General features: G+C 55.1%; 5 protein-coding genes and 1 pseudogene across 10 annotated transcripts; 2 read left to right on the top strand and 4 right to left on the bottom strand.

The window, feature by feature from the left end:
• The first annotated feature begins 15465 nt into the window (after nucleotides 1-15465).
• Nucleotides 15466-15673, top strand: LOC123930150 (annotated as a pseudogene).
• A 6725-nt stretch (nucleotides 15674-22398) lies between these two features.
• OSBPL7 (oxysterol binding protein like 7) lies at nucleotides 22399-37269 on the bottom strand. 4 transcript variants are annotated; one of them, XM_045986193.1, is made up of 23 exons: nucleotides 37132-37269; nucleotides 35637-35791; nucleotides 35384-35509; nucleotides 35152-35205; nucleotides 34428-34541; nucleotides 33991-34089; nucleotides 33772-33889; nucleotides 33044-33147; nucleotides 32605-32697; nucleotides 32388-32520; nucleotides 32208-32302; nucleotides 31924-32019; nucleotides 31125-31262; nucleotides 30471-30564; nucleotides 29528-29775; nucleotides 29250-29387; nucleotides 25870-25933; nucleotides 25678-25756; nucleotides 24383-24527; nucleotides 24116-24260; nucleotides 23898-24024; nucleotides 23579-23701; nucleotides 22399-23428 (listed from the first exon to the last, which is right to left on the bottom strand). In XM_045986193.1, the coding sequence occupies exons 2-23, from the start codon at nucleotides 35709-35711 to the stop codon at nucleotides 23320-23322; spliced, it is 2517 nt and encodes an 838-aa protein (XP_045842149.1). In that variant the 5' UTR covers nucleotides 35712-35791; nucleotides 37132-37269; the 3' UTR covers nucleotides 22399-23319. The 4 variants fall into 4 exon arrangements, 3 of the variants coding, with proteins under 3 accessions (XP_045842149.1, XP_045842150.1, XP_045842151.1); XM_045986194.1 differs by having other exon boundaries at nucleotides 23898-24009; XR_006815991.1 differs by lacking the exon at nucleotides 22399-23428 and having other exon boundaries at nucleotides 23580-23701; nucleotides 23898-23980.
• A 1954-nt stretch (nucleotides 37270-39223) lies between these two features.
• On the bottom strand, nucleotides 39224-45820 carry MRPL10 (mitochondrial ribosomal protein L10). Its single transcript, XM_045983873.1, has 5 exons — nucleotides 45735-45820; nucleotides 43248-43417; nucleotides 41804-41968; nucleotides 41409-41553; nucleotides 39224-40171 (listed from the first exon to the last, which is right to left on the bottom strand). Exons 1-5 carry the CDS (start codon nucleotides 45784-45786, stop codon nucleotides 39915-39917), a joined length of 789 nt encoding a protein of 262 aa, XP_045839829.1. The 5' UTR covers nucleotides 45787-45820; the 3' UTR covers nucleotides 39224-39914.
• Nucleotides 45821-46086: 266 nt separating this feature from the next.
• Nucleotides 46087-50599, top strand: LRRC46 (leucine rich repeat containing 46). Of its 2 annotated transcripts, none has more exons than XM_045985800.1 (8): nucleotides 46087-46273; nucleotides 46372-46477; nucleotides 47800-47908; nucleotides 48592-48638; nucleotides 48921-49030; nucleotides 49219-49288; nucleotides 49625-49752; nucleotides 50099-50599. In XM_045985800.1, exons 1-8 carry the CDS (start codon nucleotides 46261-46263, stop codon nucleotides 50464-50466), a joined length of 951 nt encoding a protein of 316 aa, XP_045841756.1. In that variant the 5' UTR covers nucleotides 46087-46260; the 3' UTR covers nucleotides 50467-50599. The 2 variants fall into 2 exon arrangements, with proteins under 2 accessions (XP_045841756.1, XP_045841755.1); XM_045985799.1 differs by having other exon boundaries at nucleotides 49625-49773.
• A 500-nt stretch (nucleotides 50600-51099) lies between these two features.
• Nucleotides 51100-54688, bottom strand: SCRN2 (secernin 2). Of its 2 annotated transcripts, XM_045983759.1 has the most exons (8): nucleotides 54619-54688; nucleotides 54063-54236; nucleotides 53648-53829; nucleotides 52901-53100; nucleotides 52257-52472; nucleotides 51954-52119; nucleotides 51665-51845; nucleotides 51100-51405 (listed from the first exon to the last, which is right to left on the bottom strand). In XM_045983759.1, exons 2-8 carry the CDS (start codon nucleotides 54234-54236, stop codon nucleotides 51247-51249), a joined length of 1278 nt encoding a protein of 425 aa, XP_045839715.1. In that variant the 5' UTR covers nucleotides 54619-54688; the 3' UTR covers nucleotides 51100-51246. The 2 variants fall into 2 exon arrangements, with proteins under 2 accessions (XP_045839715.1, XP_045839714.1); XM_045983758.1 differs by lacking the exon at nucleotides 54619-54688 and having other exon boundaries at nucleotides 54063-54604.
• A 4155-nt stretch (nucleotides 54689-58843) lies between these two features.
• Nucleotides 58844-65115, bottom strand: SP6 (Sp6 transcription factor). Its single transcript, XM_045985473.1, has 2 exons — nucleotides 64645-65115; nucleotides 58844-62441 (listed from the first exon to the last, which is right to left on the bottom strand). Exon 2 carries the CDS (start codon nucleotides 62381-62383, stop codon nucleotides 61253-61255), a length of 1131 nt encoding a protein of 376 aa, XP_045841429.1. The 5' UTR covers nucleotides 62384-62441; nucleotides 64645-65115; the 3' UTR covers nucleotides 58844-61252.
• Between the last annotated feature and the right edge of the window lie 2016 nt (nucleotides 65116-67131).

Below are 67131 nucleotides of genomic sequence, written 5' to 3'. Positions count from 1 at the left end.
AAAGCTTCTGCCTTCGGCTCAGGTCATGATCCCAGGGTCCTGGGATTGAGCCCCACATCAGGCTCTCTGCTCAGCAGGGAGCCTGCTTCCCCCTTTCTCTGCCTACTTGTGATCTCTTTCTCTCTGTCAAATAAATAAATAAAATCTTAAAAAAAAATCATGCCTTCGCCAATTATTTGATGCTATGGGAAAGTGATCTTGAGATCATGTTACAGCTTGAAAGCAGGATAGGGATTGAAATACAGTTTGCTTACCAATGACTGTCTCTGGGTGGTTAGATTAGGAGCAGCTTATAATTTTCTGAATTTTGTCACAAATTTTCTGCAATCGATTTGCATCGCTTTTATCTGCAAGGAAGAAGCCAGCAGCGACTTAATCAAATACATGCGAAGAGCATTTCAGCCTGGAAAGGGTCCACAGACCCTGTATAAATTGTGTAAAATGCTGTTGGCAGTGGCTCGTGCCTCCCACACCGCCCACCGCCCCCCACCTACCCCGCGCGCGCACACAGCCTTTTTCTTCCAAAGTGGCCCCGCCCCCAATCCAACCACCTCTTGACCCTCAATCCTTTAAAGTGTGGCACCCGAGGTGCCTTTTCCGTCCCGTCAGTAACTCGCAGTGGCAGGGGTGCGGTGGGCAGCTCTCTCTGCCGGGGGTGCCGTCTGGGGGATGCGGTCCCCGTGTGCCGGTGTCGGGGATGGGACCCGCCTTCGTGCGCGCGGAGCCTCCGGCCCCCTCGGTCCCGCCCGGGAGTCGGGGCTCCCGGCGCCCTCCGTCCCGCGTCGCAGCCGGGCTTCCCCGCCGCGGGCCACGGGGTCCGAGGACGGCCGCCCCGCCATCCCGCGCGTCCCGAGCGCCGCAGCCCCGCAGCCCTGCAGCCCACTGCCAGGGCAATCGGGGCCCCCGCGCCGCTGCGGCCAGAGGCTACCGAAGCTGCGGCCCGCCCGCTCCCTCCGCGCGGCGGAGGCCCGCACTCGGGCGTCTCCGGTCCTCGGGCTCCGCCCCGCGGCCACCCTGCCGGCTGCAGCAGATCGCCGGGCTGGGCGGCGAGGCTCTGGTACCTTCGCCCCCACCCCGGGCTCTCGCGACGCCGGCGGCCAGCAAGCGCCGGACCACCCGCCAGCCGCGGCCACCGGGTGTCCATGCCAGAGCACGCGCTCAAGGGGATGCCCGGGAGCACCTGCCGATTTCTGCCCCCTCGACCTTCCCCTTTTGTCCGCCCGGGCTTCCTGGCCTTGAGGACTGTCTGGCGGGTTTGGGCCAGGTTTCCCCGGGCGTGCGAGGTGGGGGGGGGCTCCCTAACTGGGGAGGAGATCCGACATAAGATACTAGACGTAAAGACGTGTTTTCCCGTGGAGTGCACTGTGTTGAAGCCGGGATCTGGTATTCCTGCAGACCACCAGAGGGAATGGGAACTTGACCGGGACACGTAGTCAGGAGCAGAAGGGAGGACTGTCCAGGCTGATAACATTTCTAGTCTATTGCCTTCTGAAGTGCACTTGCTGCTTGCTTGCCCCTCACCCCATAGTTTATATTCTGCTCAGTATCACCATCCTCTTAGGCGTGTCTGTCAGCTTCGCGGGTGGGGGTGGGCGTGGAGGACGTGGGAGGAGGGATCAGGATTCAAGGCTGGACCAGGCAGGGCTGAGAAACTGACTGTCCTAGGAGTACCCGTGGCCAGGGCTTTGTGGAGGAAACTGATCGCATAGGTTATGGCAAATGTGCATTGGAGTTGCATTGGCAGGGTAGACTAGGCACACCTCTGCACCTTTCACACCAAATCTCAGGGAAGGACGGGAGAGAGGCAGGGGTGCAGGGATAGTGCCTGCAAACTGGAAATGCTGAAGAAGTTCTAAAATATGGAAATCAGCCTTCCTGAGGAAGCAGCTCGCTACACACAAGACCGCTCTGGGTGGAGCGTGAGTCAGGGTAGCTGGCAGTGCTGCCTCTGGAGCCGGGAGCTGCAGCGATGAGGGGGAAGGCAGCACCGTCCCCCCTCATCGCTGCTGCTGAGCGGCTCGCGTGAGTGACACCTGCAGAGCTGTGGAAACAGACTGTGAGCCCCAGGATGGAAAAGGCAGGATCTAGATGTCCTCGTGTGCAGAAGACGAACTCCCAGCTCATCCCTCCTGGCAGCACATTTGCTGCCAATGGAAGGTCTAACATCCTGAGAGTTAAGTAAGCAAACAAGAGATGAGTCGAGAAGTACTGTTAGTACCTCCAGGAGGCTGACTGGCAGTGAGACTCATGGGCAGTCCCCAGTGAACCAGAGCTCCTGACGTCCCGGTCCTTGGTAGTCCCCCTTTCACGCTGGCCCTGGCTAGCCTCTGACCTGCTTGAATCGGTGCGCTTTGGCAGAAGTGTGCCAGCTCTGGGTTTCAATCTTGTGTTCTGTGTTTGTGCTCTTGGCAGCCCTGAGTCACCATTTAAGAAGTCCAGGTACCCCCCACTGGCGAGATGAAGTAGAGATGGAACAGAAAGTCCCCCAGGCTACATAGAGAGAGAGAAGCCTGGCTGTCCCGGCTGACCACTACCCCCCCCCAACTGACCTGCCAGCTGAATACAGCTATATGGGCCACCGGCAAGACCTAGAGAGCTCCCCACCGAGCCTGCCAAGGGTACAGAATCACGAGCAAATGGTTGTTTGAAGCCATAGTTTGGGGCAGTTGGTTAAACAGCAGCAAATAACTGAAACAGAATGCAAGATAACATCACATACATACACACACAAGTCCTGAAAATCAGACATTTGATTGTTGGAGGTAGGGAGGACTGTGTTTCAATTTTTTTTCTTAAGTGGTCTCCTGTGTTTATTCTTCTAGAATACCAGTAACATTTAGAATCACATTGTCAAGTTGCAAAGAGGATGCCAGTAAACTTTTTTGTTACAGAAGTAATATATGTATATATTTTTAATAACAAGCCAAACAGTGCAAAAGGCATAAAGATGATTATAATAATTTTTCTCTCTTCCCACCCTGTTCCATCCCCCTGACAACCACTGTTTAGAGTTTAGTGTTATCCTTACATACCATTCTTTATGCTTCTAGAAACATGGAAACATATACATGGGGTCATGATTTTTTTCTTTTCACCTTAAAATAATGAATATGGGATCATATGGTTGACATTACTATGAAGTTTGCTTTTCTTATTCAAGAGTCAATCATAAAAATGCTTCCTTCCTGGTCAATGAAGATAAATCTTCTTCATCATTTAATTTTTAAAATTTATTTTTCTTTTCTAACTCTGATCATATGGTAGCTTAAAGAGCTCAGTTATTCTGGAAGGCTTGTGAAAAGCTCTGTTGTTCTCGAGGCAACCTCCCTTGATTCCTTTAGCTCAAAATAACATGTTTATGTAGCTACTTATTCACGTAAGTATGAACATTGGAGACAGTATCTATTTATTTTTTAAAGATTTTATTTACTCATTTGAAAGAGAGAGTGAGAAAGAACGACAGTGGGGAGTGGCAGAGGGAAAGGGGGAAGCCATCTCCCTGTTGAGCAGGTAGCCGGATGCAGGACACTATCCCAGGACTCCAAGATCATGACCTGAGCAGAAGGCAGATGCTTAACCAACTGAGCCACCCAGGCGCCTGGAGACAGGATCTATTTACTTCCCAGTATGGAAGATAAGGATTTACTGTCCTCCTCTCCAATCCTTATCTCATGAACATGCTCGCTTCCCCACACAATCTCAATATAATTATATCCTAAATATGGCTGGAAATGTGATACACTAGATCAATATTCCATGTTTACATTACTGGGACCATGTAAAACCCTCTTCATAACTGAAACTCATAGAATTACTTTCCTGAACAAATTTTTAAAAGTAATCTCTGCACCCAGTGTGAAGGTCAGACTCCCAACCCAGAGATCAATAGTCACAAGTTCCACCAACTGAGCCAGCCAGGTGCCCTGAAACAGCTTTTCTTTTTTTCCTTTGAAGTTAGTAATTGCTTTTGTTCTCCTGTTCTATGAATATATCACTACTCCAATCCCAAACACTTTGCCAATTATCTAAATCTCTTCTTAATAGTCTTGGAGACATCAAGAATTTTCATCCATTTCATCTGATGGAAGTATCTTTCCCGAACCAATTCTTCCCTCCTGCTCTGATCTGGGCTGACTGCTGTCCACACTGCCACCCATCGTCACCCTAAGGAGTCCTGTTGCTTTTCTCTTGAGCTGGAGTCCTGATTCCTCTGTCCCGTGTCTTTTCTTTCTTGGCTTTCGCCCTCGTTTTGGTAGAGTATATGCCCCAGCAGCTTCCTGAGAAGGCCTATGTGGCTGGTAAGTATTTTCGGAATTTGCGCATCTCAAAAGTTTTTCATTCAGTTCACACAAAATTTAGGAGTTTTCCTGGGTACAAAATTCAAAGAAATAACTTTCCCTCAGAGAAGTTATGGTTCATTGCCTTCTAACATCCAGTGCTACTCTTGAGGGGTCTAAAACCTTTCTGATTTCTGATCTTTCACCCGTGAACTCTCTTTTGCTCTCTCCCAGGAAGCTTGTAGGGTCTTCTCCACATCACTCGCCTGTGTGTTTTGTGATGATGTACTTTGATATGAATCTATTTTATCTTCGCTGAAGAAATCTCTTCTGAAAGCTTTCAGCTAGCTCCAACATAAGAGGGTCAAAAATCCACATTTGGGGACGGGCTAACGCTTGGAAAAGACTTGCCACCAGGTTTGCAGACTGAGGGACCCTTTTGTCTGCTTCTGTTTGAGAACAGGACACTAAAAACGTATTGGAAGAGCTGAGTTCGTGAGTGGGTTTATCCACAGCGGACTCGTGTAGAGGTCAGGCTGGATCTTTTGTGGGGAACCCTTTTGGGTCTATCCTCATGAGCTAGTCAGAGTCTCTAAAAAGGACCCTTTGACCCCTTGCCCATGGGGCCGAAGCCTCGTGGCCAGATCCTGGGCACTAAGTGAAAGAAGAGGTTTGAGAAGAAAGTCTCAACATTTAACATGTAAACGTCACTTATCCTTCTATCTTTTTTTTTTTAAGATTTAAATTTTTTATTTGTCAGAGAGAGTGAGCACAGGCAGTCAGAGTGGCAGGCAGAGGCAGAGGGAGAAGCAGGCTTCCCGCTGAGCAAAGAGCCTGGTGTAGGACTGGATCCCAGGACGCTGAAATCATGACCCGAGCCAAGGCAGCTGCTCAACCAACTGAGCCACCCAGGCGTCCCGATTACCCTTCTGGTTCTTGAAGGGAGCTCCTGCCCTCTGCTACATCTGGCCTCTAGCAGCTGGCTCAGAGACCATTTATTCTAATCTCTCCTCAGTTTTCTTTGGGGAATTGGAAGGGAAGCCGTGTTGAGTGTGAAGAGAATCTGAGGATATAGCTGGTTTTGGGTTTTTTTTTTTTTAGATTTTATTTAGGGGGCGCCTGGGTGGCTCAGTGGGTTAAGCCGCTGCTTTCGGCTCAGGTCATGATCTCAGGGTCCTGGGATCGAGCCCCGCATCGGGCTCTCTGCTCTGCAGAGAGCCTGCTTCCCTTCCTCTCTCAGCCTGCCTCTCTGCCTGCTTGTGATTTCTGTCTGTCAAATAAATAAATAAAATCTTTAAAAAAAAAAGATTTTATTTAGGGGTGCCTGGGTGGCTCAGTGAGTTGAGCCTCTGCGTTCGGCTCAGGTCGTGGTCTTGGGGTCCTGGGGTCGAGCCCCGCATCGGGCTCTTTGCTTGGTGGGGAGCCTGCTTCCACCCCCTCTACTTGTGATCTCTGTCAAATAAATAAATAAAATCTTAAAAAAACAAGATTTTATTTATCTTTGCTAGAGAGAGAGAGAGAGAGAGAGAGCAAGCACACAAGCAGGGGGCAAGGGGCAGAGGGAGAAGCATACTCCCTGCTGAGAGGAGAGCCTGATGTGGGGCTCCATCCCAGGACCCCAGAACTATGACTTGGGCTGAAATCAGACGCTTAACTGACCGAGCCCTGCAGGCGCCCAGGGGGTGTAACTGTTTCTTAAATATTCTCTTAAATAATCCTCCCTCCCCATTTTTTCCAATCTTCCCTTTCCCCCCATTTCCAGAAGTACCTGGCACCTTCCATGCCAGAGCCTTTGGGGAACCATGTAAAAATCAGGGTCACCCCAGGCTTTTCCCCCTGCCAGGTCCACAGGCAGCTTTCTTGGGTTGGCTATCACTGACTGTTGGTTTTCAGCTTCCAAAATGTCATGGATCCTGTCTCCCATCTCAATTACTATGTTCATCTTTAATGTCTGTAATGTCTGTAAATGTCTTTTAAAAACAATGCTGTGGATGTGAAAAACAGACAGAAATTTGGCTCCACCTAAAAAAAAATGAAGTGTGGTGGAAATCATAAAAATTCAAATGACAATAAGATTCATTTTTCCTTATTTTTAATCCTTCTAAATAGCATTTAGTATAAAGATTAATCCAAAATGGATCACAGACCCAAGTGTTAAACTATAAAAATGTCTAGAAGAAAACACAGGAGACAATATTTTTGATTTTAGGTTAGGCAGAAATCTATTAAGCACCACACCAAAAGCATGATCCATCAGAGAAAAAACTGGATTCCGTTGAACTTAAAAACTTACACTGGGGGAGCCTGGGTGGCTCAGTGGGTTAAGCATCTGTCTTCTGCTCAGATCACCGTCCCCAGGTCCTGGGATCAAGCCTCACATCGGGCTCCCTGCTCAGTGGGGAGTCTGCTTCTCCCTCGCCGTGTAGGGCTCCCCCTGCTTGGGCTCTCTCTTTCAAATGAATAAATAAAATCTTAAAAAAAAAAAAACCTTACACTGTTCAGATAACACTCTCAAGAGAAGAAAAGGACAAGCCTTAGTCTGGGAGACAATATTTGCAAAATATGTATCCAATAAAGGATTTGGACCTAGAATATATCAAGAAGTCTTAAAACTCAATAATAAGAAAAAAAAAACAACCCAATAATAAATGGGCAAAAGACTCCAACGGTTTCTTCCCCAAAGGAGATTTTTTCATGGTAAACAAGCACATGAAAAAATCCTAAGATATTGCTCTTTAGTGAAATGCAAACTAAAGCCACAATGAGATGCCACTAGGTCTATTAAAGTAGCTAAAAACAGGACGCCTGCTTCTTCCTCTCCCTTTGCCCCTCCTTCCCACTCGCTCGTGCTTTCTCTGTCAAATAAATAAATGAAATCTTTAAAAAAATAAAACAAATATGACCCTAAAAGTCAGCATTAGAACAGAAGTGATTTAAGGGGAACTTTAAGGCCATAATCCAGGCAAGGATTGCCAAAAGCCCAGGCTGCATCTCCCTCTTCCCTTCCCCCCCAACCCCCTCTCATTCTCTCTCTCTGACAAATAAATAAAAATCTCAAAAAAAAAAAAAGCTAAAAACATAAAAACCAAATTCTTGACTATGACCACTGTGGATGAGGATGTAGAGCAGTTACAGATCTCACCATGCGAAATGGGGCAGCCACTCTGGGAAACAGTTTGGCAGTTTCTAATAAAGTTAAACATGCACTTAACAGTTTTTTCGTAAAGTTAAGCGTACACCTAGCATGAGGTTCAGCAATTTCACTCCTCAATATATATATATGAATATATATACACACATACACATGTATACATACATATATTTATTTAGTTATTTATTTATTTTAAAAGATTTTATTTGTTTATTTGACAGAGAGAGATCACAAACAGGCAGAGAGGCAGGCAGAGAGAGAGAGGGGAAAGCAGGATGCCCTGCTGAGCAGAGAGCCCGATGCTGGGCTTGATTCCAGGACCCTGAGACCATGACCCCAGCCAAAGGCAGAGGCTTAACCCACTGAGCCACCCAAGCACCCCTAATTCTTTTTTTAAGAGAGAGGTGTGGGGAGCGGCAGAGGGAGAGGGAGAGAGACGATCTCAAGCAGGCTCCATGCCCAGGGCAGAGCAGACGCAGGGCTCGATCTCATGACTCCAAGATGAAATCAAGTGTCGGATGCTTCCACCAACAGAGCACCCAGGCGCCCCTCCCCTCTTCGGTATTTATCCAAGTGAAGAGGAAACTCAAGTTCACACAAAAATCTGTACAAGGGGGCACCTGGGTGGCTCAGTGGGTTAAAGCCCCTGCCTTCGGCTCAGGTCATGATCCCAGCATCCTGGGATCGAGCCCCGCATCGGGCTCTCTGCTCAGTGGAGAGCCTGCTTCCCTTCCTCTATCTCTCTGCCTGCCTCTCTGCCTACTTGTGATCTCTGTCTGTCAAATAAATAAACAAAATCTTTAAAAAAAAAAAATCTGTACAAGGATGTCTGTTGTGGCTTCATTCATAATTGCCAAGAACTGGAAATAAGCCAAATGTCCTTCAGCTGGTGAACAGATAAATTATGGCACATCCTTACAAGGGGAAACTCCCCAGTGACACAAGCAAGTGAACTGTGGATACGTACTATCGTGAGAATCTCAAATGCATTATGGTTAAGCGAAAGAAGCCAGGCTGAAAAGCTATGTATTGCATCATCCCACGTGTAGGCCATTCAGGACTAGGGGACTAGGCAAACCTATCAGTGATTGTGGGGGGCTGGGGGTGGGGGAGGAGTTGGCAACACCAAGAGAATTCTGGGAGGTGGTTGTGGTGGTGGTCTCCCCGTTGTATGTATTTGTCAAAAGTCATAGAACCGCACTCTATAAAGGGTAAACTTTACAGCATGATAATTATACTTCAACTAAATGTATTTCATTTCATTTGCTGGTGCTTTGGCTGGGAGAAAAAGTATGCACCCAAGCTCAGCCGGTAGTCTACCTGACTTGCATTTTATTATTTATTTATTTATTTTTAAAGATTTTATTTATTTACGTGACAGAGACACAGCGAGAGAGGGAACACAAGCAGGGCAAGTGGGAGAGGGAGAAGCAGGCTGCCCGCCACCCCAGGAGGGAGCCAGATGCGGGGCTCCATGCGGGGCTCGATCCCAGGACGCTGGGATCATGACCTGAGCTGAAGGCAGACCTTTAACGACTGAGCCACCCAAGCGCGCCTCCATATGAATTTTATTTTATTTATTTATGTTTTAAAGATTTTATTTATTTATTTGACAGAGAGACTCAGCAAGAGAGGGAACACAAGCATTGGGGGAGTGGGAGAGGAAGAAGCAGGCTCCTGCTGAGCAGGGAGCCCGATGTGGGGCTGGATCCCAGGACGCTGGGATCATGACCTGAGCTGAAGGCAGGCGCTTAACCACTGAGCCACCCAAGTGCCCCTCCTTATGCATTTTGAAAGTACTTTCATAATCTTTATTGTTAGTTTTACTACACTTTTCTATTGAAAGGCATTATATGGAATAATAAGATATATCATAGAATTTAGGAATACTACTTTGTCGATCTCTCATTTTATGAAACTATTTGATCCAAATTGCTCCTTTGGTATCGTTATTCTTGTTTTTACTGCTGGGACCGTTGGAGGACTTTCATCGGAGCAACTTGAAAACAAGCCATTTGTTTGCATCATGCAAGATGCTCTCCCTGGAAATTTTACCCCCAGAAACCCACCAGCTTTTTGTGACCCTCACCTGTTGTGTAAATTATTAATTTTACTATGAAAATATAAAACGGACAATGTAGAGAGGGAATACAAGGAAATTCCAAATTCTCGTCCCTCAAAATTAGCAATTATCAAGTTTTGGGCACACTTGCTTAATGTATTCTTTGTTATTAAGTGTTTGAAACTCCAGAATTCACATTTCTTCGACTCTACATTTCTAACATATAGATTTTTTTCAAAACTACACTGCCGGGGCCCTTGGGTGGCTCAGTGAGTTAAAACCTCTGCCTTCCGCTCAGGTCAGGATCCCAGGGTTCTGGGATTGAGCCCCGCATCAGGCTCTCTGCTCAGCAGGGAGCCTGCTTCCCTTCCTCTCTCTTTGCCTGCCTCTCTGCCTACTTGTGATCTCTGTCTGTCAGATGAATAAATAAAATCTTAAAAAAAAAGAATGTTTTAAAAAAAACCCACACTGCCATTATGATGCCTAAAATAATAATAATAATAATAATTCTCTGGTGTTGTCTGACATCTAGTCCATTGCTTTCCAGATTTTCCAAGTGTTCCAAGAATGTCTTTTTATACAGTTTGCTCATTTGAATCTGGATCTGGTTAAGTCCACACGCTTTTTTTTTTGAGAGAGAGAGAGAGAGATCATGCGGTGGGGATGGGGGCACCGAGAGGGGCAGAGGGAGAGGGCCAAGCAGACTCCCCGCTGAGCAGGGAGCCTGAATCAGGGCTGAATCCCAGGACCCTGGGATCATGACCTGAGCCAAAGTCAGACCCTTAATCAACTGAGCCACCCCAAGCACCCTGAGTCCACAGGCTTTTATTTTATTTTTTTAAGATTTATCTGGAGGTGATGGATATTCTTTTTTTTTTAAGATTTTATTTATTTATTTGACACAGAGAGAGATGCAGCAAGGGAGAGAGAGAGAGAGAGCACAAGCAGGGGGAGTGGGAGAGGGAGAAGCAGACTTCACTGCGCAGGGAGCCCGATGTGGGGCTCGATCCCAGGACCCTGGGATCATGACCTGAGCGGAAGGCAGGCGCTTAAAAACTGAGCCTTCCAGGCACCCCTGGATATTCTTTTTTTTTTAAGTTTATTTATTTATGTATTTGTTTACTTATTTAAGTAATCTCTACACCCAACATGGGGCTCAAACTCACAACCCTGAGATCAAGCGTCTTGTTTTCCTTTGGTGAGTCAGCCAGGCACCCCAAGTCCACACTCCCTTAATCTAGAGTATTCCTTGCTCTCACCCTTCTTCATACTATTACCTTGTTGAAGAAACCAGCCCAGTTATCCCGTACAACATTCCAGATTTGTCTGTTTTGTGCCTTTGTGATGGTACTGAACTTATTCCTTTATCCTTAGTATTTCCTATGAACACAAAGTTAGGTCTAAAGTCCTGATTAGATTCAGGTTTAAGGTTCCTATTGGACCTTTCAGGGGTGCTAAGTGGCGATGCTAAGTACTCCACATCTCATGTCCCCGGAAGGCACGTAACGTCAGGTTGTTCCAGTCTTGGTGATGCCGATACTGATCTGTGGCTTCGGTTGTTATCACCTGAAGCCTCCGTTATAAAAACGCCCACCAACTTTTCATTTATGCCATGATTTTAAAAATAACCTGATCCTCTTCATGCACAGAAAAATGTGGAAATGCAAGGAGGACAAAATAATCCTTCATGTTTCTGCCACCGAAAACCATGACGAATGCTGCCTTCTAAGATAATTTCTTTCTATTTAGTGCATTCCTTTTTCCTTGCTGTGGTCATACTGATGTAAAATTTTATATTCCACAGGAACAGTTTCAGGCATTACTAAAGCTTTACGAATGTTACTTTAATTGCTGCGATGTACTAATTGTCAGCGTTGTTAATGCCTCTGAGTCTGAGTAGGGTAAGGCTGGCAGGCAATAGGGAAGCAGCTTGAATTCTACAAGGCTGGGGGTCAGAGGGGTGCGGGGTTGGGGGTGACAATGGAGAGTTTTGCTGTTGTCTTGAGCAGCGCTCACTCCTGCCCGGGCCCTCAGGCTTTGGAGCTTCACCCCCTGGATTCACTCACTCATGGAGAGAAGTGCCCTTTGACTCTGGCACCTGGGTCTGAAACCATCCCATATAAAAGCACAAACCAGGGCACCTGGGTGGCTCAGTTGGTTAAGCAGCTGCCTTTGGCTTGGATCATGATCCCAGGGTCTTGGGATCGAGTCCTGCATCAGGCTCCTGCTCAGTGGAAACCCTGCTTCTCTCTCTCCCTCTGCCTGCTGCTCTGCCTACTTGAGCTCTCTATCTCTCTGTCAAATAAATAAATAAAATCTTAAAAAAAAAACACACAAACAAGGAACATTTATTGCAGTATTGGTTTTTTTTTTTAAGGATCTTATTTATTTATTTGACAGACAGAGATCACAAGTAGGCAGAGAGACAGGCAGAGAGGGGGAAGCAGGCTCCCTGCTGAGCAGAGAGCCCGATGTGGGGCTCGATCTCAGGACGCTGGGATCATGACCTGAGCTGAAGGCAGAGGCTTTAACCCACTGAGCACACAGGCACCCCTGCAGTATTGGTTTTAATAGCAACAACTTAGTGTCCAACCACGAAACAAATGAAAAAATAAATAACAATAGAAATTATAAAGTTATTTTTAAAATGTGTATGGAGTGGTTTTCAGATAACGACCACAGATGGAATATACGCCCAGACTTTTTCTTTGTCAAATGAATTTATTTCAACAATATTAGTTGAAATATAATTATCATACACTCGTGCTCCACGTGCAGGAGCAGACTGTGGGAAGATCCAAGGTTGGAGGGCAGCAGGAAAGAGAGGGACTAGCAAGCAAAGGGTTTCAGAGGGAGGCTTGGTCCCATCAGTGAATGTGGAGTCTAGGAACCGAGAGGGAACCAGGTGTGGATGGGCTTGGTGAGTAAGGACGACAGTGCCACCACCTCGGCTCAGTCCTTCAGGTGCCATAACAGAGCACCATAGACTGGGTGGGTTATCAACCACAGAAGTTTAGTTCTCACCCGTTGCTCGGAAATCCAGGGTCAAGGCAGCAGCAGACTTGCTGTCTGGTGAGAGCCCACTTCCTGGTTCACGGACCGCCATCTTGCGGGGTGCTCTCACTAGGGGAAGGGGCAAGCCAACTCTCTGGGGTTTCTTTTATACGGGCACTAATCCCATTTATGAGGACTCTACCCTCATGACCTAATTACCTCTCAAAGGCCACACTTGCTTTTTTTTTTTTAATTTATTTGACAGAGAGAGAGAGAGAGAGAGAGAGAGGTGTCACAAGCAGGCAGAGAGGCAGGCAGAGAGAGAGGGGGAAGCAGGTTCCCTGCTGAGCAGGGAGCCCGATGTGGGGTTCGATCCCAGGACCCTGGGATCATGACCTGAGCCGAAGGCAGAGGATTAACCCACTGAGCCACCCAGGTGCCCCTCCTTTTTTTTTTTTTTTTTTTTAAAGTAATCTCTACACCCAACGTGGGGCTTGAACTCAAGAGTTGCATTCTCCACCAACGGAACCAGCCTGGCGTCCCCCCACTTCCTAATCCCATCACACTGGGGATTGGATTTCAACATATGAGTTTTGGTGAGAGGGGGCACAAACATTCAGTTTATTTTATTTTATAAAAAGATTTTATTTCTTTATTTAACACAGAGAGAGAGAGAGATCACAAGTAGGCAGAGACGCAGGCAGAGTGAGAGGAAGAAGCAGGCTCCCCGCTGAGCAGAGACCCCAATGTGGGGCCCAATCCCAGGACCCCAGGATTAGGACCCAAGCTGAAGGCAGAGGCTTTAACCCACTGAGCCACCCAGGCGCCCCAAACATTCGGTTTATAGCACTAGCTGAGTGCTAGCTTATGCAGGAAGCGGGATGGTTTGCTCTTTGCCACTCTCTCCAAAACATTTGTGGGTCCCCTTCATTCCATCTTTTCACAAAACCCAGCGTTCAAAATGCAATGCTGATAATGGTGGGAACTGCAGTTTAGTTTCAGTGGTACTGGACTCAGGTTGCCAGTTGTCTGAACCTATTTTTTTTTGGAGTATACTCTTATATTATACTACTATATTGTTTGATTTGTTTTTATAATGAGTAGATATTATTTTATTTGTTTGTACAAGGGGGTGCTGTTATTTGCCTGATCTGCCACGTCCCCATCATATGCATATTTGTTTTTGAACATACACATATATTTATACACACATGAAAAGGCAGGGTCACCAGCCCCAAACAACTAATGGGCCCCCCCCAGGAGTAGGAGAGAAAGTGGGTTGGTTGGTTATCTTGTCTGAGGTTACCATGTCTGAGACCTTTTTTTTTTGAAAGATTTTATTTATTTATTTAACAGATCACAAGTAGGCAGAGAGGCAGACAGAGAGAGAGAGGAGGAAGCAGGCTCCCCACTGAGCAGAGAGCCTGACATGGGGCTCGATCCCAGGACCCTGAGATCATGACCTGAGCCGAAGGCAGAGGCTTTAACCCACTGAGCCACCCAGGCGCCCCTCATGTCTGAGACCTTTAATTCCTTCCTTTCTGTTTGAATATTTTTCTAGAAGTACATATTTCTTTGAGGATACCAGTAAACTAAGATAAATGTTTCTCCCCATAAATCCCTGCTCTGCACACTGGGGCTGCACATGGGAATCTCCTGGGGAAGGAACAGTTTCAAAAGAGTAAGACCCAGGGGCACCTGGGCGGCTGTCAGGAGAGCATGTGACTCTTGATGTCCGGGAGGTGAGCTTGCTTACTCAAAAAATTAAAAAACAAAACAAAACAAAACCCCACACAAGGCCCAGACCCCTCCCATGGCCTTTTGTAAAACTCCCCAGAGCAATGGAATGTGCAGCCAAGCTTGAAACCACTGAATTAGATCTAATAATTCAATTTTTAGTAATTTAGCCTAAAAAGTCAGACGAGGACAAAGATTCAAGGACTTTATTACCATATTACTAGGATATATTTTAAAGGTTATAAATCCAAGCCTCTTATTCTCCAATGGAATACTCCACATACTTTAAAAATCCTTTTGAAGACTAGGATGGAAAACCATGTATGGTGTGATCGTGTAATATTTAGAGCAGAAAATGCTAACAATTCAAAGTCCCTGGGGGCGTCTGGCTGGCTGGTGAAGTCCGTGACTCTTGATATCGGTGTTGTGGGTTCAAGCTCCCGTGGGGTATAGAGAGTACTTAAAAAACAAATCTTTAAAAAAATAAAGAAAGAAAAAATAGAAAAAAATTTAAAACCTTTAAAAGGGAAAAAGATAGGGTGCTTGGGTGGTTCAGTAGGTTAAGGGTCTGCCTTTGGCTGGGATCATGATCCTGGGGTCATGGGATGGAGCAAACACAGTGGGCTTCCGCTCGGTGGGGAGTCTGCTTCTCTTCCTCCCTCTGCTCCTCCCCCTGGTTGTGCTGTGTGCGCGCTCTCTCTCTCTCTCTGTCAAATAAATAAATAAAATCTTTTAAAAAAAGAGAGAGAAAGAAAGAAAGATAGTCCCTGGGATATGAGATGGTGAGCTATTTGTATTTTTGCTTTTCTCTTTTTCGTTATTTTCTGATTGTCCAACAATGAACATGCATTATTTTTAACAGGGGTGAGAAGTGGTAAAACAAACAAACAAAAAAAAACCCTCGTGCTATGTTGTCAGAGTTTTGTTTTTTTTTTAAAGATTTTATTTATTTATTTATTTATTTATCCACCTATCTATTTATAACGTGGGCCTGGGGGCAGGGGGAGGGGCAGAGGGAGAGAGAGAATCTCAAGCAGATTCCCCACTCAAGGCGAAGCCCCCCACCTCCGAACCCAGCCCGAGCTCCCTGAGATCATGACCTCCACGGAAATCGAGAGTCAGATACTTAACCCACTGGGCACCACCCAGGAACCCCTATGCAGTCCTTTTAAGAAATACAAGGAGACCGTGAGGGACGCCATGAATTCCCTTTGGCGACATCTTTGGGCTCCCAAATAAACACCATGAACCAAACTCCCCTTCCCGAGTTGAAAACATTTATGGACAAGAAATTATCATTGCCATTGAATGGTGTCGGGGTTTGATACCTTTATGAATCCCGTGCCAGATGAGTGTGGGGAGATGGGAGCTAGCGAGCAGCAGAATAATATTGGAATGGTGGGAATACGAAGAAATAGTCTTACCACGTTAGAAGCCTTGAACGGAATGTAAACCATGAGTGTATTCAGCAGAAAAATCAACTCCTTCCACATGCTCCCCTCTCCATAACACCTGTTTCACTACAACATAAAAATCAGGTCATGTGCATTTTCTACAGAACTTTTTTGTTTCAATAAACTTTTGTAATAGTCACAAGAAAAATAAAAGAAAAAAAGAGAAGAGAAAGGAAGGAAAAAAGAAAAGAAAAGAACTACAAAGAGAAACCGGCAACCTAGAAAGAGAACTTGGTCACCACCTCCTTTCCAGACACGGGGCCCTAAATTATTCTGCCTTCAGACATCCCGCCTCCACGCCTCTTGTTCTCGCCCCTTGCAGCTCTTCGGCCCCGTGCTCCCCCCTTTTCCATCCTCCCCAGAGCCAGGACACTCTTCTTCAGAGAGTCATCCCCGACACACCCCAAACCCACTGAGATGGAGGAGGGGGCGAGGAGTAGAGGGTGTTGTGCCCGGGGAGGCCGTCCAGATGGCAGTGCCGTGGGCCAGCTCTCGCTGCCCGGCGTGCCGGCTGAGGGACGCGGTCCCCGTGTACGGGTGTCGGGGAGGGGACCCGCCTTCGTGCGCGCGGAGCCTCCGGCCACCTCGGTCCCGCCCGGGAGTCGGGGCTACCGGCGCCCTCCGTCCCGCGTCGCAGCCTGGCTTCCCCGCCGCGGACCACGGGGTCCAAGGACGGCTGCCCCGCTACCCGGCGGGTCCCGAGCGCCGCAGCCCCGCAGCCCTGCGGCCCGGCTGCTCCGGGGCAACCGGGGCGACTGCTGCCCTGCGCCAGAGGCAACCGAGGACGCGGCGCGCCCGCTCCCTCCGCGCGGCGGAGGCCCGCACTCGGGCGTCTCCAGTCCTCGGGCTCCGCCTCGCGGCCACCGTGCCGGCTGCAGCAGATCGCCGGGCTGGGCGGCGCGGCTCTGGTTCCCCCTGGCTCCCGCGATGCCGGCGTCCAGAACGCGCCCCGGCCACCCGCCGGCCGCCGCCACCCGGTGTTCATGCCAGCGCGCGCGTTCAAGGGGATGCCCGGGAGCACCTGCCCATTTCTGCCCCCTCAACCTTCCCCTTTGTCCGCCCGGACATCCCGGCCTTGAGGACTGTGTGGCCGGTTTGGGGCAGGTTTCCCGGTCCTGTGAGGTGGGGGGACAGCAGCTCCGACGGCCCCGGGGGCTCCCTAACTGGGGAGGGGATCCGTCAGCTCACGGACAGAAGGTTGCTGCGTTCTGTCTCAGAGACTGACAGTGAGGGCACCACAGAGTTGGTGCCCCCTCTCCCTTGACCAATGTGTGAACCCCCTCACCATTTGGAGGAGATGCTTTGCATCTTTTCTTGGCAAAAGTATTGGGAAACTTAGGGCAGCGACTGGCGTCTGCGCACCCCCACTCTGAACTCTGCTCCCCTCTCTCAGGGAGCACCTGCCGCTGCAAGGGGGTGGTGGTGGGGCTCTGGGAGTGGGGGCCCCAGAGCCAGTGGTGACACAAGCCACGGTTGCCTGGTGCTCCTCTGCTGGGACAACGCTGAGTCCCACGGTCTCCTTTGACAAAGGAGAGAAAAATCCAAGAAGGAGCTGGGCTGTTGTGATTATGCTCACTCTGCAAAAGGGAAATGGGAAGGGAAGAAACTGCAGAGCCAGGCCCTGAACTCAGGTCTCCTGGCTCTTAGTCCAGTGCTCTTCCCTGCCCACCCTGCCTGGCAGGTGGCAGAAGGGAAGTGTGGTGGCCTCTGGTGGCCCAGCTAGGAGGAGAGAGCCTACCCTGTGCCTGAATGCCATGCTAAAGGACAGAGAAGCGAGACAGAGCCAATGAGACCTCCTGCCTTCGCTAGCTCTCTCCAGGGGTCCTTTGTGAGTCGTCTTCCCACACCAGACAAGCTGGCCCTGGCCCAGCTTCCTTCTTGTCCCCAATCTCATCCCAAATCTCATCCCTTCCAGGAGGCCACAAGGGGACTCACCCCGCCATACCCTTCAGGAGCACTACGCAGGCCTGTCCTTAACATTTGGATGGCCCAGGACGGGAGTAGAACATGGGCCCATAAATCATATACTAAATACTTAAAGATGACAAACAGAGCTAACAGCTTAAAATATGTTCTATCTTCCAGCCTTCACAGAATATAATTTCGTTATGACCGGAAAAGGCTAGTTGGAATTTAGGATTCTCACACTCCCTTGAGATCCTCGCCAGTGTAGGGAGAATGGGCCCTCGGCTAATGGCTGACCCCCACATCTGTCATGCATTAGAAGGGGGTAAACGCAGTGGTGGGCACAGTCCATCCTTGACAGGGTGTACCTGGGAAAGATCTAGAAGCTGATTAGGAATTCCAGAGTCCCAGGTACCCAGAATGTTATCTGTGAGGGGTCCATAGCTCATTCCCTCAGCCCCTCAGATCCTAGTCCCATGAAGTACAGTCATGGTTCCCGCTCCAGTGTGTGATAGTTCTGGGAGCTGCAGGAGCAGGACGGGTGTTAGTGGAGACCCAGGGGAAAGTTCCCTTCTTCATGGCTCTCTGTGTGTGTGTGTATGTGTGTGCGTGTGTGTGTCCTGCACCAGCGGTCCTCCGCCGGCAGTTACCTGGCAGGGAGGAAGCAAAAGGGGTCTGACCACTCCCCCCAGCCCACCTAGGCAGTTACTAGGAGTGGTTGGGGACACCTGGGTCTCCTAAAGAAGGGGTTTCCTGACCCTGTGTTCTCCGAAAAGCCTAGGAGACCAGTGTTCAAGTGCACCAGCAGTCTGCGGGAATGTGGGCAGGACGGCGTCTACACTGTCATTTATCACTGCTGACCCGTGCGCCCGGCCACTGCCAGATTCTTGGGGGGCCTATGCTCTGAGCCGACAGCGGGTACAGCCTTCTGCTGGGTGAGCTCAGGTTGTGCCCGAATTGGTCCTTTCAAGACACCCAGGCGCCCTCTTGAGGATGCTTGAAGAATTTCACCATCTTGGTCCTGGGTGCACAGAAGTCAACTCTCAGCCCCATTCCCTCCCTTTCCTGCTCCTGCCTGACCTCCCGATTTCCTCTTTCACCTACACCTTTCCCATGACCCGACCCACCCGGCATTTTGAGAGGCCCCTCATATTAGGAACCAGGAGGACACAGCATCCTCAGGGGCCTGGTATCATGGGGCAAAGTGACGATGGTTGGGACTTACCTGCGGTTGCTGAAGACGCTTCCAGCTCCCTAGTGTGTAAGAGGGAGTCCTTTCTGCACACGGAGGATTTTAAAAAGATTTACTTATTTATTCAACAGAGAGAGACACAGTGAGAGAGGGAACACAGGCAAGAGGAGTGGGAGAGGGAGAAGCAGAGAGCCCGATGTGGGGCTCGATTCCAGGACCTTGGGATCATGACCTGAACTGAAGGTGGACGCTTAACAACTGAGCCACCCAGATGCCCAACACTGAGGATTTTGTATCATGGCGTCGGTCAGGAGCTGTGCCCACCACTGCTCCCATGGCTTGCCTTTCTTCTGCTGCACGGTGTGGGGGAGGGAGACCCCACACCATCCATCTCAGACACATGCCCTCAGGCGAAGCAGGGAGGCTAGTGCTGGCCTGTTGGCTTCCTTCCACCATGAACACCCACTCCAGCTTCAGCGGGACCAGGCCCTCACCCTGATCTCAAGGAAGGGATGTGAGGTGCCCATGGGAACAACAGAACCCAGCATATAATAAATGCATTGAGCCCTGTGCACCAAACTCTAGCACAGCTTCTAGAAGCATGGGGCTGGGTCCCTCAAATGTCCCTAGGATGACCCCAGCCCCTCTTTAAAGTACCTGTCAGAAGAATTTAGTGTTTGCTCTGGAAAACACCTGCTGATAGCCGCCCCCCCCATTTGCCTTTCTTAGAGCATTTCCCTAAAAGGGCTTACAATTATGACTCCTTCCTCTGTCCCTTTGAGGTACACCTGTATCTCCTGCAAGGAGTGTCTTTCTCAAGGACCTGAAAGCCATTCCTTTGAAATGCGATCCTCGGGAAGGACAGGGCCTGTCTCCCGGTCTCTGTGGGAGGATAGAATCTGGACTTTGATCAACGCCAGCTAGCAGGCAACCCTGGCCTAATTGCATTTAGCCTGGCCAAGCCTTTCATTTTTCACTTCTCTGACTTCTGGGCCCCCCTCTTGCCTCTCCCTCCTCCCTCGAAACACCCTGTTGCCTCTGCGCAGGTCAAAAGAAGCTCAGCTCTTCCCCCCACTGTCAGTGGTTACCGAATAAAATCTGTTTTCACCCCTTTAATGTCTGGCTGTGCTTATCTTTGACACCTAGCTCCCCGGCTGGCTCAGCAGTCTTCCGCTTCTCTGCTTTATTATAAACACATATGCCCACACCCAAAACCACCCTTTATTCAGAAGATCGGGGAAATTTGAAGGTTATAAGTATTCTTGGCCTTTTTGCCCCTGGCGATCCAGGCGTTGCCATCAGCTTTTCAATAGCTAAATTTAAAAAGACCATTTTTGGGGCGCCTGGGTGGCTCTGTGGGTTGAGCCGCTGCCTTTGGCTCAGGTCATGATCTCAGGGTCCTGGGATCGAGTCCCGCATCGGGCTCTCTGCTCAGCAGGGAGCCTGCTTCCCTCTCTCTCTCTCTGCCTGCCTCTCTATCTACTTGTGATCTCTCTCTTTCAAATAAACAAATAAATAAATCTTAAAAAAAATAAAAAGACCATTTTTATCTCTCTCTGGATGAAGAGGTTGGGGTCGGAGGGCCCAAAGTGGGTGAGGTGAGGACCGATGCCTCCTGTCCGCCTCCCTCTCCCTCTGCCGCCTTGCTGGGCCCCAGTGTTTCCCTGCTTCTCAAGCTCTGACCCTTACTCCCCCAGGGAACTAGGTCCCTGGATTTATAGACCAGGTACATTCTGCCTCTCACCTTTCCCAAGCTGAGATGCGGCACCATCTCCTCCCCTTTGCCTAAGGACCACCATATCCTCCAACCAAGGCTGAGGGTCCAGGTCTGTGGGGGGCTGCCCCAAGCCCAGCGGTGAGCCGTGCTCCCATGTGTCACCAGACAAGACTGAGATACGCTTGAGAATGGGGTCCACCATTCCCTCTTCAGACCAGACCGGAGCACCCCCACACCTGTCTTCCCGGAGGCTGAAAGGCAGCCTCTGTCCTCTGTACCCAAAGCTGCTGTGGGCTCTGCACAGACTGTCCATGAAGCACAGCCGAGGGCCTGAGCTTCAGACTCCCCTCAGTCTGGCCCGAGCGCCCTGTCAGTGGGGACCTACCAAACTTGGGCCAGAGGGAGGGGATTTCTAAGAAGACGACAGTCCTCGGCAGGGAAGGCCCTCCCAGGAGCAAAACCAATCTGACCGTCTTCCTGCCAGTGAGTTGGCACCCGGGGCCGGGGAGGATGCTGATCAGGCCACAGAGGACCTGATTCCGGCGGCCAAAGAAGTTGAAAAATAACTTTGGAATTTGGTCTGTTGGAAACTCTAGTTCTTAAAATACGTGCAAGTGGAATGTGTGCTGGCCGGGCAGGTGTGTGTTGCCCAGAGTGGAAAGGGTGGGGAGGAGGGCAGCGGACCATGTATTTAAGAAACCTCAGTGTGTGCCCCTGCGTTGGCTTTTTTGGGGAACGGGTTGAGGTTCTCTCTGGTACGTGGTGTCAGGATGAGTGTATTTGTTTTAACTTTCACACCCTCCAGAAATAAACTGGAAATGGGGGGAGGGGAGAAAAGGAGTAGGATTGGAAGGGCTGCCATAGCTCAGGGGTCCCCCACTGTTCCTGCCACACACCCCCACCTGGAGAAAGTGTGACCTGCTCTGGGCACCTCCATCAAACCAGAGCAGGGCCTGGGGGCCTGTCGCTTTAGCGGGACAGGGTGAGGGGCTAAGGGACAGCTGATGAAATCGGGAGCTTGGACCACTTCCCATACATGCTCCTCGGACAGGAGAGAAGCCAAATGAACTGAAGGGGAAAGCACGTAACTGAGACCACATGGAGCTGGGATTTGGACTCAGCTTTGGTTTGGGGGGGTTGGTGGGGAGCAGAACTTGTTCTCTGGTCCTTTCTAACCCTGCACCCCACTCCCACCTCTCCTTAGACACTCATCAGTCCGGGGTGGGAGGAGACCTGACCACGGATGCTGGGCGTGGGGATCTGCCCTCTACGCCAGAGGGGGACGGGGTCCGCACAGTTTTCAGCCTGGTTGAAGAGTGTAGGTTGTCCTCTAGGTACTCGGAAGCAATGGAGTTATTTGAAACAGCCTCCCTCCTCTTTTAACATATATCACCCTAAAAGTCAGCATCAGAACAGAAGTGCCCCAGGGGACCTCAAGGCGATAATCCAGGCAAGCATTGCTAAAGGCCCAGCCTAAACCAGGGGCAATCCAGAGAAGGAGCCAGAGCTGAGAAATCTGAGACAGAATGGACAGGATGTGAGGACTAAGCAAGAGAGAGGACACAGGATGTTCAGTCCAGGCAAGTGGGTAGCTGTGGGCATTCACGGAGCTCGAGCATATGTGTATGCATATATGTATTATGTATGTTTGTATTTAGTGGGTAGGGGAGGGAGGGTAGTAGAGGCAGGCGGAGAGGGAGAGAGAATCCCAAATAGGCACCATGCCCAGCGTGGAGATCGACGTGGGGCTCGATCTCACGATCTGGAGACTGTGAGCTCGACGTGGGGCTCAATCTCGCGACCCGGAGATCATGACCTGAGCTGAAATCAAGAGTCAGTCACTCAACCCACTGAGCTGCCTAGGCGCCCCGAGGTTATGTGCATTCAAATGAATGGTCTCGGGCCAAACTTTGGGACAGTCTTTATTAGAGCTGGAATGTCACTGTGATTTGCCTTTCTCAGAAGCAGCCCGTGCGGAAATGAGCAGCAGGAGGGGTGGACACCCAGCACGGGCTGTCCAGGCTGCTTGGGGGACCCTGCTCGCCTGCAAGCAGTACACGGACACACGCACACATGCACACACTCCCACACAAACTCACACTCTCTCGGGGGTTCTGAGGCCAGGCACCCTGCCTGCTCCGTGGGCTCTCCCTGCCTCTGGGACAGGCCTCCTCCCCTCTGGGAGGGACCTGCTGAGCTGTGACGGAAGGAAACCACTTGAAGACAAGGCCGAAGGAGCTAGAAGCCACAGGCATTTAGCAATTTGGGGGAAGGGGATCCAGGAGGACAGGAGAGATTGTCAAGGGCCAAGCAAAGGGAGCCCCACCGGGCCAGGGCATGGGGCAGAAGATGCTGGAGAGCAGCATGGTGGGGGACCGGGGAGGAAGAAAACACCATCTCTTCTCCTTCACTCAGTCCAACCGCACAGCTGGGGCCAGAGCCCTGGGCATAGGAAGCCTGGGGAGCGTCAAGGGGTCCCCTGTGTCCTAGGAAGGCACTAAATGGGGAACAGATCCTAGAGAGCCTGGAGTCTCCCCCAAGGACCCCAAGGGGGACAGAAGGGGAAATGATGGAGCAAGAAGGGGTTTACATGCTGGTTGTCCAGGGCAACGAGACCGGGGAAGCACAGATCCTGCTTCCCAGCCCAAACAGGGGGTGGACAATGGGCTGAGATGCAGCCCCTCTGGCCGGCAGAGGGGACGGAGCCAGAGCCAGAGCTGCCCCTTTGGTCTCCGGGACAGTGAGCAGGGAAATCTGGCCTGCCCCGTGTGTCCGTGGAGGGCAGAGGCAGGAGGGAGGAATCCAAGCCTCCCGCCCCAGAGGGCCGGGGCTACCAGAGCACGGCCCCGTCCAGGTTCCCGTAGCCTGGCTCGGCCCGAAGCCTCCAGTATGTGTTGTTAGTCACCCACCACTCCTTCCCACTGCTGTCCGTCTGCCGCCTGCGGGAAGGAGAGAGCCGAACAGCCAGAATCAAGGCCGGGGTTCCCAGATGCTGCCTCCCACAGCCGGCCCCGGCTCAGAGTAAGAAGGCGCTAGGGGAGGCGGAGGGGGGCCTGGAGGGCGGAGACCCTGGGAGAGAGCAGAGCTACCTGAAGAAGCGAGCCTGGTGGACGATGTTGTTCTCCTCCATCACTCTGCGCCTGTCCCGCTGAAGCTGCTCAATCCTTCTCTTCTGGGCCTCAGCGGCTTGTATGTTCCCCTCCTCCAGGTACCTGAGCTTCCAGACGGCAGTCAGGGGAGCTGCCCCCTCCAGACCCAAGCCCTCTAGGCCGCACCCAGCTCTGCCCCCACAAGGGACCCAGCTCCTTGAGGCAACTCCAAGAGGGGAGGGCAGGCCCACTCTGGTGGAAACCCACGTTGGGCAGTGAGGAGCCCAGCGGTTCTAGGGCGGGGCCGGCGGACACTGACCTCTGGTCCGGCCGGAGCCGCGTGTCGGTGGAAGGCAGTGACCGCTTCAGCTCTGCCGTCAGCTCATTCAGCTCCAAGGCGAACTGAGTGAAGCCGAAGTTTCGCTCATGGTCTGGGGGCATCGAGTCTGGGGTGGGGGGAAGGCAAGGGGCTGGGGCTGGCGGAGGGTGCCAGAGCCGCCTCACCCCCGCCCAGCCCTCCCCGACCTCCCTACTTACTGGGTTTCCAGATGCACTGACCGCCGGGCAGGGTCCCCCGGTAGAGCCCCTCGTGCCACTTCCCAGAGAGTCGGTGGAGGACACGGCCGCTCCGGCTGAACACGGCACCCTGCACCTCATGGACGTTGGAGCTCCAGTACTTGGCCTGGGGCAGGAGTGGGTGGGGGAGAACCGGCACTCAGGGGCGTGCCCCTCCCCTTTGCGGGGTTTGTGGGGGGAAGCGGAGCCGCAGGGGGGAGGCAGGCAGGGCCGGGGTGGTGCGCCCACCTTGCAGAAGGTGATCTTGCAGTGACAGGAGCTGTCCTGTGTGTTCCTGATGAGCACCTCCCCGTAGTGTTCGATCCAGCGCTGGCCGCTCAGGATGTTGTGAATGCAGGACGTCACCTTGTTCCACTCGAAGTGGTCCCCGAACCTGAGAGAGACAGAGCGGGGGAGGGCAGCTGACCGGCCCGGGGGGTGCAAGTGCCCCCCTGAGCCAGGGAGCGGGGCACAGGGGGTCTGTGGAGGGAGCGTGGGGTGCTGGTTCGGCCTTGGCCGTGAGGGATTGACGGATTTATCAAGCAGAGCAGCCTTCGCAGAAAATTTTGAGCCAACATGTCTCCAGCTCATTTGATAAAGCGCCTGAGGACCGAAGTCACGGGAATAAATAGGTAGACGGGGTCCCTGCCCTTGGGAGCCAGGGACCCGGGTAGCGCTGCTCACATATAATCCCCGGGCCACTCTCCACTGCCACTGGGTACTGCTCACTACCCTTACTTTACAGAAGAGCAGACTCGAGGCTCTGGGGCATCAAGTCTCTTCGCTGTTTGCATTAATTATTAAGTGGCAGAATTAAGACTCCCAGCCAGGACTTTGGACTCTGAAGGTCAGGGGCTTCCCGCCTGTGCACTGGCCTCTAGCTAACACCTGGGCCACACGGGCTAAGCCCCCTTCTTCTCTGGCCATGGCCCCCACTTCTAAAATGGCATGAGAGGCGCCTGGGTGGCTTAGGCGTTTGAGTGTCTGCCTTCAGCTCAGGTCACGATCCCAAGGGTCCTGGGATCAAGCCCCACACTGGGCTCCCTGCTCGGCAGGGAGCCTGCTTTTCTCCCTCCCTCTGCTGCTTCCCCTGCTTGTACTGTGTGTGTGTGTGTGTGTGTGTGTGTGAGATAAATAAAATCTTTTAAAAAATAAATAAAATAAAACAAGCTAATGAGGGTGTTTCAAATGTGGTTTGTGATTGGTCTTGAGGTCAGTTTAGGCTTCGTGGGTGGGGGTGTCTGGGTGTGTCCATGCACTGGCTTGAAGTCTCAAATGCGTTTCTTACTGTGAGTCATGGTCGAAAAAGTGTGAAAGCCGCTGCGTCAGATGGCCTTGATGGGCCCTTCCAGCTCTACTATTCTAAGATTTTTCACCTTTCTTCATGCACAGCACTGTAAAGGCAGGTGTAAAATGTAGACTCTGCCCCACTTCAAGCAGCTTCAGGCCAGACCTTTCTATCCTGTCCCTACCACCTCGCCACGCCAGCCCAGAGGAAGGCCTGTGGGCTGCGCCTGGGCCACTGAGCACCTACGAACACCCACCTGGGCAGGCTGACGTTGACCGTCCCCACAGGCACAATCTCCAAGGATTTGCCCCAGAACTTGTTCTTCCACTTCATGTCTGGAGGTGGGTTGGGAGAGAGGGAGAAATGAGACCAGAAAGTTCCAGCGCCCCCCCCCCCGCCACGTGCCCTTCACCCCTACATCCACCCCACCATGCCCCCCACTCCTCACCTTGCCAGAAGACGAAGTTCTCAGACTCTGCATGGCATGCCGAGATGGGGGGGTGGTGGGAGACCTTGGGGGGCAACGAAGGTCTTTGACACTGACCCTGAGGACCGTGGGGTCCACTGGTGACCCCACGGCTTCCTGAACTCCCTGACCCCCGTTCCCAGTTCCCCTTCAACCCAGAAGACCAGTTAGTTCTAGGTCTCTTGTCTCTGTTGTCTTTGGCCACCACCCAAATTCTGTTGTCCTCTCTTCTCCCATGGGGCTTCACATTCTCTCTTCTCCTTCACTCCCCCGAGAGCCCCAGAAGCCCTGTTCCAGCTGACAAAGTCCTCTCGCAGTGATACTGGGGCCCTGCCTGGAAGCCAGCCCTCCTGAGGACCCTCTCTCCCCACGTTGTCTTCTCCCTCAGCCTCCACACCACAGCTCTGGAAAAAACGGGCCTTGATCTCCTTGGAACAGCTCCATATCTGGAACTTGAACTTGGGTATCGCACAGCCCACAGCCCGGTCTCTCTCCCCATTCCCTGTGGCCCATGGCCCCTGCCAAAATGCCCGGCTGCTCTGGTTCGTAGTGGCCCGTCAGCCCTGGCTTCACCTCCTTCCCTCCTGGCTGAGCTCGCTCCGTCACCTGCACCCCGTCATCCAGCACCCTGGACAACCCGCCACCACCACCCGTCGCAACATCTAGCATCAGTCAGCTTCCTCCATGCCCACTCCTGGCTCCCTGCTTTTCAGACGGCCACGGAGCGCACACAGCATTGGAACAACACACTGGGAACTTGAGGCCCGACCCCCAAACCCTCCCTTTCATGCCACACAAACCCCCCACAATCAGAGGGAGAGCAGAGAGGGCAACTCCTTCCACCAACTTATGGCTCCCACCCTGATCCCAGTCCCCTGAAACCTATTGCCAGGCCCAGCCCCTCCTACCGCTTCCTGCAGGCTCCTCCCTCCCCACCCCTCCTGCCCTGCAACCCTTCCCTCTCCGTTTCTCTTTCTCTCTGAGTAGAAATATCTTCTGTTTCTTCCACCTTGGAGCACCTGGGTGGCTCAGCTGACTAAGAGCGTCCCACTCTTAGTTTCGGCTCAGGTCATGATCTCGGGGTCCTGAGATCGAGCCCCGCAGCCGGCTCCGCACTCAGCGCACTCTGCTTGTCCCTCTGCTCCTCCCCCTTGCCCTTTACTCTCTCTGTCTCTAAAATACATAAATAAAATCTTAAAAAAAAAAAAAAGAGTTAAAAAAAATAAAGCGTAGGGGCGCCTGGGTGGCTCAGTGGGTTAAGCCGCTGCCTTCGGCTCAGGTCATGATCTCGGGGTCCTGGGATCGAGTCCCGCATCGGGCTCTCTGCTCAGCGGGGAGCCTGCTTCCCTCTCTCTCTCTCTCTGCCTGCCTCTCTGCCTTGTTGTGATTTCTCTCTGTCAAATAAATAAATAAAATCTTTAAAAAAAAAAAATAAAGCGTAAATCTTTCTTTTCTGGACACACACACCTTTGCCCAAACATGCACAAAACCAACACTAGGAGCACTGGTTCCCTCACAAGGGCGAGCCAGGGATCATTTTCTACCGTACTTTAGGACTGTGTGGACTTTTCACTATGTTTTCAAAAACACTTAAAGGTGCCTGCGTGGCTCAGTCAGTTAAGCATCTGCCATCAGCTCAGGTCATGATCTTGAGGTCCTGGGATCGAGCCCCGAGTTGGGCTCCCTGCTCAGTGGGGAGCCTGCTTCTCCCTCCCTCCGCTCCTCCCCCTGCTAGTCCTCTCTCTCTCTCTCTTTCTCTGTCTCAAATAAATAAATAAAGTCATTAAAAAAATAAAAACAGTTAAAATCTAAACAAACAAAAAAACTGCTTCAACTCCATCCCTACCTCTGGCTGAAACCCTCTCTTCCTTCCCTCTTCCTTCCCTCCAGGTAAAATTTTTTGGAAACCATCTGCACTTTTCTCAATTTTAATTTAATCTAATTTATTTTGAGAGAGAGAGAGACAGAAATTAAACTCACACACAAGTGGGGTGGGGCAGAGGGAGGACAGAATCTCAAGCAGTCTCCCTGCCTAGCACAGAGCCCCACACAGGGCTCGATCTCATGACCCTGAGATCATGACCTGAGCTGAAATCAAGAGTCAGTCACTTAACTGAATGAGCCACCCAAGTGCCCCTAATTTTATTTTTTAAAGTAAGCTCTACTCCCAACATGGGACTTGAACTCACAACCCTGAGATCAAGAGTCACGTGCTTTAATGACTGAGCCCGCCAGATGACCCATTTAATTTTATATTAAGTAGCATTTTTTTCTGTTATACTTCTTTTTACTACACACCCACTGTAATCCAGGCTCGGCCCTCAGCCTTCTTCTGAAACCTCCCTCACTTGGTTAAACCAACGACACTTTCTGGAAGTCCTGTGGACCATCTGCCCACCCCTTCCCCTCAGAGCTCCTCTGCCTTCCCTGCCCACCCTCTTCTCCAGACCCTCCCCCGGAGCAGCCCGTGACGTCCCCCGACCTCTAAACTGGCGATTCCTGGGTCTGTCGGCCCCACCCTGTGCTCGAGGAGCTCCGTGCCGACATGGCTCAGGGCCTCCTGGACATGTCCCCCTGGAAGTCAAGCCCACGTGGACAAGGAGTCTCCCTAATTCAGTTACCTTCCTCTCACCCTTTCCATCCTGCTCACTGGCACGGCCACACACCTGCCGAATCCCCCAAACCAGAAATTCCAGGCCACCCCAACTTCTCCCGACCGTCGACCACCTCCCCTATCCCTTAGGCATAACAACATTCTGTTGACCACCGAGTCCTGCCAGGAGCAACACACACACACAGCTGCCGAGTCCGGCGCCGCAATCCGGCGGCCAAGGGCAGGTCCTCAGCAGCCCTTACAGGGCTGACGGCAATGGCCTCCTAACAGCCTTCTCTTCACCCGTCCTCCCACGAACGTTCTTTAGAGTGCAGTTCCGAGCCTGTCATTCTACCGCATAAAACCCTCCCATCGACGTCAGGATGTGGAAACAACCACTTCACCTACAGGGCTCCTCAGGGTTTGGCCCTGGCCGGCCTTCCAGCTGCGTCTCTAGCTCTTCCTCTCCAGGCTCCCTCTGTCCCTTTACGCGGTCTGGAGCATGCTGTTCTCCACGCCCCGCCCACCCCATACTCCTGGTGCCTGTCAATTCCTCCCTCAAGGCTCGACATCGGCCCCCAGAGCCTGCCTTCCCAGGTGGAACCGACTAGCGGCCGATGAGCTTCCGGGGTCCCAGCTCTGGAACCTGGCACAACCACTCCTCGTTTCCAGTAGGTCCCCCCGCACTCAGCAGGGGGCTCCCTGGAGAAGGCCGGCTGCCCCATGCTCTCCCCCAGGCCCCGGCCCTGAACGCCCACAAGGCCCACACCTGCTCACTGATGAAGCGGAAGCCCCGGTCGGGCCGCTCGCACTCATAGGTCTCCCCCAGGACGGGGTTGAAGGGCTTACAGCCTGCTCGGTGGTACGTGGACGAGTAGGCAGACACGGCGAAGGCCGCGATGTACACCTGCAGGGGGGAGGGTGGGGAGAGCCTGCTGGGTGGGGGGGCCGAGGATTGGGGGGGGTGCCACCCCACTGCAGGCGAGGACTCGGGGGCTGAGGTGGAAGGCCGGCAGCGAGTAGCCGGGCCGGGAACTGGCGGGGTACCATGCGCTCGCAGGGGTCGGCCGTGCGGCTGGCCCGGTCCAGGAGGCTGCTGTACTCGAGCTCCTCGCACAGCCGCTGCAGGGTGTTGAGCGGCTCGTTGAGCTGCACAGGCATGGACACCTTGGACAGGTCCTTGCCGATGTTGTTCCGTAGAATGTTCCACAGGCTCACGTCGGTTCCTGGCCCGCTGGCTGCCGGCAGACAGCGGCGACGCGGAGGCCCCGCAGCTCTCCCTGGAACACACGCCCCTGGGGCCCACCCGGCCACGTCACTCCCCCTCTGGGCACAGCATCCAGACCCAGCAGGTGCACAGGCCGGCCCGAGGTGGCGCCCCACCCCCACAGAGGGGTTCCTAGATAGACTCACTCCCAAGCCCCTCTCTGGACTCAGGGCAGTGCAGGTGGGGAGCCAATTGCAAACACGCTCCTGGGGGATTGGGGGGGCAGTGGGGTGAGAACCACTCCGAGGGGGCGGTCCCCACCGCTGGAAACCCTGCACCCCAGAAGCCTTCCTGAGCCCCCACCCTTATCTTCAGTTCCCCTCCATAAACACAGAAACCGATGTCAGGATATATTCAACCCACTTCACAGATGAGGAAACAGGCTCCAAGAAGTAAAATGTCATGTCCAAAGCCACACTGCTTAAGAGTGGCAAGGCGGCAGCTTCTGCCTCTGTATCAGGCCCTATGCGAACCTTATCAGAAGACTGCACCAGACGCTAGCCCCCAGGCCTGAGGCTGGTGCACCCCCGGAGCCACTCCGGGAACACTCTGTAGCTCACAGCTTAGCCTTCCTCATCTCCTGGGGTCACTTCTGGAGTCAGCATCCCAAGCTGTCAGTCCACCAACCACCCTGAGAGATTGCCTCCCAGGGGCCTGGGCTGTGGACAAACACCATTTCTACCCCTCCCCCAGCCCCTCCGTGGCCACACACCCAGTGGGCACCTTTCTGACAGCGCTCAGCAACCCTGAGGTCCAGCACCTCCTCGGACAGGCTGGTGGTGATTTCACTGGTGCACGACTCCTCCTCCTCTGAGCCCTGGGACAGGACAGATGAGAGGCTGGGCAGACTAGGCCTCCCTGGGCAGCTGGGCAGTACCCAGGGCCTGGCAAGACTCTGCCCAGCTAGTCTATTGACGGGAAAGGGAAGACGTGTATTTGGGCGGGGCGGGGGGGCATGGCAGTCTGAGCCCTAAGACCGGCCTCACGTAGTGTGCCCTGCCACTTTGGGAGGGGGATGCCTGGCCCTCTCACTGCTCAAGGACTTGGTGGCACACAGGGACAGGGCAGCACAGCACTGCTGAGATCCAGGCTCCGGGGCAGAGGTCAGGGGTCAGGGGAGTGCTGGGGCTGAGGGGCTCGCAGGAAGATGGCGGGGTGAGGCTGAGACAGCCATCTTGCTGGAGAACCGAGGGGGATAAAGCACATTGAACTGGAGGAACGGTTCCCGGCAGACTTCTGAGCAGGGACACAAACCCAGCAGGTCTGAACGTGTTGCCAGACACAGCAGTCGAGGCGTTAGAAAGGATTTAGGAATCTACAAATTCTAGTCTCTCTGGACCCCATCCCAATTTCCCCAGGGGGCCCCCCCAACCTTACCTCATTCTCAGAAGAGCTGGCAGAGAGGAGAACCTCACAGGCATCAAAGAACTCTGTGTGGGAATCAGCGAGGGACAGGATGCTGCTCTGGGACAACTGGGGGGTCAGCTCCCGCCCCTTCATGTACAGAGCTTCTTGCTGTGGGAAGGACAGATGTCAGGCTGGGCTCCCCGGGGAGGGAGAGAACATGGTGGAACAGGAAAGCACGATGGAAGGAACTGGGAGCAAGGAGACACAGTTTCCCTGCAGCCGCTCACCCTACCTGGGTGCCGACTCTGAGCCCAGCTGCAAGGCTTCCGTGAGTATTAACACAAGCCATCCTGACATTCCCCCTATGTGGCAGGTACAATTAGGACACCCCCACCCCCCCACTTTACAGGTCAGGACACTGAGGCTCAGGGTCACAAAGGAGGCGTGCAATGCAGCCAAATGGAAACCATGGAGCCCGGACCCAGAGTCTGTGCTCAGAACGCCTAAGTCCCAGCTCAGCCAACCCTCAAGCCGCAATTGTGGGAGCCTGGCCCCCATTGGTCAGATTCTTTGAGTCTCCGTTTCCTCCACCATGAACTTGAGGGTAAGGACCATGGGCCTCACAGGACCCTGAATTAAAGGTAAAATCACTCTGCACACACTGGCTGGACAGGAATGACCACGATGAGGCTGTCGCCAATGTTACAAGAAAGGGCTGGAGTTAGGGCTCCTGGGCCCTGTTTTGGGTCTGAAGACCAAGGGTGCCTTCATTTCTGCCGAGGAGGAAGGTGCAGGAGGAAGGGTCCCCCCAGGCCAGCCTGGCTCTTACCTCCTCAGGGTTGAGGGAGCTGAAGGAGTCTGCAGTGGTGTCTGAGGAGACGGAGAGCGAGTGGAGGCGCCTCGGGCCGGCGGAGGCCTCAGAGACCTGCAGGGAGAGTGTGAGGGGCCAGGGGCCAGGAGGACAGAGCCCTCCCCAGCCCACCACGCTGATCGCTGCCCAGACTGCCTCTGCTGACTGCTCTCGCCCTGGACCCAGCTCGGCTCTCACCCCAGGCCTGCGGGCCTCGGCCTCAAGCCCTCTCCTCCCATGACTCCCTGCTCCCCGAGCCTCACCCCTGTCCGTGACAGCTCCGAACCCTGGTGCAGATCCTTCAGGTGGTCCCACTCGGCGGTGAGGGCGGCCAGGACACTGCTGAGGGAGTTGTGCACTGTGGGGACAGGGGGCAGGCATCAGATTCCTCTTCCTCTTCCTCCACCTGCCTGGTCCCTGCTGCCCCGCCCCCACGCACTCACCCTTCTGGGCCAGCGCCCAGAAAGTCCGCTGCAGGTGGGCATAGTCGGGAGGCGGCAGCCCACGGGGGCCTGAGGGGTCCCGGGACTCCAGGTAGCGAGACAGGTTGGGAACAGAGCCATGGAGACGACCAACCTGTAGGTCAAGGGCAGGGGTCAAAGGTGACAGCCTCCTTTGGGGCCTCCCACCGGGCAGCTTGGGGTCCATGCCTTGCCTCACCCGCCCGATTGTGTCATCCTTGGCAAAGCTCTGTGTACACCACATGCGGCTGGTCCGCTTCCCCTTCCTGGGTCTCTCGGTCGTCCCTGAGGCCTGGCACATGGAAGATGGCAGGGGTTGGGGGTGGGGAGTGTCACTCGGGGTGGGGAGAAGGGCAGCAACCACAAAAGCCAAGGAAAGAGGCAGACGGGCCCAGAGTGGGGGCCCAGAAACATCTGACATTGCAGAGGAAGAAGAAAGACTCCCTAGCGATGCACAGGTACAGCAGGAAGGGTCCAGCCCCAAGGGGCAGAGAGGGACCCGGAGACAGCCTGGACATGGGAGGGGAGCCAGCCAGGCACACGCGTGGGTCTCCAGAGAAGTGCAGCATGTAAGGGGGCCTGGGGCTCTGTCCCAGGGAAGCGGTGGGAGTCCCCTGGGCTTCTCTCCCGGCCCTCACCTGGTGCGTGGGGATAACAGGGGCTGAGGGTATCCGGTGCAGGGACTCCAGGCTCTGGAGGAGTCTGTGTAGTTCCTGGAGCTTCCCCTGACACTCTGAGAGCTCTGCGGGAAGAAGGAATGAGGAAGTCCCTCTCCCAACACTGACCAGGTACCCCAAAGTCTGTCCCCCCGCTTCCCATCCTCCTCCAAACACTTCAGCCGGCAGCCATAGACCCCAGACCCTCAGCTCAGGAGCCCAGAGCAGCTGCCATGTCTCAGCCTGGGGCCAGGCCTCACGTTGGATTCCTGAGAGGGCTGGCACCCCAGCCCCCACAGCCTCCATTACACACCTTAACTCCGCTGCTTCCACACAGACCGACCCTTTCTGTCCCCACTTGCTGACACTTCCCTCTCACGGGCCAGCATCACAGGCGCCCCCTCCAGGAACCCGGCTCTAGGGCCCGCCCCATTCCTCCCCGGACTGGCATTCTGTATCTTCTTGTTGGGGAGTCTGGGCCCTCAGTCCTGTCGGTGTGCCCAGGGCACGAGCCCTGTCCTCCTCTCTAGGACTGGTGCTCCCCAGGGCAGGCCCAAGTAGACCCGGTCAGTTGGAGGCCAAGGCTTTCTCTTCCAGCAGCCCAGGTTCCCAGAGGCAGGGGACAGTCTTGCTTCTTGTGACTGCTGATGCCATCTAGACCCAATAGCACGGGCCCTGCCCACAGAGGCACAGTGCCATGGGCCCCTCACCATGAGAGCAGCGGTCTAGCCCATCACTGTCCCTCAGCCAGGAAGACACCTTCTCCCGAGGTCCAACCCCAGGTAGAGCCGAGGCACTACCAGCTGCTGGAAGCTGGGCACCAGGAACCTGTAGGGTGAGTCAAGGGTGAGGCGGGTCCCTTGGTCTCATGGTTCCCTGAAGCCACCAAGTTCCCTCTCTCACCTGCCCCTGCACAGGGCCCTCCTTACCTTCCGGTGAGTGGCGCCGGGCAGCGATCCTCGGGGCATGGCCAGGCGGTGGGCACGAAGCTGCGCCACCCAGCTCTGGAACAGGTCCTGGGATTTGATCTGCAGAGGTGGTGGAGACGGGGACAGAAACATGAAAGGAAGGACTGCTTCACCGGGGCAGGAAGTCAGGGCTCTGATCCCCAGGCCAGCAGTCTCCCCCTGTGGTCCCCAGCTTGGGCAAAGACTTCCTGCAGGGAGGCAGGGCACAGCTTCCCCCTTAGTTGTTTACCCAACAACCAAGAAGGAAGGCGGTTTGCCATTGGCCATTGCATAGACGGTTACTCCCTTGCTGTTAACCTCAGGGACAGACCCTCCATCCCCACTCCTCTCTCCAGCAGAGCCCTTGTGTCTCTGCTAGGCTGGGACCCAAGCCACGACTTGGCTCCCAGGAATGTCACCTTGAGGTGGTAGATGTTGTCTTCAGTGTCAAGATCAATGCGCTGGGCCTTTTTGTTGATGGACATGACAGACAGTCGGACGTCAATGGAGCCATGAAGCTTCCCCTTGGTGATCTGGAGTGGAGGGTTGGCAGGGGGAAATGGGACTGTTTTTAGGCCCCTGGGGACCACAGAGCCACCATCTTCCTGAGGCTCAAGGGCCAGGCAGTGGGTTCACCCTCATCCCCAAGTCACAGCATCGGCGGGGACTTGTCAGTCATCCTCCCGTGCACACAACACCCCACTATGTCAAGTCCCATTCTGAACTTCAGGGAGTAAGGGAACAAGGAAATCTGCTCTCAGGAACCTGCAAGGCCGAGAAGGCAAATACCCTCTCAGAGGGAGAACCTGAGCACGCGGGTCTTCGGTTCCTGTCCCCAGCACAGGAACGGGACGAGGGCACGGATGAGAAAGCTCCCACTTCCTGGACGCTAATTTTTGTGCCGGGCAGTGTTTCGAGGGCGTTCACCAAGAGGACAACCCGACAAACAGGGGGTCATATCCTCTCCACCTTGGAGATGATAGAGTTGGGGCCCAGGGAAGGAACTTGTCCAAAACCCCACACCCAGAAATGGTGTAACTGGGATCAGACTCTGCTCTGGTGGATTCCAGAAGTCCCCTGCCTATTTGGAGCATTCTGGGGCCACACTTATCCCCCAACCCCATGGCAGAGGCCCTGACTCACGTCTTGCCGCGTGGTTGCGTAATGAAGGATCCCATCCTCCAGCACAAAGTACCTCTGTGATGCGGCCCAGAAGGAACGAGAATCCAGGAGGCCGAGAGAAAAGGGTTTGGGGAGAGAGCAACCACACACGTGGACTTTTCTTCTTCACACACACACACACAACCTCCCCCACCTCCCCGCCCCCCCACCCCGCCCCTGCATCTGGCCCCTCCCTTTGCCCTGCCCGCCCCACCTTGTGCCAGCCCTTCAGAGGCCATTTCCTTTTCTTGAGCAGGTGGCCTTCCTTCCTCTCCGGCATGACACCTTCTGCTCCCAGCCTGCTCCGAGGCTCCTCGACCACCTCCCACAGCTCGGAGGCCTGCAGTCCAGGACAGAGAGGAAGGACAGTGGCTGGGAAGGTGACCAAATCTGCCCCCCACTTTTGGGCCAAGCTCTATCCGCATCCCCCCCAACAACCGCCACTGCCTGCTTCCCCACCCGCAGACCTGCTGGGCACTGCTCGGCTTTGCAGACTGAATGCTCTCGGCTAACGAGTTAGGGACCCTCTCTTGGAAGTCCATGGAGAAGGGAGCGGCTGCTCCCTGCCGAGAAGGTGGAGTGGGGTGGAAGGAGAAGGATGTCACCTTGTCCTGAGCGGACCCTTGAAGCAAGAGAGAGACCCCATGAGCACAGGCCCTGCTATCACCTTCCCCGCCTCCACCCCTCCCGCAATGTCTGAGATAAGAGCTCACGGATGTCTGCTCACCAGCCAGGCCTCTCCAAGTCTGGCCAGGCCTCTCTGAGTCTGTCCCTTCCCCACCCTGGGCCGGTTTCCCTGCCCACACCCCATGGCTGCGGCCACTGCTCAGAGAGGTGAACGGGCTGAACCAGCACGCAGCCCGCAGGCCGGTGCCAAGAGAAAACCACAAGAGTCTGCCCAGCCCCACCTTGGGCCCACACTCTCAGGCTCTAGGAAACACTCAGAGCTTTCTCTGGAGGATTCCCTGGGGGTGATCAGAGATGAGGCATGGGAGTGAAAAAAGAGGCTCTAAAAAAGGACAGAGGAACTCAGAGACTGGACTCCCTCCAGGACCCCTGGACATCGCTCCAACCCGCTGCCACCATTGGAGACCCCTCTGCCGTGATCGCTCTACAGAATGCCCCTAACCCTTTCATCCCAACTCCCTACCAATCAGTCTCCAGGTCCTCTGTCTTCTGCATGGGGAAACTGAGGCCTGAGACGGCCCCCCATCCCCACTGTTCCCTGTGCCTTCACCCTGGAATGCCTGCCTGAGACCCTCAGTACCCCCCACAAAGCCTCCCTCTATCCTCCCAGTCCTTGGGGCTCCTGAGAAGTACCACCCACCCAGAGAGAGCAGGGGCCTGGGCCCGTGGAGGCACTGTGTGCAAGAGAAGAGGTGGCCGAGAAAATGCCAAGGTCCACACAGCAGCAGTGCCCACAGGCGCCCTTGGCACCAGCCCTGGCCGTCCTGGCTCCACGGGGAGATCAATAATGCATGAGGCTCCGTGTGTGTGAGACAGGGAGGGGACTGGAGGGGCGAGGCTGGCCCGAGGCTGGGCAAACAGCTCAGATCTTCCAATGGAGCCAGCAAGCACCTGAGGAGCTGAGACCAGGAAGGGGCAGGGATGCGGTGGGGTTGTGGTAGCCTGGAGGCCGGGACGGAGGGTTCCAGAGTGCAAGACGCTGACCCGGGGGGGGGGGTAAAACTCCTGCTTCTGGCCATTGAAAGTTCCCAAACTCTTCCAGTGTTTGGGTACCGCTGTGCCCTTTTCCTGGCCCCAGAGGATCCCGGACCCTCACTGCAGGCTGGTGGAGGCAGAGGCTCTGCCCCGAGAGGGTGCGGGGTCGAGGTGAGCCAGGTCGGTGCCCCATTTCTACTTCCATTCCCACCCCCGTCTCCGGAGGGGCAGACCTGCCAGCTTCAGGTGGGAGGAAGCCTGCCCGGGGGATGTCAACTGATGCCAGCGCGGCCCCCTTACCCCAGGGTCCATGGACGCCAGTGCTCCTTGGCCCGCGCACCGCTCTGCCTCTGAGTCACCGTCTCCGAGTGGCCCGCTCCCTCCTCACGGAGCTGAGCAGTGGCAGCAGCTGCTGCAGGAACCAGGAAGGAAGGAGACGTCGGAGCCTCCCCTCCAGCCGGATCTCCCCACCTCCCCCTCCCCGGCCCCTCCTCCCGCCAAGCTCCGGGCGGCCGCTCAGCTCTGCCCCCCTGCTCCCGGGAGGACTCAGGGCTGAACGGACTCCCCAGCACCAAGGTAGCTTGGGAGTAGGGGCAGAGTCCCCACTGGGCGCCGTTCGAGACAGATCACGGAGGACTAGGGAACTGCTGGCCTCGGGCCAATGTTGGTAAAGGGTTTACTCGGACTAGGATGGCCTTGACCCCAGTTAGTACCCAAGGCCATTTCCTTATTAACCACCCCCCTCTCGTTTTTACATCTGAAAATAGACTGCAAAATTTGGAGGCAGCAAAGGTATCAGGTTAACGGGAAGGGATGGATGCCCCTGGGGGACCACAGTAGACAGTGCCAACAGCACAGTTAGGCACGCAGCCACAGCTCAGAGGGCCAGGCAGCGGCCCCCACCAAGGCTGTTATTGTGGGTGAGCCCCACGGGGGTGGGGGGTGGGAACCACTGTGGCTGGAGGCACCTATATGCGTAACACAAAATCCCCTGCTTGCAGTCCTTGGACCTGGAGCAGGCCTGCAGCAGTGACCACGTGGCTGTTAGGAAGTGCTGGTGCCAGCTCAGGGACCTCCGGCCTCCCTCTCTGAGCACCTCTGTTCTGCTGGAGTACTCTGTCCAGCTCAGTACTGGATTCTAACTAAAAATCAACTCTTGGGGCGCCTGGGTGGCTCAGTGGGTTAAACCTCTATCTTCGGCTCAGGTCATGATCTCAGGGTCCTGGGATGGAGCTCAGCAGGGAGCCTGCTTCCCCCTCTCTCTCTGCCTACTTTTGATCTCTCTCTGTCAAATAAATAAATAAAATCATTTAAAAAATAAACTCTTAATATCTAAACCTAGGACACCTGGGTGACCCAGTCGGTTAAGCGTCCTCTGACTCTTTTCCACACGGGGTCTGGAGATTGAGCCCCGCGGAGGCCTCCGGCTCAGCGCAAAATCTGCTTGAGGTTCTCTCTGTCCCTCTGTTCCTTCCCCCACTCTCATGCATGCACTCTTAATAAAAAAAGTCTTTTTAAAAAAGGTCTAACCCTTGTTAAAATGAATGCAAAATGGACTCACAGCTTTAAGCAGTGAGGCTGCTTTCTGGAAAGTGAGTTTTTAATAGCAGGGCCTTAGGCATCACCAGCAGGTGAAGGATGCAGTGCGGGTTCTTTGGTCCAGAAGGGATACGGGCTGCCTCCTCCCCCCAGGCCTCAGTTTACCCTACAGGATCTTACACATTTCTCAGGAGATGCCTGTTTTCTCAGCCATTCAGAGCCTCAGCACGGCTCCTGCTGCCCCAGAAAGGAGTTGTTGGCACCCAGCAGGGGTCTGGGAGTCAGGGAGGGCATTGGGCAGCATTAGCCAGACCAGTTCTGACATCCACGAGCCTTGGGAGCCTTTTAATTCACTTCAGATTGATCAAGCATCCCTGGGGCATACAACACCGAGCTGGGAACTGTGGGAAATCGGTCCCAGACCAGGCCACAGAACAGAGCACAGCCAGAGCGGCTGTGGCACGGCCCACGAGAGCCACCTTCCCTACTCCAATCAAGGACAAGGGCAGGCTTCTAGTTAAACATTCTAATTCATTAGGAACTTTTGGTTCTCAAAGATTGGGGTGAGGCCTTCCATCAAGAGCCTCCAGACCCCCTCATTAATACAGAATTCTGGTTTGGCCCATCTGTTGTTCAGAATCACCTGGAACATGCTGGCTAATGGGCAGAGCTGGCAGCCGCCTTCAAAAGGACAAACATGTAAGAGATGTCATTTGTGGGATTGGTCCAGGGAGGCAGGGGACCTGGACGTGGAAAGAGGAAGGATTTTCTAGGAGGGGAAGTGAGAATCAGAGGTGGCCATGAGAATAAGTCTACATGGAGGATAAGCTCACACACAGCAAAACAGAAGAAGTAAAATGCATTTCATTTTATCATCAACCAGTGCTCCCAACCTTTCCATAATGTGACACACCCCGAGGGTGGAGAATTAACACTCAGGCACACCCCAGACCCTAATGAGGAAGCTCGAGGGCAGAAATCCAGGGAACAGTCTTCTGAGCAGAGAGACAGCCTAGTTCAAGTCCCTGTTCGGCCTCTTATTAGCTGCATGACCTTGGGCAGACTACTGAACTTCTCTGTGAAATGAGTGTGATATGGCGACATGGTGAGAAGAACTGAGGTGTGTCAAGCGGTGAGCACAGAGCCTGGTTCTCAGCACAAGCACCGAGGGGAGCCAATCCAGCACAGTGCACCGTCGAGGGGATAGGCCGGGAGACACGTGCAGCAAGGGACAGTGACATGGAGGCAGAGTGCAACTTCCTCGTCTGTTCAGCTTCTCTGCCCAGGGCCTGGAGAGCTGAAAGCCTTTTCCTGCTAGGTCCCAAGGTGGGAATACTGAAGACAAAGACAGTGATTCAGAGCCTCTATTTGGAAACAGGGTGTCTCTGCATCCCCGCGTGGCCCTGTGTCTGGGAAGTCGGGCTCAGCGAAGTCAGGTCACAAACGCCACTCCCCACCCCGAGTGCTTCCACATCTCTGATGGGTGAGGGCGCGGCCCACAGGGGCAGAGTGTGTTTATGGGCGGGCTGGGTACAACAGGCTGACTAGGAGTTCGGAACAGGGTCAGGAGAAGTGGGCTGCCCGCCAGCCGGTGCCACAGAGTCCCCCTCCTGTTGCTGTCTGATGTATTGGTCCAGCAGGGCCGTCAGCTGGAAGGACTGGTGCTGAAGCAAGAGGTGGGTCTGGGCCATGCGGAAGGTGAGCCCTCCTACCAGCTCGCCCTGCACCAGGGTCAGGCTGGGAAGCTGGGAGTAGTTGATGAAGCCTTGTCTGCTGAGGATGGCGTCATCGATGCAGCCACCTGGAAAAACACAGGGTCAGCCGGGCGCCACGAACGCCTCTCTCCTCTGAAAACAACGATCGAGGTCCCAACGCATGCTCTGTTGCCCTTCTCCACCTCCCAACCCTCCCCAAATCTGGTTCCCATGCCTGCCCTGCCCAATTCCTCCTCAGTCTGGGACTGATCCCCTCCCTTCCTTCCTAACTCTTCCCTAGAAAACCCTGACATAGGACATCCATCTGGCCCAACTGCCACTAAGTCATGGTTTCCTAAACTTTCTTAAAGAACCACAGGGCGTGGGTGCCTGGGTGGCTCAGTAGGTTAAGCCTCTGCCTTCAGCTCAGGCCAGGATCTCGGGGTCCTGGGATCGAGCCCCGCATTAGGCTCTCTGCTCCGTGGGGAGCCAGCATCCCCTCTCTCTCTGCCTACTTGTGATCTCTCTCTGTCAAATAAATAAATAAAATCTTAAAAAAAAAAAAAAAAGAACCACAGGGCGTGTGTGTAGCAGGGTAGGGGGTGGTCCACGGAGACCTATAAAACCAGTCTTCTCTATAAAAGAACCATCTCCAGGGATCCCCAGCACCAGGGGAGTCTGGGAAACATTGCTCCCTGCCCTTCGGTGTCCCTTACCTGGGTGGGGGGGGGGGGGGTTGTTTTAAGTATCTTCATCTGTGTGGCTTTCTGTATCCCACTGCCAGACTCAAGGTGTCTGAACTTCCTCTCCCTGCGGAGGCCTCTCTGCTTTCCCTCCTCTTCTCCCCAGGGCAGAAATGATGCTGGACTGGGGGCGCCTGGGTGGCTCAGGCGGTTAAGATCTGACTCTTGGTTGTGCCTCAGGTTATGATCTCAGGCCTGTGAGATCCAGCCCTGCATGGGACTCCCTACTCAGCATGGAGTCTGTTTCTCTCCTTCCCCTGCTCCTGCTGTCCCTGCCCCTTATCCTGCCCCCGGCCTGAACTCTCTCTCTCCCTAAAATAAATAAATATAAAAAAGAAAGAAAGAAGGGAGGGAGAGATGGAGGGAGGGAGGCAGGAAGGAAGGATGGACAGACGCAGAGTAGTGAGCCAACATAGGTTCTGGAAGGACACAGGTAGCCCTCAACAAATGGTGCTACTGACTTAGGCCTCATCTGTGAGCAATGCTCCCTCCCCAAGGATGGCCACAGTTATACCCACATGTACTTAGCAGATGGCATCAGGCCTCGGTAGCACACACTCCCCTTCACCCCCATCCTCAACCCACAAGGCTGCTTGCTCACCTAGCAGTGGCAGGAAGGGCACACTCTTCAAGATTCGCACCATCTCCTTGACCTTGGGCTCCTCACTGACCAGCAGGAAGTTGTGCCCCACAAAGAGAGGCAGCAGGTTCTGGTACTTGGAATCCTCTAGGAAGGGCTTCAGAACCTGGAAGAGCAGGATAAACGGCTTCCTGGGGACAAGTGGGAGGAAACGCTGCCCACCCCAGTCACAGGCCAAGTCAGGCTGTGGGTGCAAGCTGACAGTCTCCTCGGCCCCCAGACACAGTGCAGGCACCAGACTGGAGGGTTGCTTGGGGCGGGGGGGTGTTGAACACACCCAATCTGGGAAGGGCCCTGCGGTCCGAGTTGGCAGAGGCAGGGGAGCAGGGCGCCCGCACCAGAGGGCTGCTCCCTACCTGGTTGGGGAAGACCTTCAACAGGATCTTGTGCTTCCACAGCCGGTGCCGTATGAGCAGCTTGTCCTCCGCGCTCAGAGCCACATTCTGGCAGACAGCTATCATTCGGTTCTCTCGGAAAACTGCATCTATCTCCCGATGGAGGAGTCGGATCAGCCCTGTCTCCTGTAGTCAGGAAGAGATGACCGAGGGCACATCAGCTGCCCTCTCCTTATCCCCCTTTCTCCCCAGGGGAACAGGTGCTGGGACTCCCAGGGATGCCCAAATGGGGGAAGTATCGGTGTTCAGGAGGAGGGTCGGGGCCCTGCCTCTCAGGACATGCTCCCCCTCCCACTCTGCCCTTCGTTTTTGTCAGATGACCACGGTCTTTATACCACGGTCTTTTTTTTTTTTTTTTTTTTAAGATTTTATTTATTTGACAGACAGAGATCACAAGTAGGCAGAGAGGCAGGCAGAGAGAGAGGAGGAAGCAGGCTCCCTGCTGAGCAGAGAGCCGGATGTGGGGCTCGATCCCAGGACCCTGGGATCATGACCTGAGCCGAAGGCAGAGGCTTTAACCCACTGAGCCACCCAGGCGCCCCTATACCACGGTCTTTAGAGCAGTGTTGTCATACTGACAAAGCTCGTCCCCATGACCTGGTCACTGGTCTGACCCAGTCAACGTCTGACAATAATGCGGTCAAAATTACTCTCTCTCTCTGATGCTGCATTTATGTTGAATCAATTCACCAATTATAAACGTAAGATAACTCTTTTGCAGTGTTAATTCAGAACCGAGGACAAGACTTCATTTTCTGAAGACAGTGTTTCTCAAAATTGACAGCATGTGGGCCTGACAACAAGCATAAAGGTACAAATTCCCCTGGTCGCTCTGCTCTTTTTAAGGACAAAAAAGTTCCTCCCGTTCCTCTAGGAAAACATAGAAGCTTCAAGTCCTTTCAAGACAAGAGAGATACTCTCCCCTCTCTCCACCTGCTTGCATAACTTTCACACAATTTGGGGGAGACAAGTAAAGAGTGAAGAAAATCCAGGAGGCCCATCCAATCCACAGAGCCCAAAATGCCAAGCAGATTCAAGTGCACATTTCATTTTATTTTATTTTTTTTTAAAGATTTTATTTACTATTTGACAGACAGAGATCACAGGTAGGCAGAGAGGCAGCCAGAGAGAGAGGAGGGGAAGCAGGCTCCCTGCTGAGCAGAGAGCCCGATGTGGGGCTCGATCCCAGGACCCTGGGACCATGACCTGGGCTGAAGGCAGAGGCTTTAACCCACTGAGCCACCCAGGTGCGCCTACACATTTCATTTTAAAGCATCTGGCCCATGGGGTCAAAGAGGGGAAGTAGTGATGTAGAGGTTCTGGAGAGCTACTTCATTATGGCATCAGAGACAAGGTCATATCAATCTACTATCCCAGCACCAAGGATGGGCAGTGTCCTCCTTACCTCCTGTGGGGGACTGGGAGGACATGGTAGGCATCTTGGGTTGATAGCGGGTTTTGGGGGGATATACTCAGTCACAGCCATCAGCTTCTGCCGCTGGAAGTGCATCACACGACGATGGCGGGTAACAGCCTTAGAGCCACAGCGGATGGTCTGGAGGGTGGGCAGCCGACCTAGAAGGGGAAATGGCAACACTGTGACATGCAGCTTCTGGGAGTCCTTAGTCGGTCTCAGATGGAGAAAAAGCCCACCCCTGAGCAAGACAACCATGGCTCACAAAACTAGACCCAACACAAGAGAGGGACAAGGAATTGTCTGCTAGGAATTGTAAATCCCCCAAACTTCCCTTCTCTCTAATGAGTGACCTGAGGTCAACTGTTTGATCCTTTGAGGCGCCCATTTCTCCAGCTCTTCTATAGGTACAGAGATGGCGGGGGTAGGGAGATGAGAACAAAGGAGAAAGTATATTTGAACACATTAAAAAAGGGAGGAGAGGACTGAGCAAATTTTTTTTCTATTTTTTTTTTAAGATTTTATTTCTTTCTTTGAGAGAATGTGGAGAACACAGAGCAGGGGTGGAGAGGCAGAGGGCACAGGAGAAGCAGACTCCCCACTGAGGAGGCAGTCTGACACATGGCTCGATCCCAGGACCCCGGGATCATGACCTGAGCTGAAGGCAGAGGCTTAATCCACTGAGCCACCTAGGCCTCCTGCAAATTTTTCTTAAATAGCCAAATAGTAAATCTTTAAAGTTAAAGAACCATACAGTCTGCAACTACTACTCAACCGTGCCATCGTATCATGAAAACAACCCTAGACAATATGAAACAAGCAGAAGTGGCTGTATTCCAATAAAACTTTATTTATAAAACATGGTGACCAGTCCTGCCACAATTTGGCAAACCCTGGTTTAAGCCAATGGTTCTCAAGGTGTGCTCCCTTTACTCAGCCAGCAACATTGGCATCTCCTGGTAACTGGTTGGAAACATAAGTTCTCAGGGCCTGTCCTGGACCTCCTGAATCAGAAACACTGGAGGGGAGCCCAGCAAACAATGGTTCTAATAAGACTCCAAGCGTTACGGATGCCTGCTGAAGTCCAAAACCACTGCTCTAGGCACTGCTCTGAGGCCTTCGCCCATGAATTGAAGCAAGAGGGAAAATAAGTTACACGGCCCTCACAGCTTCCCCCAAACAAGTCTCCCCTTCCCTTGTTCTTGTTTACAGGCATCGCTGGAGAGCACGCCTCAGAAGATACGGGAGCCACTTGAAAGTTGTAAGCCTAACTGACCCCTTCATCTTCAATGAAAGGACCCAGGCTAGCGCTTCCCACTTTCAGCCTTTCCCAAGATTGGGATGGGGCCTCAGGGAAAAGGTCAGCTAGAAGGTGGCTATAAGAGAGCATGGAGGTTTACTGGGGTGAGAGGTTTTATTGCCAGCAGCCACAAAACCTAAGTTAAGAACATAGGTTTTGGATCAGATGAACCAGACTTTTTTTTTTAAGAGAAAGAGGTTGGGGGGCGGCGGGGGGCGGCAGAGGGAAAGCAAGAATGCCAAGCAGGCTCCAAGCTCAGCAGCACTGAGCCTGAAGCGGGCTCAGTCTGACCACCCTGAGATCATGACCCAAGCTAAAACCAAGAGCTGGATGCTTAAATCTACTGAGCCACCCAGGCGCCCGCAGATGGAATCAGATTTTAATCTCTTCTGCCACTTAGTAGCTGTGACCTTGACCACTCAACTGCTCTAAACTTGAAATTCTTCACCTGTAAAGAGGAGATGATCATGACTTCTCCATGACATGCTTTAAGATTTAAATGAGATAATACATGTAAATCATTTACCACTGTGCCTGGCCTATATTATGTGAGTTAAATCATTCATTAAACAAATGTCTACTGCATGCCTAAAGCCAGGCACCACGCCACCTGCCGTCTATGCTGGATGAACATAAGGGTTCTGCCCTTACAGAGTGGGAAGTCTAATACAGGAGACAACACATACACAAATGCAAAATTACAGACTGAGGGGTGAAAGGGGTCCATAAACAGGCTGCAAAATACACATTTTAACATGGGAAACCTGCTTTGCAGAAGGTGGCCAGGGAAGGCCTGAGCAGATGACATTTAGGCCGAGACCGTGAAAAGGTGGCACAGCGCCCAGGTCTGGGCGGGCAATGGTTCAAGCAAAGGAAACTGGAGGCGAGCAGGAGCTGGGTGCTGGATTACAGAAACCCAGAGAGGGAAGGGGGCCTCGGGCGTAGGGAAGAAGTACTGTGGTTGTCGCTGACGTTGTTGCTGCGCTGCTGTTACTACTAGTGTCTGCAGCCACAGGAAATCGGACGGAGGAAGGAGGCCAGCGATCTAGCTGGGCTCAGGGGTCATCGCGAGCTGTCTGGAGTAAGAGATTGCGGGAGAGGGTCAGTAGTGGAGGAGGGGAGACAAAACTAGAGAGCGCCGTCCGGAACGCGCCATGAGGACCTGGGCCGCTCCTTACCCGCCCGGGGCAGGAGACCCCCTCGCAGCATCCCAGACACGGCCGCAGCCATCACCACCGGAAGAACAGACGGGAGCCGGGAGAGACAGAAGGAGCTAAGGATTGTGGGAAGTCCTGGGACCGGAAACAGCCCGCGAATCCGCCGGCTGGAGCACTAATCCGCATGCGCTGAGCCGTTGCGAGCCCGCCCCACTGACGCCCAACCGGGCGTCCAGTCTCCTAGCAACGACGCTTGGACTCTGGGGCACAGCTCTTTTCTTTCGATCCGCACCCGCCACTCTCTACCCACAATCCCCCAGTTTTACTAGCCCCTTTGCACCGGTCAAACTCCAAAGCCCCCACCTCGATTTACTTTTGTCTTCTACCGCACCTCCTGAATTGGCTCTGAATCAACCACTTTCCGTTGTCCCTCGAGTCTCCGAGCTTCTCCCTCCTCACATCATCCTGGGTTCCGCCAACCCCCGGGGCTATCCAAGTTGGTCCGCTTCCCTTCGTTCTAAGCCCATGCCAGGCCAATAGCCTTTAAATGATGCCCGGATGTGAGTAGGGGATAGGGTGGTGAGTAGAAGATTCGGAAAACAGTACGGTCGGGCTTCCAAGAATAAGAAATATAATAGTTGGACTCATCTTTTCACAGCTAAGCTTGCCCAGAGTCCAGAGGAAGGGGGCGTGTGCATTACTGAAGCCCTTATCACCAAGCGGAACTTGACCTTCCGTGAAGATGAGGATCTGTCAGAGAAGATGTGAGTGCTGGGGGAGAAAGAGGTGGTGGACGATTGAAACACACAGGATGACCAGTCCCCTCAGCTGTACTGGTTTGTCAACTCATCTTTATCCCTCTCTTTACTTACTCCATGCATTCAATCAGTGGTCATGTCCAACTGATTTTGCCTCCTTAAACATTATTCTGTTCCTTTTCTTTTTCTTTTTTTTTTTTTACCATGCCCACTCAACTGCCTTAAATAAGGCTCTTAAGCCATCACCTCTCAACAAACTCCTAATTAGTTTCCCTGCCCCCCCCCCCCCGGGCCTGGATCCCTGGACTGCTACCAAAGTGATCCTTTTAAATGACAACTCTGATCAGGCACACCTTGATGGAACTTTCCTTGGCCCTCTAGTACTTCCAGAATAAAATCCAAATGCCTTAGCATGAGTTGAGCTCTGCTGCCTTTTTAGCCTTATTTCTTGCCATTCTCCACTATTCCTCTAAGACCCGACATTCTCACACCTTAGCGCCTTACTTCTCAGATTGGTGCTGAGCAACATCACCTGGGAGGTTGTTAGTAATGACGATTCTCAGGCTCATCCCAGACCTACTTAACCGGAATCTGCATTTTAACGAAAGCCCCAAGGGACTCATGGGCACATTAAAGTTGGGGAAAGCCTGGATTAGCACACACTGTTCCTTCTGTTTGATATGCCTTCTCCTCATCCCCTTCTCACCTTCCCAGCCAACTCCCACTTACATCACCTCCTCCAGGAAGCATTCCATGCCCCCAATTCAGGAGTCCGTGCACAGTTCAGGCACTCCTTTGGTCCCTTGTACTTGTGTCTGTCATCCACTTGTCATAGATGTTTGGCCTGCTTCTCGAATAGTGATGGGCAGGGACTCTTCATTTGTCTCTAGTGGGCACTCAGTAAATATTGTGGGATGAATGAATGAATGAGTGAATGGAAAAAAGATCCTTCCATGGGCCACTCGAAAGTAAGGAAGGATCCTCCTTCCGAGTTGTCTCATCTCTGCCCCGGTCCCTGCTTCCACCGTCCACGCTGGTCCAAGGAAGTCTTCCTTGCCCCTGAGTCTCTCCAGGAACCATAAGCTGCTATCACCCATTTCCTGGTCCAAGGGCCTTCTACTCCTCTCACCCTCTGATCCTTCCCAGTGCTTCTGACCAAGATCCAGGGCTCCAGTTTCATGGTTTCATGATGGGGACACCACCTCATGTGTTCCTGACATCTCATCAAAGGCACTTATCTTGAAACCCCTTTCCTCCCCTCCCATCTTCCCTGCTGATACAACACAGAAGTGGCATTCCATTACAACACCTGCTGACTGTTCTTCCAGGTTTCACACTCTGGCTGAACTGCAGACTGTCCGCCTGGACCGGGAGGGGATTACCACTATCGGGAATCTTGAGGGCCTCCAGAACCTTCACAGCCTTTATCTGCAAGCGGTAACTTCTTGCCTCCTGCCCTTCCTCCCCCTTCACCCTCTGTGGACCAAGTCTGTTTAATCCAAAAGCAACCAATCAGGTCACCTTGCCATTCCCTGCCATTCAGGGAGGCAGACTTTCATTGAAACTGTTCCCAGATGGGGCGCCTGTGGAGCATGCAACTCTCGATCTCAGGATTTTAAGTTCAAGCTCCACATTAGGTGTAGAGATTATTTAGAAGTAAAATGGTAAGAAAGAAAGAAAGAAAGAAGAAAGTAAGTAAGTAGTTTGTTGGTGGTGGTGGTGGTGGTTGACTGACTGAGTTTCAGGGTCCTCTGGGTTGACTATACCCCGCTCCTTTCGTCTTTCCCCACAGGAACTTTACGAATCAAAGTCACGTGTGCCTATTACTCCCTGCGTGTACCTAAGCCACACTCAGGCCTCCACTACTGCCCCATGGCCCCTTGGTCTCCTTCTTGACTTCCAGGCCCCTCTATGGTTGTGGGCTGAGCAGCGTATACTTTAAGGAAGCGTAGCCAGCCCCCAAGTTGACCCCCCTTGACCATCCACCCAGAGAAAGCAAATCATCCCCGGGTAGCGAGAACCAGTTCAGGGGGCAGGGGGTCATTCCCAGAGCGCCAGCTGGCCAGCTGCAACAGCGGACAGGGTCTACCCAGTTTCCCCAACTTGTTTGCTTTCTGCAGAATAAGATCCAGCGGATTGAGAACCTGGCCTGCGTCCCCTCCTTGCGGTACGTGGTGTCAGGGCTCAGGCCTGGGGGAGAGGGGGAGATCGGGGAGGGGGGACACCCGGCCCTGCCCCAGAGAACTGGTCCAGACTTCTCCAAGCCTAATGTCTTGTCCACTGGGGACCCAACAAGCCCTGCCCTGCTTCCCCCACCCAGGGGGGCCACAAGTCCCCACTCATCATCAGGCTGCTCAGCCAGGGCCCCCGGGCGCCTGGTGTCCTCCTCGCTTCCTCCCATGGTTCCGTGATGCAGCTCTGTCTTTGCACCCCCTCCTCCCCCCCGCAGCTTCCTGTCTCTGGCAGGAAACCAAATCAAGCAGGTGGAAAACCTCCGTGACCTCCCACATCTCCAGTTTCTGGACCTTTCTGAGAACCTGATAGAAACACTGAAGCTAGGTAGGAAGGCCCTGGCCCCAGTTTATGGGATAAGCCTTGTGTGGGCCCCCCCTTCTCCGCTACCATCTCCCCATGCTTGCATTGGCAGCACGGCCTCTGGGGGTCTGGGGAGGCTGTACAAAGGGACAGAGGCTTTGGGCCGGGAGAGGGGTAAGACACCCTTGTTCCCTTCTCCCTGGTGCACGAAGATGAGTTCCCTCAGAGCCTTCTCATCCTCAACTTGACTGGAAACAGCTGCACCAACCAGGATGGATACAGGTGAGGAGGACATGCGGAAGGGAAGAAATGGGGGGTGGCCGAGCTCCTCCTCCTACCTCCACGCGGGCCCCCTCTCAGCCTGCAAACCCGGGGTCACCATCCACGGTGCCTTCTCCTCCACCCTGGCTCAAATGGGACACTTTTTCTCTCCCACCCCGAGGTCCACACAGAGCCAACCCTTAGCTTTTTGGGACTGATCACAGGCCCATCTCCCCGTCTGTGAACACCAGCCCTCCCGGTGTGGTTGCTGCGGCTTGTGTCTGCACTTCCTCCCAGGCTCCCCACCCATGGGTGCTCTCCCGGGGTGGGGGGTCCTCTGCTCTTTCTGCCCTACAGGGAGCTGGTCACAGAAGCCCTGCCGTTGCTCCTGGACCTGGACAAGCAGCCTGTGTTAGAGCGCTGGGCCTCGGATGAGGAGGAGAAAGCCTCAGACGACGAGGAGGAGGAGTTCCCAGAGCTGAGCGGTCCGTTCTGCACAGAGCGAGGTGGTCCTGCCTTCCAAGGCTTGTACCCTCTCTAGAACTCTCCTCCGCCCCGTGGGGCACTGGGGCAGCTAAGGTGGCAGTGACAGCTAGGGAGGCAGCCCCAAGCCCAGAGCGGCATCTGGGTCGGAGTGAGACAGTCCCGCCAGGGCCAGGCGTCAGTCTGGCGTGCAAGTGACATGTCCTCCCCACCCCAACTCCGGGCCCCTCCCCGCTAGGGACGGCAGCAGGTTAGTCTGCTCCAAGGGTCAGCCAGAGACCTCCCTGCCAAAGGCCTTCCTGCCAAGCCCAGGGCTCCGTCTACCACCTACCGTCTTGTCCCTCCCAGGCTTCCTCCAGGAGCTGGAGCAGGAGATGGACAGGCACAAGGAGCGCAGACAGCAGGCAGCCCTGACTGAGCACCTTCAGAGGATGGAGACGAAGCCCGCCCTCACTGACCTCCCCCTGCTGCCGGGGGGGCCCGTGGCTAAGGACAGCAGTCCCTCTGTCACCCCCAGCCAAGGGAAGGAGACACCCCCCAAGCCCGCCTCCTTGCCACAAGCCACCTCTGCCACCAAGAAACTCTGCCCTCTGGTTTCCAGCCAGCAAAGCACTGTCCAGGCAAAGAAGGGGACCAAAGCAGCCACAGGCCCCAAGGCCTCTGTGTCCAGGGCCCCCAGCACAACCAAAACCATGACCAAAAGAATCAATAAGTGAAGGGCAGCCCGTCCCTACCAGCAATTCCACAGGAACGAGGAAGGGGGAAGAACAGGGCATGGGTGGGGCCTCCCCTCCTTCTCAGACCCCTCACCTGTGACAGGAGGCTCCCCCAGTAAAATGTCACCCAGCCCTGAGTATGTCTTTCATGTCATTGCGGGGCATCAAGCAGTCAAGGCAGTGGGAAGGAGTCACAGAAATACAGAACCCAACTCTACTGAACACGTTTCTGGACATTTCGGGAACCACCCAAAGGACTGGCCCACCTCAGGTCCCCCCACTGGCTGCCTGGGCCCTGAGCAGGCCTCATGGTGTGGAAGATGCCATCTCCCGGAGGGCACAGCTCACTGCCGCCCTCAGGGCATGCCCTCCAAGGTTCGAGCCAAGGACCAAAAACCCGTGGTCCTCATTCTCCCTAAACAGTAACCCCATAGTGCGCCAGGCACGTTCTCTTGGGCAGACCCACTCACACACCCGGGGAGACCACCTCTCCGCACAGGCCCCTGCCACAGCCTCCCCCATCGAGTCCCCATCCCCCAAGAGAAGACTGTGCTGCCCAGCAGACAACCAGAGGCCCAGGGCTGCCCTTTGCCCTCACTTGGCTCTCCCACCCCTACTAGAGCCGGGATCAAGTTCACCGAACAGTGAAACAGCGTACTTTATTTAAGGCAAAGGCCGAGCCGGCCGCCCAGAACAAGACTGAGGGGAGTGAAGGGCTTGTGCTGATCCTGCCGTCCCATCGGTCCTGTGCCCACCCCAGGCTGGGAGCAGCTGTGGTGCTCAGCCATACACCTGGCTCTCCCTCTCCACAAAGGCCTGGAAGAGGGCGCCCAGCTCCTGCGGGGGTGGGGCCCACTCCCCGGCCAACAGCCGCCGTGCAGCCTCCAGGCCTTCCTGCTCCAGGTCCCGCTGCTTCTGCCGGAGCTCCTGCCCCCGATCCTGCCCAGGAAAAGCGGAGATGAGTCCCCGGGACAGGCTTCCCTCCAGATTGCGGGGAGATACCTGCCATCTCCCACAAGCAGGAGAAAGGACAGGGTCCCCGACATTCTCCTGGGCAGCTAGCTTTGAAGGCAGGACTCCTCCCCCCAGCTCTAGAGTCTCTCCTCCACTCCCAGGTCCACTCATATTTCCAGAATCCCAACTGGGCATGGGAGAAGTGAGTCATACCCCAGAGTAGCCCTTCATCCCCGGGGCTTACCTGCCCACTCTCCATCAGCCCCAGGGCCACCTGGTGTCCACAGTAGAGGCTGTGCCGGCGATCCACCTGAGTCTGGAATCGGGGCTGGGTCCGAACAGGGTCCTGTGCTCCAAAAGTGGGGGACACCACCTGGGGGGCCGGGGCCGCGCCAGCCCCGAAGATGAAAGGTTTGAACACTGACCTAATGGGACAGAGATGGAACTAGTGAAGGCCATCACATCGCCCCCCCCCCCACACACACCCCGCCCAGCAAGCTCTCCCCTGCCTTCCCCACCCGCATTCCCCTCACCTGGATGGGTCTGGTGTGGCAGTGAGGAAGTGGACACAGGGCTGTGTGGGGTCCCGGGGCAGGATGGACACCATGCTGGCCGTGGTGCGGAAGCCTCCCGAGTCCATACAGATGCCACTCTCCTTGTTCCTGAGGATGTCCATCATCACCTCTGCCGTGATGCCCCCTGCGAAGGAGGACAGGCTGAGGGGCCCCCAGGGCAGAAGGGGACCCTCTGGCCCGGGGTCAAGGCTGTGGGAGAGGAGAGAGGCCGGCACTGCCGTGGCGTTCGGGCCCCCAGCCCGCTGCCGTCCGCTCACTGACCTCGCTGCTGCTGCAGCAGCTCTCGCCCGGCCTGGAAGCGGGCTTTGGCAGCCTCCATGCGCACAGGCTGCTGAGTCAGGGAGAAGACCTGAGCGAAGTCGAAAGCGCTCTGCCCACCCCACCAGCCCTGGGCCAGGGCGTGGGTCCGCAGCTCTGAGTGTTCGGCCGAGATGTCTGTGCCAATGCTCAGCTGGTTGGAGATGTTGCGGGCTCCCTCTGTGGAGGAGGCGGGAAGGGGAGGGAATGGCTCCTTTATCATGAAGCACCTACTCTGAGAACAGGGCAGTTATTAAGAGAACAGCTTTGCCCTTGTGGAGACAGAGACAGACGTGTGAGCTTGATTGAGGCTGTGGCAAGTGCAATGAAGAGGCACCTGCTTGCATATACGGGGTGGGGGGGGGCTGACCACCAGGGAGTCCAGGAAGGCTCCCCAGAGGAAGCGGCAGGCTAGAGCACAAAGAGGATTTAAGCAAGCCAAGGGGAAAGAAAGGGTCCTCAGTGGGCTCATCTCCCATCTCCTCAGGTACGCCAACCACCCTGAGGTTTGCACCTGGATCTGCCCTGCCCGGCCCCCACCCCGCCCCCTCCCAAGGCTGGCCGAAGGGGACGCCTCCGGGAGGCAGGCCCCAGTGCCGGGCCCTCACCCTGGATCCTCTGCGCGGCCCACAGCCTCCCCGCCGTCTCCAGCACCCACGCTTCAGTCCGGTCAGCCAGCAGGAAAGTGTTGTGGTAGCAGAACGGGGCGGGGTCCTCCCGGCAGCTGCCCCCTTGCCCGTGGCGCTCCAGCAAGCCCGTGATCACGTGCAAGGCCTCCAGGGCAGAGCGGCTCCGTTCTAAGGCCAGCCTGGCACGGGGAGAGGGGCCGGGACCAGAAGGGCAGTGAGGTGCTGGCGGCGGGTGACAGAAGCCCCAGTGGACAGACGCAGCCCATGGAGGCCCGCGTCACACAATCCGCCCACAGTGGTTGTGTGGAGCGCAGTTAGGCCAGGGGCTTTCAAGTTTGGCTCTGAGGGTCCCCTGAAGAGGCCTGAAACATGGTCTCGGAGAGAGAAGCACACCAGGCCCCTCAGCCTCTCTTCAACCCGAGGGGCTCTGCTTTAACTCGCTTCATACTTTGGGACTCCATGGGGGAGGGGTGCTTCTACTGAAAAAACAAATGTGAAACCGCTGCCCTGTTTCTGGGCCAGGAGAGGCGCAGAAGCGGCCACACTTCGGAGCTCCTTATGAGACTGTTGATGGGGCCGGGAGAGAGGAGGAGCGGGGCAGCCTGTCTGGGCTGGCAAGGGGGACAGAAAGATGGGGGACCCGTGACCCAGGCTTAGGGGAGGGGGCGATGGTACTCAGCTCTCAGACTTCCAGCACCAGACGATACAGGAGGGCAGTGTCCCCACCTGAGCAGATCCATGCCCAGCAGGGCTTCCCCCTCACCAACTGGCTCCTTGGTCCACACCGCCTCATTGCCAATGCAGACACCATGCTCATTGGCGCCCATCTCTGCCCCCCAGAGCCATGAAGGGCGGCTCAGGATCACAGCATGAGTCTCTGACACCTGGTCCACCTCAATGTAGGTGCACTGCAGGTAAGAGGGGAGAAGGGGAGAGCCCACTCAGAAAGGGTTTAGTATTCCCACTTGCCCAGGAGCAGGCTAAGTCAGAGGCTAGGTCCAGGCTGGTAGACCAGAAGGTCATGCTCTTTCCCGCACCTGTGGCGGCTTTCCAAGGGCCTGAAGAGGAGCCGAGGAGGAAGGTCTGAGGCGGATGCTCAGATCTGCCACAGCTCCTAGCTCTTCCGTAAGGCCTAACCCACCTGGAGCCGGCTCCCAGGGGGGTGAGTGCTTGCGGGTACAAACACCACCTCCTGCACTTCGTCCCGGGGCCGGTCAGAGTTCTTGGCAAAGATCACCGCGGGGATGGCCGAGGCCGGGGGTACCGAGACAAAGCAATCGCAGGAACGCGGGGCGTCGGGGTTCCAAGAAGCCATCTGGGGAAAGGTGGGGAGGAATGGGTCCTCTTCGGGAGACCTCTCCACCATCCTGGCCAGAGCTCAGCCCTCTGGGAGCCCCTATCCCAACACGTGTCAGGAGACACTCGGAGGTCACTGCCGTTGGGTTCGCGATGCTCAGCACCGTACACAGGCGAAGGCACCGCGCGGCGGAGGCACCAGCTCTCGCTCGGCCCGGGCTCCAGGCTCCGGGGTCCGCAGGCGGGCGCAGAACGCACGCTCCCAGGGGCCTGCCCTACTGGGAGCCCTGCCCTCCGGCGCAGTCGCGGGACCCCCTCCCTCGCCACCCGAGCCCTCCAAGAGTCCCACGCCCCTATTCTGTGCCCTCTTTCTCTCTTCCCCAATACGGTCTGCGCCTAACCTCACTCCCTCCAAGATCCCCAGCTTAGTGCCGACCGCCACCGCCTCCGGTTCCGGTCATTGGGCGGAGGCTCCCAGGTGACCTGGAAGGCTTTGGCCCTGGAGGCGGAGCCAAAACCAAGCGCTTGCAGTTCTACCGTTTTCCACCAGGGCGCGCGCCAGCACTATTTCTTGGAGCGGAGCGGCCTCGGAATCCCTGTTAAGCAGCCTGTCCTTGCCCGCGCCGCTCTCAGGCTGGAAAAAGGCTGCGACGAATCCGGGGGCACTTCCAGTGGGGTCTCTGTGGGGAGCAGGAGCTGGGGGTGGAAAGAAGCCCACGTGAAAAGAGAGGAAAGAAAAACTAGATCTGTTAGAGAGCGCAGATTGCTGGGGCATCTGGAGGAGAGAACTCTGCTACCTGTGTCCTGGTTTGAATTACAAAGGTAAGACCTACCCCAGTCCCCACCAGGGCGTAAAATCTGTCAGATTGTCACAGGGCTGGAGGTGTAAGGATAACTTAAGTTAATGCATTTTTTTAAGCTCACATATTCTCAAAACCCACCTGACCCCCAAAAGGTGGATTCTGCCCCCACAGTGCTTGAATTCCTAGGAAGATAGCTTTGAAAGGATATTTGAAAATTTCTAGTCCAAAGATTTGGTGCCTTTACATAGAGTGAAACTGAAACAGCAAAGAAGTCTTGGCCAAGGGGGCTCATATTGATGTGTGGGTGGACTCTGATCCTAAATGTTCTGCTTTCCAGGTCATTTTCCTCTATTAACCCTCTCTGTAACCAGCATTTAAGCAAATGCATCCTATTCTTTTGCTCTGCGGAGCCCTCCAGGAATGGGGACAGGAGAGATACTGCAGATTCTCTACTTCTCCCACATCCATCCTGCCAACAAATCAGGGCTGCTGCTCAGAGCCCTTGGCCACAGCGTGGTAGCCTGGGGTCACTCCTGGGATGGCAACGAAGGCCAAGTTTTCCCCAGGAGGCAGGCTATGGGCAGGTGCACCAGATAAGGGGATTGTTGCGGGATCTGAAATCTGAGATAGTTCCTAATTGCCTATAGTTATCCAAGGCTGATTCTGAAAAGGAAGCTGTCCCCAAGGAGATGGGCTTCACTTTCAGAAGGTGCACTGCCACTTGCAGAGAAGAATTATCTAGAAGCTGGGCGGGAAGCAGGGAAGAGTATCACCTGAAACGCAGAATACTGGCATCTCATCTTGCTTCTACAGTGGACCTTGGAGTGTCTCTTTGGACAGGTCACTTTTTCTTTGAGGACCTCAGTTTCCCCAGTAGCAAATTGACAGCATTGAACTAGATCTGTGATTCTCAACCACGAGTGGGGAGTGGAGGGGAGCAATTTGCTTTCAACCACACAACTCCCACTGTACAACAGAATATTTTCATACTCTGTCCGTGGATGGCCAGCATCAGCATCACCTGGAAGCTTGTTAACAATGCAGAATCTCGGGGCGCCTGGGTGGCTCAGTGGGTTAAGCCTCTGCTTCTGGCTCAGGTCATGATCCCAGAGTCCTGGGATCGAGCCCCGCATCGGGCTCTCGGCTCAGCAGGGAGCCTGCTTCCCCCTCTCTCTCTCTCTGCCTGCCTCTCTGCCTACTTGTGATCTCTGCCTGTCAAATAAATAAATAAATAAATAAATAAATAAAATCTTTAAAAAAAAATTGCAGGGCGCCTGGGTGGCTCAGTGGGTTAAGCCGCTGCCTTCGGCTCAGGTCATGATCTCGGGGTCCTGGGATCGAGTCCCGCATCGGGCTCTCTGCTCAGCAGGGAGCCTGCTTCCCTCTCTCTCTCTCTCTCTCTCTCTCTCTGCCTACCTCTCTGTCTACTTGTGATCTCTCTCTGTCAAATAAATAAATAAAATCTTTAAAAAAAATTGCAGAATCTTGCAGCACCTGGGTGGCTCAGTCTTTTAAGTAGCGGACTCTGGATTTCCTTGCAGGTCATGATCTCAAGGTCCTGAGATTGGGTCCTACCTGGAGCTCCCAGTTCAGCAGGGACTCTGCTTCTCTCCCTCTCCTTCTGCCCCCTCCCCAAATAAATAAATTTTTAAAAAAAGATGCGGAATCTTGGGGCCCACCTCAGACCTAGTGAATCAGAAGCTGCATGTTAGCAACATCCCTAGTGTAAAGTTTGAGAAACGCCGATCTAATACGCCCCCAAGGACAGCACTTGGAGTGCTGGAGCGTTCATCCCGATGGTTTAGGGAACTCCCTGGGTGTCTCTAATACGCCCTCTACCGGGTGAAGACAGCCAGACAGTTGGGTTCCTGAGATGCTTTTCAAACCCACACTGCTAGGACGCTGAGCCGTGGAGCTCACCAGAATTAATGAAAAGTGAAGGCTGCTTAGGATGTGCAGTCCACGGGGAGGTGTCGTGAGGTTGCCGTCGGGGGTCATTCCAGAAGCAAAAGTCAAGGCTGTCTGCCGACGGACGCGAGCACCCAGAGCTGCGAGCTGCTCAGCGGGCACCTTCCTGCACTTCCCCGCCCGCCCGCGGTGGGGCAGGATCGGGCCGGAGGAGAAGCGAGTGTCTGCGGGCCACCGCGCCGCCCCAGGCTGCGGTTCCCAGGCTGCCAGCTCCTCGGTCACTTTCCCATTCCTGATTTCACTCACCAACCCTCCAGGGCCGGTACTCCCACCTCCCAGGAGAGGAGGTTGGCGGCTCAGAGAGGTTGTCCAAAGGGTGAGCCCACGTGGCCTGATTTCCCTACTTTGTCCCTGGCCCTCCGGGATCATCCCGCTGGGGGCGTCAGATCTGAGGGGTCAGTGGTGGCCTTGGGCTCCTGTGGTTGGGGGTAGGGGGCGGGCCAGCCGAGCAGCATTGCTGCCAATGCGGGCCAGTGAGCAAACATCAGAGCCCCACCAAAGGCCCCCGCTAAGAATGCAGGTCAGCAGGAGGAGCTGCGAGGGGAGGAGGGGTGGCCCCAGCCCTGCCCAGACAGGCCCAGCCGGCCCCACAGCTGACCTCCTGTCCCTGGGGGCAGCGATGGGCTTCAGAGGAAGGGGGTCCCCAGGGTCCTGGGGTCTAACTCCCACTGAACCAGGAAGACAAAAGAGGCGCCCACAGAGTGGGGCTGGCAAGAGGTGGGGGGAACATAGGCCTGCCCCTCCTCCTCCTCGGCTTCTAAATCCAGGAGCAAGAGAAAGCAAAGAGTTCCTCCCCTAAAAACCAGTCTGCTTCCATCTGTAACCCCTAAATCATGCTGATACCCGCCCCCATCACAAAGTGACCTTCAACTCTGTGACTGCAGATTCTCCCAAACAGGTGATGGGATGAGCCAGTGTGGGTACCAGAGTTGGCTCCAGGAAACTGGGTCAGGGGTGGAGTGCGGGAAACGAGAATCCCACTAGGGAAGATAACTGTGGCCAAAATGAAGGCGGGGAGGGTGAACGAACACAAAGTCCAGCCTGCCCCTTTGGACCCCGAACCTTCTCAGCTGTCAACCTTCCTTGCTTTGGGCCTCTGGACTCATGAGGGTTGTTTGTTGTTGTTGTTGTTGTTGTTTTTACTCATTTCACCTGAATTGGGCACCGGCTGCATCGCAGGCACTGGGCAGCCCGGGAGAGTGTGTACGGATGGGCGTTTCTGCACATCCCAGGCTGCCCAGTGGGTCGGGTGAGGGTGCACTGGTGCGCGCTGTTTGTGTAACTGTGGCGGGCCCTCTAGCTGGGAGTTGCAGTAGGATCCTTCCCTCAGACTTTCCAGCTGGGCGGGAGCCCATCAGATAGCCTGGCTGCTTTTCATCGCCTTGTCCCTGATAGGGATCATTCTGGGTGAAGAAATCGCTGTCAGTCACCCCCGCCTCGCTCACAGCCAGAGGGACCAATCACACCCCCACGGGGCGGGGTGACCGAGCTGGGAGGCTGGCTCTCCCTGGCAAGGCAGGGAACTGGCGATCTTGGCAGGGGAGGGGAAAGAGGGGGCTTGTATGTGGAGGAGGAAGGAAATATCTAGAACCTTCTCAGCCCCAGGGAGGGACAGTCAGCCCAGCTATCAACCCTGAGGAAGCTCCTCCCCATTCCCCACACCAGCCACCTCCTAGGGAAGGGTCTGACTCTTCCATCAGCTGGGCTCTGCCCCAAACAAAGGGAGGAGAGGCTGCAGGCTGGGGTGCTGGATCAAAGGAAGTGTCCACCCCACCCTGCAGCCGACCTGGTCCTCACTGCTGAGGGACACTGAGTCAAAAAGGAAACCAGAGCTGGAAGACAAATGAAGCAATGATGTGCTTGATGACTTTATTATGGCATAAAAAACACAGGCTGTTTCTTCCTCCTCCTCCCCCCCAAAGTGGGTTCACAGCAGTTAAAGGAAAAAAAAAAAAAAAAATCCTACATTTCTCCTCTAGGGGGCTGCCTAGAAGGGGGTAGACAGCCAAGCAACCTAGATCTATAAACGAGGGGAGCAGAAGAAAACCCATCCAAAGCCCTCACCCGCACCCTTAGAACTCCAGGCCTCCGGAGGGGAACATCAGTGTTCCCCCACCACCCCAACACCCATTCGGGAGTTCCCCTTACAATGGTCACTGGGGAAGGCTGTCCTGGTGGCACAGGGAGGGGGTGGCTGGTTTCGATGGGTGGAGGAGAAAGGCATCCCACACCCACAGTGCCCTCCCACTCTCCCCCTTTCTCTGCCTGGCCAGGCAACCCACAGGCGCCTCGAGCTCTCTCCTGCCCCCAACCCTCTCAGCAAGGAGAGGGACCTCTGGTTGGGGTGGCAAGAGGTGGGGGGGAAGAGGGAGCAAAAAGAAAGAACGTTACTTCTTAAACTACCCCAGGCCCATGAGTCTCTCAGGGAGAGTCACCCTGTCCTCCCTTCTATGCAAATGCATATTCCTATCCAAACCCCAGACCCATTTCCCATTTACGTCCCAGTCCTGGGACTGGACTTCAGCATCCCCAAGGGAGGAAGAGACGCTGTAGGCCTAAGACCTAGGGCTTTGGACAGGGTGAACAAGGTGGGGTCTCGCTAGCTAGAGACCCCAGGCTCAGTAGAGAAACACACACACACACACACACACACACACACACGTACAAACAACATGCACACACACATGCCCTAATATTAAATAAAATACCTTTTGCTTATAACTTAAAAATCAATACACAACTAATCTTCGCATAGGGCTCTGGGTGGAGAAAGGGGGCAAGGGGTCCAGGGAGGTCAGAGGGAATCTTAGGGCCTCTACCTCTAGCTTGGGAAAGGGTACTAGTTCCAGACCCTTACCCCCTATCAGCTTCCTTCCCTCTGCCTGGCTCCATCCCTACCAGGCTCTCCCCTCCACAGGCCCCTCCAAGATCACAATCAGGATGGATCTCTAGCATCTAAAGAAGGGGACAGGGACAGTTTCTTGGACATCACCTCAGAAGGCAGACCCCTTCCCAGAGTCCCCCTGCCCAGAATTGAGATGGGGAGAATGGAGCCTCTACAGGAGGCTTGCAGGCAGCAGAGAAAGGGGATGGGGAAGAAAAGAAAGAGTGGGCCTTCGCTTCCCAGTGAGTAGAAGATGGCTGGACATGCACCCTGAGTGGGGACCACTGGAGGTCCCTCTGCTGGGAGACCCCACCTACTCCCCAGACAACCCAGGTAACCCTCTTCCTTCCATCCCTAAGGAGAAGGCAAATGATGGGGGAGGGGTGGGAACAGGGAGCCAGGATGAGGAACCACATCGATTCTAGGGTGGGGGCTGGGGCTTCTGGTTGCCTTGAAAACCTAGATCAGGTAACGGATGGGGAATGTGAACTACACTGAACTTTATTTTTCATCAAAACCATGAGTTAAGGACTGAATCCGAGTTAGAGGCATAAGGGGTTAGTTCCTTCCATTGCCCTACCCAATCCCTTCCTCTCGTTTTAGAAGGGGACTTTTTGCCCTCCCCCTCCCGGTCTAGCTGTCTCCTCCGCCCCACTGCTCAGGCTGGGAAACTGTCCCGGATTCTGGCCTCTTCCCCTCTTCCTTCACGGCTCCATCAGAATGGGTTGGGAAGGGTTAATCAGGAGGCACATCAAAGGAGTTATTTCTAGGGCAACAACCCTTCCAACCAGATAGAGACCCCTCCCTAAGAGGGTACCTCTGTCTCCCCTACCCCACCTGAGCGCTCCCTCGGGAAACATAGGGACAGAAGCACTATATGGGGGATGAAAGGGACCTGGGCCGCAGGGCGGGTCCGGAGGCGCTTTTAAGTCCCGGTTCCCAGGCGCTAAGGACGTGTCCAGACAGCTACCCCCAGCGCCCGCGGTGGCCCCACTCCTCTCTGCTCCAGGGACGCGCTGTCTCTTCCAGCAGGTCCCCTCCGCCCTGCAGCCGCGGTAGGGGTACCCCACCCCAACCCCCCAGCCCGGGCACTGGAGCGAAGTAGTGGGGAAGGGGAGGACAGAGCAGCATGCGCAGCCCCTCCCAGCCCAGCCAAACACGTCTCGTCCAGCCCCGGAGACAAAAAAAAACACCCTACTGCCCCGTCCCCCTGACCCCGCACCACTTTTCCTCCCCCTTAATAAATAACCACCTGATCCTCGGACTCAAGTCGCCCCCCAAGGGCATCAGGCCGGGGCGGGGTTAGTGGAGGGGGGCCCCCCCGAAAGCTCTTCTGATGCCCCCAAGGGAGACCAGCGTGGGGGGCGGTACCAGAGCAGCTCAGTTGGAGGGAGCCGCGCCGCCCTCGGCCTCCCGCTTGCCTTTGCCCCCGGGGGGCTCCACTGCTCCGCTGGCCTTGCTCTCCCCGGTGGCCGCCCCGGTAGCCTCCTCTTTGGCGCCCTCGTGGGTTTTCATGTGTTTGGCCAGGTGGTCGCTGCGCATGAAGACGCGGCTGCAGACCGCACAGGGGAACTTCTTGGTGCCTGTGTGGGTCTGGAGGTGGCGCTGCAGCTCGTCGGAGCGCGTGAAGCGCTTGCCGCAGAAGAGCCAGTTGCACACGAAGGGACGGTCGCCGCTGTGCCAGCGCAGGTGCGCCTTCAGGTGCGACGTCTTGGCGTAGGCTTTCCCGCAGCCTGGGATGTGGCAATTGTGCAAATGCTTCTTTTTGCCCCCGTCGGGCCCGCACGGAGCCCCCAGTCGCTCCGCCTCCAGGCAGTTGGGGCAGCGGCACACCGTCTGGCCCGAGCTGCGGGGCACTGACCGCCGGGAGCCTTTGGGCCGGGCTGCTCCGTCCAGACTGGAATCCAGACCCTGGGACTCCGGGGCGGCCGCTTCCAAGGCCTTAGCCCCGTCGGGCGGCCCTAGGAGGTGCTGCCCTCCGGCGGCCGGGAGGAGGTGGTGCGGGTGTGGGTGGGGCGGCGGGGCACAAAGCTGGTGGTCTCCGATGTAGCCCCCCAAGCCAGCCTGAAGCGCCCCGGGGTGGCCAGGCGAGGTCAGCGCGCCCTGAGTGTGGGGGAGGTCCATCCAGCTGGTGCCCGGATGAAGGTCCCACCACGAGCCATCCTCCGTGCCTGGGTGAGTCGGCCGGAACCATGATTCATAATGGTGTGACATGTCCGGCTGCAGGAGCTTGGAAAAGGGTCCCGGGGCCAAGGGACTGTCGCTTTCCAGGTCCTCGCAGGTTACCCGAGAGGAGGCCCCCGGCAGCTCATAGCCCTGTGAGAAATCCACCTCCGGGCCAAGCGGGAGGCTCTGCAGCTCTCCAGGCTGCAGCGGGGAGGGGTAGTCCCCAGCCTCCGGGCTCGTGTGGCCCTGGTATGTTTGGAGAGGCTGCAGGTCGAGGCGCGGCGGGGAGGCGTGAGGCGCGTCCGTGTGCTGGCTGCCCAGAGAGCCGCAGACAGCGGTTAGCATTGCCGGGATCCGGGGTGGGGTGGGGAACAGGGACGGTCAGGGGCACCTCAAGTGGGACCTAAAGGAGGCAAAGAAGAGGTGACATGAGGAAAGTAACCAATTCACTTTTAGTCCTGACCCAGATCCCCTCCCTGCAAAGTGCTCCTCTCTGTAGCTGCCTGGCGGGTGAAAAGAGGGACACACCTCTGAGTGGGGACTAAAGACCAGTAAACAGAGTTGGGGAGTGTGAGGAAGGCTGGAGGGTGTGAGGTTCTCAGCCAAGGGGGTAAGTCGACCTTCTCCTTGCTGATGCTGATCCCTCCTACAGGACCTAGCTCATCCTGAGAGCTGGGCTGGTCCCAGGCTGGTAAGTCAGAAACACCTACAGTAAAATGCTAGGACCATCCCGACCCAGGGTTCCCAGGCCAGCACAAAGAGCCAGTCCCATTTACCGGCTGCAGACAGGCCGCCACTCCCAACGGAGGGCCCATCTCTGTTTCCCTAGTCTAACTCAGGACACAGATGAGGAGAGGGTGGGGGTTTGTTTCTGAAACTCAGAGCTTGAGGTGACTTGATTTTCCATGCCCAGCGCAGGTTTTCAGATACTGGGGGAGATCTCATTCCGTCCCTGAGGCATGTTCAGTGAGGAAAAGCATTTCACTGTTCTGTACCATTCGCCTCAGCTCTCTGCCTGGCTGGGTTGCCAGCCACTGCCCCGCAAACCTACTTCCATGCCTGGCCCCCACCCCTTCCCCTTGTGCAGGGAGTTCACCCCCCTGGGGGGGCAGCCACAGTGCTAGTTCCCAGGGGACATCTCCCCACCAGAGAGAGGTAAGCCTCCTCCTCTCCTGTGCTGACCCACACAGGCTCCAGCCAGCTGTCTGCTGCTATCCACGCCCTCCTCCAATCCAGGGGAGACTTAGATGTGAAGCTGGGAGGGGTCAGCTTCCCCCAGAAGGGGGGCCAGCCAGAGAAGAGCTGACAAACCAGCTCAGGGAGGTAAAACTGTCACCCCGTTAAGAGATGCAGAGTCACAGTGGGGACAGCGAAGGACAACAAGAAAAACCAGAATCACAGAAATTACGAATTACCCCAAGAGATTATAGAGGGGGTGCATTCTAGACCTGGGTCCTTTTTAGGAGTTCTGCAGATGGCTCCCATATGCAGCTAAGTGTTGAGAACCAGTGCCTCAGGCCAACCCTCTTACTTAAAAAAAAAAAAAAAAAAGAGGAAACCCAGGCAGTATTTGGAGAAATGACTCGAACAGACTTTCATTTACTTGTTCAGTCAGCCAGTATGTACTGTATGTATCTCTGCGAACCAGGTGTCCGGACTCCCCGCCTGTTATCCTTTCCCTAAAGGGTTGGCAACCTAAAGACATCCACCCCGTTCTTAACTACGCATCTGTGACCTGAAGGTCCTCTTCCGTCCTCTTCCTCCCACCACCTCTCCAGAAGACCTGGAAGCCCTTCAGGTGTGGAGTTTGGTCGCCCAGCCTTCTCTGATGGTGGGAGAGGAGTGCAGTGGTTTAGGTCAGGGACTTCTTCCCACGGCAGGGCTGACCCTGCTGCCTGTGGCCTCTGTGTGACCAAAGAGGTGGCCCTGGTAGTCTGGGAGAGGGGGAGAGAGGGGAACTGGGGCGCCTACTCAGCCTCTAGCTGCCTTACCACAAGAAAGGAACAGGGTGAAGCAGCAGGAAAAGAGCCTCGGGCCCAGGTGGGGCAGCCCAGAAGGGGCTGGGCAGGAGCGGGGAGGCCCGGGACCCTAATAGCTTTCGGCGTCTGGGAACTGCCTCAGGGATTAGGGGGTGGGGAGGTGAACGACCCAGGCTCCAGAGTGGCCTCGCTCGACGCAGAGCCAGGGAGTCCAGCCCTGGGATGCAGTGGCCAGCCTGCAAGGTTTCGGGAAGGGAGACAGCAGAGAGCGCACTCTCTGCTTCCCGCTCCCCAGTGCAGGAAGCCGGGTAGAGACACCCTTCTTCCCCCTTCCGCCGTCTCCCTCTCCCGATCACCGGCGCTCAGGTGGTCAGGACTTCCGCACTCCCAGTCCTCAAGGTTCCAGTCCTCCGGTTGTCCCAGTCGCTCCAGTTTCCCCGGTTTTCAGCCTCCTCGGTCCCTCGTCTCGCCCTTCCGCCCAGCTGTTGCGCGGCTGGGACTAAACCCCTCGGATTCTTTAGGACCACCTCCCCCAAGGCCACTGGAGGCTGCGGCGAGTTCGGAGCGCGTCTTTCTGGGATGATCCCCGAAGCGCGCACCCCTCGCCGCCCCGACCCTGGCTCCTACCTCGAGGCTGCGCTCGGGCTCCGGGCACGGCAGGCTGGCGCACTACCGACAGGCGCTCATGGGCCCTGCGCGCCGGCGGGCTCTCCAGCGACGAGGCGCTGGAGCCGAAGACAAGCGGGGGCCGCGACCAGACCCGGTGGCGGGTGGCTGGCGGCTGGCGGCCGGCAGCGGGCGGCGGAGGAGGGGCGGAGGGCCGGCGGGAGGGCGGAGGGCTGGCGGGAGCCAGGGAGCGAGCGAGCGAGCGAGCGAGAGAGCCCAGCTCCGCCCGTGACTCACCCGCGCTCTCTGCCTTCATCCTCAGCCCTGCGCTCCTTTTTCCCCGAGTCCGCGGCCCCGCCCACCTCACCTGCCGCCGCCTTTAACCCTTGCGGGCTCGGCCCGACGGGAGGCCCGCGCGGCCGGGCTGGAGGAGAGGGGGCGGGCTCGCTAACTAGGTCGCCTCCCGCCCCTCCCTGGCTCCTCCCCGGCCACTCCGCTCCTCGGGCGGGGGTCCTGGGCGGAGCGTTTCCCAGGCTCGGAGATCCGCCCCTCGGGTGCCAAACTGCCCCGGAGCCGGCTGGGTCTGGCGGGGGACGCGGGACTCAGACCCTGCGGGCCTGGAGAAGGGGGCGGGTCCTCGGGGCGATTAGGAGCGTCCCTCGGGCGCCGCTTGCTTCCTCCGCGCTCGACCCACCCGCCCGGCCCGTCAGCGCTGGCCCGGGTACTGAGAGGGAAAGGAAACAGGGCTGAGCGCCAAGGATGTGCCCGGTCCACCCCAGGCCTAGGCCGTGAGAACTTTGGGCTGCCGCCCTCCTTCACCTCTTGACCCCCGCCGCTTCTCTCCACCACCACCACCACCACCACCACCACCCCCCGGGCCTTTTCGCCTCGGCTTTCTTCCTTTCCCTCTCCGGCCACTCGCCTTTTTTGGGTGGCCTCCTCTCCTCTGCCCATTCCCCTGCTCCCCCACTTGCCGTTATTCCCCCCTGCCTGCCCCTGTTCGTCTCCCAGGCCCCCGTTCAGCTCTCACTCCCCATTTCCCCTTGAGCAGCAGCCCCAGCGCGTCCTAAGTCCATCTCTCAAATACGCGACCCCCCTCAGTCCGGGAGCTGCTCAGCCTCCGTGTGCCCTCCACCTTTGCCCCCCTGCGCGCCCGGCTCTGAAAGTTGGGGAGGCGCCCGAATGGCCCTGGGAAGGGACACTTCTGGTAAGAACTGATCGACCCCTTGCCACGATTCTCACCTGAATGTTTAAACCCAAGGTTCCTAAGTTTGGGAAAGCGTCTGCGATTTCCTTTAAGGAAAACAAATGCACATACACAGTGCACCATTCTGGCAAAAACTTCAGGGCGTTAACGGCCCCCACCGAAAAACTTCTCTCCAGGTCCCATTTGGTCGAGATATGGAGCGAGCGCCGGTGAGTAGAGGCGTTCCTCCTCCTCCTCCTCGCCCCGCTGGCCTGTGAGCCCGGGTCGTCCGCTGCTCCCTTCCCTATCCGTGCCTCCTCAACCCGCTGCGCGGACTTCCCAAAACGACTCCTTTCTTGCAGGGGAATTCTGATCGATTTCCATATTTTTTTTTTCTTTGCGCTGTTTGGCTTTCCCTACGCGCTTTGCCATCGGCTTCTTAAATTTCGTTTTTTGTCTTGACAGTCTGTCAGGCACAGCAGGACCAGAATTTAGGATGATTCAATCTCACCTCTACAGCCGCGGTTCCACCACCATTGCTTGACACGTTTCGATTTTCCGTTAGGGACATACTCAAAGTGCCACTACAGAACAACTAAACTGAATACACAGCCCCTTGAAAATCAGCCTTTGCCTGCGTGAATTTCCCCCGAAACACACACGGTCTTATATCCAGAGTCAATGTCTGATTCGTGAGTTCATCTCCCTCTTTTCTAAGATTCCATTTCCTCATCTGGGCCACCTGAGTTCAAGTTGGGAGACTTTTCTGGGGCTTAAAGGAATTGATATACCAAAAATACCTAGCCCCTGGCTCCCCTGGTAAGCTCACAGCAAAGAGAAGATGTTGTTATAATTATTAAAGTGGGTTCCCAGCAAGTTTGTTGGATTAAGGTATATTCGCAAGATCTCTGGACTGGAAGTTGGTGGACCTAAAATCCCGCCCCCGGCCCTGGACTTGTTAAGCTGATCTGGTGGTTCAGGTTGTGCTGAGCCTCAGTTTCCCCTGGGTGAGAATGCAGTTAGAGCAGTCACCCTGTAGGGTAAAATACAGGCGCTTGGAAAGCCTGGAGGTGTTGCTGGAATGCAAGGGATTGTACTTTCTGATCAGTAGAATTTCCTTCTTCCGGACACTCAGACGCCAGCGATGATGTTGATTCTCAAGAACTGCTCAGGATCTTTGGGGCCACTGCCACATCGACCGCTCTCTATCGACGTGGTTTTATCTCTGTTCACTCTGCTCGCAGCCACATCCAGAACAGAGCCTGTGACTCAGGTTCCTGTGTTAAGTCTGATTTGACCCATAGGCATTCTCTGCCTCCTTC

The sequence above is a fragment of the Meles meles genome, chromosome 18 (genome assembly GCF_922984935.1).
Source record: "Meles meles chromosome 18, mMelMel3.1 paternal haplotype, whole genome shotgun sequence".
In the NCBI taxonomy this organism is placed as follows: Eukaryota; Metazoa; Chordata; class Mammalia; order Carnivora; family Mustelidae; genus Meles; species Meles meles.
Note: the sequence above shows the minus strand (reverse complement) of the source record. Positions and strands in the feature narration are given on the sequence as shown.

Coding starts and splice junctions, on each gene's coding strand:
- MRPL10 (XM_045983873.1), bottom strand. CDS start 45,786: ATGGCTGCGGCCGTGTCTGGGATGCTGCGAGGGGGTCTCCTGCCCCGG. Junction 43,418..45,734: donor GGGTCTCCTGCCCCGGGCGG/GTAAGGAGCGGC, acceptor TTCCCCTTCTAG/GTCGGCTGCCCACCCTCCAG. Junction 40,172..41,408: donor GCCCTTCCTGCCACTGCTAG/GTGAGCAAGCAG, acceptor GTGTTTTTCCAG/GTGGCTGCATCGATGACGCC.
- SCRN2 (XM_045983758.1), bottom strand. CDS start 54,287: ATGGTGGAGAGGTCTCCCGAAGAGGACCCATTCCTCCCCACCTTTCCC. Junction 53,830..54,062: donor CCCCTGGGAGCCGGCTCCAG/GTGGGTTAGGCC, acceptor TCTTACCTGCAG/TGCACCTACATTGAGGTGGA. Junction 52,473..52,900: donor GGCCGCGCAGAGGATCCAGG/GTGAGGGCCCGG, acceptor CCTCCTCCACAG/AGGGAGCCCGCAACATCTCC.
- OSBPL7 (XM_045986193.1), bottom strand. CDS start 35,711: ATGGACTTCCAAGAGAGGGTCCCTAACTCGTTAGCCGAGAGCATTCAG. Junction 29,388..29,527: donor CCGACCCCTGCGAGCGCATG/GTACCCCGCCAG, acceptor TCCCCCCTGCAG/GTGTACATCGCGGCCTTCGC. Junction 25,934..29,249: donor TCCGCTTCATCAGTGAGCAG/GTGTGGGCCTTG, acceptor TTGCCCCCCAAG/GTCTCCCACCACCCCCCCAT.
- SP6 (XM_045985473.1), bottom strand. CDS start 62,383: ATGCTAACCGCTGTCTGCGGCTCTCTGGGCAGCCAGCACACGGACGCG.
- LRRC46 (XM_045985799.1), top strand. Junction 46,478..47,799: donor GAGGATCTGTCAGAGAAGAT/GTGAGTGCTGGG, acceptor CTGTTCTTCCAG/GTTTCACACTCTGGCTGAAC. Junction 49,289..49,624: donor ACCAACCAGGATGGATACAG/GTGAGGAGGACA, acceptor TCTGCCCTACAG/GGAGCTGGTCACAGAAGCCC.